Genomic DNA, 72,089 nt, shown 5'->3' with positions numbered 1-72,089 from the left:
CCTAAAACCACTAGTGGGCTACACACACAGTAGCCTGAAACCATTGGGAATGGCAATGCTGATTGCCAAAAAAGCAACTCAGAACTGTGGGGAATTCATTTTCTTAATCCCAAAAATGGTTGCATTACCAGTACTCACCAATATCATAAAGCCGGCGTTTTAAAACCACCAGACTTTTGTGTAAAACTGAACAAATGAAACAAAACCAGACCAAGGAAAAACTTGGTAAGAGGTGGATACAATGTAAAACTATATTCTGAAATGACTTGAAGAAAGTAATTATTTAATGTATATGTAAAAATTGTCAGTTTGATTTGAATGTAGAAAACTGGGAACAAAAAGTGACATTTAGCTGAAACCTGGCTTAATGAAACTGGATTCTGCCTGACAACTACCCCGACAGGAGTTGAAACCTGTTCATCCACTCCCCTTGCCAAAAGGAGTTGTCACCTCTCTGATTAGATTAGGGCTGGAGCAGCTGGGGACTACAGGGAGTTGAACAAAGGCCTGTCCTGGACTCAGGCAAATGTTATATTGGGGGGCCGTAAAGTGGCTTCCTCTTAGGGGAAACTGGGAGGGGCAGTGCCTCTGCTAGCAGCTGAGCTTGGGGGAAGTGGATAAACCAGTTATTTCACCCTGTGATGTGAGAAGCCACACCCCTTTTTGACCAGGGCATAATCTTAAAAAGATAGATAACTCATAGTGCGGACTTGTCAGAATTATATAAGTAATATCATTATTTTTGTGATTTTTCTGTGAACATTTTGAGAGGCGTTAGGACCCTGTGGTGTATTCTGGGGGGTTGCTAGCGGAAAATAGGGTCTCACTCCAGATGTCTGCATGTTAAAAATCTGACACTTCATCAATTAATGTCCATACATGATTTTGGGTAAATGTCCGATATTGCAAAACCAGTTAAAAAGCGCAAAATGTTGCCATTTTTGAATGCAAGCCCCCAGGAAGATCAGAGGTGGACAAGCATGGACCATAAGGAATATATAATGTGCACATGTAATTTCAACAAATTGTATATCTGGGAAGGATGTATTTGAATCAAATATAGATTTGTGGGCAAACTGACCAGGGGAGGATCCTCCGACCCATAAACAGACTTCATCATGCTGACAATCCATTTCCTTCCCCCAATCATGGGAGAGGGGAGAATTGGGCCAATGACAAGTAGAGAGGGGCAGGCTTAGCTAGGCCCAGGCACACACCCATTTTCAAAACACATAAAAAGAGACTGCTGGGACAGGTAGAGACATTCAATTCCATTTGCCTCGGAGCATGCTGACCGACGACTTCACATCCAGAGATCCAGACTTCAAATCCATCAATCTCCAAAGACCAGAACTTTACTTCAGAACTTAAAGAACAGGCCTAACCCACAAGCTGAGTTCTCTTCTGCAGGCCTCAAAAATCCTTTGCAACTATTCACAGCCAGGCTGAGCTGTGGATTCTGGCCTAGAACCTTGTGCCAGAAACACCCTGAAAGCAGCGCTTACTAGAACCACTTGATCCAGGCCAGCAGAACCCGAGATCCAGGAGCAGTGCCAGAGACCCAGAAAGCAGAGCTGTACCTGGAACCAGAGACAAGATCACTGTGAAGTGCCGAGACCAGAACAAGAGTCCAGTCCAAAACCTGACCAGATCCGTGACGAGGCCTAGTTCAAATTTATATTGTGAGTACCTAACAGAACTGTGCAGAACCAATCTCTTAGTTAAAATAATCTAATCCAAACTATTTTAACCTAAGTAGAACAGCCTCCTAGAAATCGTGTCATCTGTCATTTGTAAAGCTGCACAACTGTCACCTGTCAATTCTGCAGCTGCAAGCTGTCACCTGTCATTTTGAGTTTTACTTTAAATCCGAAAAACGACCTTTACAAAATCATTCATATCTCTGGAACCATTTGTCCTAGGAACTTGGTTTAACTTTCCTCTGAAAGCTTAGAATTTCAGCTTTCCAACGAACCTAGAACTCCTTGTACTTTTGCCGTAATCATGATTCACGCACTCGCGAATTTTGCCACGATTTGCGATTTGGCCTGATTTCTTTACCTGTAAAAAGATAGAAGCTTTTTGCTTTCCTTTGCTAAAAATTTGTTTGCCTCTTAATAACCATCCCTGAATCATTGCTAAAGTGAGCCTGAGCTCATCCGAAGTATCTCTCACTCACCCTGAATCTCTAGAGGGAATTAAAATCATTTGCCACATTTTCCCATCCATTGCCATCACATTTAAAAAGCATTTTGGGCCTGTGTTTCAAACTCCTACCTGTTTCCTTTAAGCTTGCTGGGGGGGAACTGAATTTCGCATTGTATTTGATTGCATTCCTGAGAACTGTGTGCTCCTCTTTCCATCTCCTTCCATTTCTTACATTGCATAGGGGAGGGGGTGAATTGCCAGAGAAAAAGTGATTATCTTATCTTTTGCTAAAATCATATCAAGTATTTCTGTACTGCATTTTATTCCTCATTGCTTTTCCCTTGAAATCATAAAAGTATTTTCGCTGCCTTATCCATCCTACACCAACTCCTCATTGATTATAAAGAAGTGTGCTAGTGTCAGATTACCCATTGTTGATTAACATTATATTTATAAGGGCGATATCGATTATGAATTATTATAAAAGCGTGGTATCTATATTTGTTTTATTTCTCAAATAAACCTTTTAAACTTGCAAAACAGAACTACTTCTTGGCTCAGTGGGGTCAGGGGGATTCTAAGAGAGGGGTGTTATATAGGGGTAGTCATCCAGAACTCATGAACTGGACATAAAGATATATCAATAAGGGCTTCCATTCAGTATCCCAGACTAGGCACTGACTTAGCTGTAGTGTTGACTTTAATCCTCTTACAGCACATATTTCACCAATCCTGAACTCTTACATTGGCTGTCAGTTCAGAAAATGATTATTTTCAAAACACCCTGTATTGTCCAGCACGCTTTGAATGGAATACGGCCAGAATTCCTTTTCAGGAAATATTCCAACTCTATCAGCCTAGCCGCTCTCTGAGATCTGAGAATGCCTGACTTTAGATCATTCCCTGGTTTCACTGTATGCGAGTGGGAGGCCGCTAATTTTCGATTGCACAGGCCAAATTGTGGAATACCTTGCTGTTACCCATGCAAGCCATCACTGACCATGTTGCCTTTCATAGGCATCTTTAAACCTTTCTGTTCTAAGTTCCTCTGTTCCCTGATGTCCACCTAACACCATGATGCTTTTGCAAACGCATGCTTTATGAAAATGCATAATATAACGTAACAGCCTATCGTGTGCACTCGTGGCAGGCTGACTTTGCATTTTCTGCTGAGCGAAGAAACACATCCACATGGCTTTCACATGAAGGAATGTTGATTGTGGAATCGATTTTGAACAGCCCATTTACTTTCTGCAAAGCAACCGTAAATATATACTTGCACTCCTGGATAAGGATTTTAAATGGCGGGTCACACTTTCACAAAAATATTTCAAGCTATGGGGTGCTGATAACAAAACAACATGTAAGTGATTGTAGGTCTCTAATATTTAAAATAAGACTTTTGGATGACAGCCGTCGAAATAGCACTTTGGAGTTTTGATAGGCTCCCTGCCGTGTGGATAATTGATTGGTACAGCCATTGTTTTGAATGGTGGCATGTTATCTGAGAACCTGGAGCAGAGGACCCCCCAGAGGGGTTTTGACTGAAAACCGCGACAGGTCTCTTTTAGGTGGATTATTTTTAGAAAGAAAAGGTGAGTTGTATTTACTTTCAAATCAAAAGAACTATATGCATTTAATGACAAGCGTGCAGTTTAAAAAGTATTTGTAGGATTCTGTGATAATGTTTTTAGGACTTTTCTGAGGCAGAGAGATTAAATATGTTTTAGAGTTGGACTCTCTATTAACAAAGCTTTTTAAGAAACCGGCATTGACAAAGTTGATATCTCTGACTTTTGTATAGGCATAGTGAAGGTAGAGTTTGATGGTGTGAGTTGAGTAAAGCGAGCGCAAATGAATAGGGGGCTGATACATTTCTATTTATACCCTACATCTGGGGTTCTTATTCATTTCATGGCAAATGTAATTTTAAGCAAGGGCTATTTACATATTAACAGATAACAAATACAGCCTCTTTTTTTAAAAAAACAGCAGAGCTTTCATTTTTGTTGCACCACATATTTTTTATTATTTATAATAAATATTTATAAAGTGTGGATTTCGCCCAATGATTGTGGGGAATTTAGTGATAAAACAAAGTTTAACCAGGAACAAAGGTCCAATTGGCCCTAGTAGCCCCCGTGGCCCAAGTGGCACCAGTGTCTTCGTTTGTGTGTGTGTGTGCAATTCGAGAAAACCTTTTTTATGGAGGGGGCATTTTCTGAAACAGTGTGATAGCATGTGATAGATTTTTTGGAAATACAGTTTTAATTTCAGCATTGTCTTTTTTCACAATATTGACAATACTGACAATGCAAAGTTTTTGCCATCTTTGTCAAAGATCACAAAGTGGTCTGAAACACTGGCAGCATGATTTATTTTGTACAAAGCGCTGGAGTGAATGACATATTTTAAGGGTGCAAGTGGCAGGCTGTTACATGTATACAGGTATTTGGATTTTTTCAAAGAGATGTTTGGTAATGTGTACAAACTGGATTCCTTTAAGTTTTTAGGACTGTGTCAGTTCATGCTGTACATGATGATGGGTGTTCTTTATGTATTTTTAAGTTTGTGCTACAATCTGAATTTTTGTTTTGTGCAAGGAAAGCGGTATAAATGACTGTACTTGCTTTGTGCGCGAAAGAGGTACAATTGACATGATTATGGGCTGCCTGTAAAGCACTAAAAAAACATTGGTGCCTATTTTCTGTGTGGCAGAAAACTCAGAGTGTTCCACACAATACTGGTCATGCTAACAATGTGAATTTATAGTTTGACCGCAGTGCCTGACATGTTTTGAGTATGTGTCAGAGATCACACATTTTGTGAAGTGCTATAGCCATGATACTTTTACGTAAACAGATTGAAATTTCAATTTCTTATGGGCCCTGCACGTGGTTATTGCATTGGATTTCATATGTTCAAGCTGACATTGTAACACGTGGTGTGCTGCTACAGTTGGGACATTTTTGGTGAACATTGTAAAACGCTGATGCCCATTTTGTAAATGATGTGCTATTCTGATTCTATATTTTTCTTGTATTTTAATTGACATCAAGTACTCCAACAGATGGATGGCACATAGGGAACACTCTGATAAAATGGCAAGTGGAGCCCAGCATCAGGCACCTGTTGGATCTGTGGAGATAAGTGCATCTACTTCAACAAATCTGGATGTTTTGAGGGGCTGTGGATGGGTTTGCATGTTTTTGCCGGATGGGCAAGGCCTACCGGATTGGGGGCCTCAACACATTGTAGATGTTCTTCAGATATGGCAGTGGGCACAGGTGGCTTACATCCCCTGCCAGGACTGATTGAACGTTAGGGGGCCCACACGAGTCATAAAAGAGCGTCTGAGTCTCAGGTGGGGTATTATGGTTTCTTTGATGTTCCAGTATTGTGTCTGCTGTGTGGATTCTTGTAGCTGGCAAATGCTGATGTGACAAATCTAGAGTGTTACACGGCTTGTGTAATTATGCAGACATCAAGGCATGGGGGAATGGATCTAGGAGTTCCCATGGATATGGCTGCAGGGCCCTTGCAATCAACAAGTGTGGATGTGCATAGTGAGAATTTGTGGACTGTGCCATTGGAGGGGGCTATTCTTTTGGGGCCATCAAGCCACAAAGGATTGGAGTGGCAGGCAACAATGGAGAATGGCTTTTGGGGCACTTTAAGGTTGCCTCACAGCCTACACTGTGGAATACATAGGCAAGCAGCAGTGGTTATTGGATATCACCGCTATTTGCAAGCCCAATGGTCTATAATGGCACCTATGGTTTTGTCATTTTCAGAGGACATGCAGATGGGGCAGTGACACAACTATCAAGGAAACAATCATGGGGTGCTGTAGGCATTGATTTGATCCCAACAACCAGTATTACAGGATGTCATGGTGACTACCACTGTTTTAATTGTAACATTGTTTCGAGGGATTGGGAGAGGGTCAACATACAATGGTTGATTTATTACACCATCTAAAGGTATGCCGTGTAGTATACACAGCGGATGCGTGTTTTATATCGTCTTTAAAGCCATATTGTTGAACAAAATATACAAAGCTGTCACATGTTTTTATTTGCAGCTTCTAGCTTTGCTAGAGAAGGCCATGCATTTCATTTGTAGGTTTTCACGTAGCACCTAAATGCTGAATGCAGATGCTCAAATATAGCAGTGTTTGTTTTTGCAACCCCTCAGAAGGTTGAAAGTATAACCCCCACTGTGATTTAACTCTGCCCAGTGGGGATCATGTGTAGATATATGTACATGGTGGTTCAAGCCTCAAGTATTTCAGTATGGATACCAGGCTACAACATCCATTCGCGTGTGTGCTGGCAGTGCCTTCCAGCTACGGCAATAGTTATTTTGTCAGAAAACATCTAGAAAACACACACACTGCAATAACCCATATTCCCGATAATGTTGTTTGGTTGCATAGTCGCTGGCAATCTCTTTATGCCACATTGCAACAACAGTTTAAGCACCTTCCTCTTGTATAGAGTAGGCCTGAGACTCTCAGTGACGATCGTTTACTGCCACCGAGCATGATGATTATGATCTTTGTGGACGATTTGATGACCGAGGGGAGCCAGAGCGCCGAGTTAGAAAAAGCCTTTACTCAATACTCCCATAATCACAATCTAAGCCTTTGCTACATTGTGCAGAGCTTGTTCGACCAGGGCAAGAGCAACCGATCTACAATGCTAAATGCTAGTTATATAGTCTTATTTAAAAACCCTCATGATAAACAACAACTAGCTGTGATAGCTCGACAAATGTATCCAGACAAAACATGTTTTTTTAGACTTTTGAAGACATGACCAGTAAGCCCTACAGAGATCTTCTGGTTAATTTTAAAACCACCACTCTAGAGGATTATAGATTGCTCACCGATATATTTCTGCCAGGGCTACGAGCTATGTATACTCCTAAAAAGACATCAGAAAAACACCATTAATCACAATACCTCATCAGTATCCGATCGTGCTTTCATCATGTTGCCACGTATGTGGAGAAACAACGAGCTGCTCAAAATGTTTGTAATTGCCACCCCTCAACAACTCAAGGCCATTCCAGCTGCAGCCTCTGACAATCTGGTGTCAGCTATTGTAGAGATTGCTCAGAACACTTTAAAGGGTCACGTCCCCCTAACACACCATCAAATAAGTGTGTTGAAAAAGAAAAACGGCACTATTAAAAAAACTGGTCAATATGCGGATATCGTTAAGGGCTAAATGTAAAGTGGTCTCTCAAACTGGCAGATTTCTATAATCTTTGATAGGAAGAAATATACTGCTAATCACGAGCTTGCTCAGGGGCCAGTGATGGAGGACACCCATAAAATGTATTTGGTGGACAAACATCAGTTAGAAAGTCTGACGACCCCCCTCCTACTTATTGGGATATATGGAATGTTAACGGAGAGATGAGTGGGCACCACAAAATTCAAAAATGTCTCTAAATATTAAAGTCAGTGTAAAAAAGGAGAAGAGTCAAATGTTCAGAATAGTAGTTCTGAAGGAGCTGGCTGTGATAAGTCTGGAGACACCCTGACTCAAAAAATCCAACAAAAGCTAAAGACCAAGTAGCAATATTAGGTCACACATCCGCTCTCTTTTGGGCCCAATCTGGGTATGTAGTTATTCAAAGTTTAAAGCAATATAAACAGGTATCAAAAATGTATGATGCTTAACCAAAAAAATAGATGAGTCTGTTTTATGGTTGAGTATCCAAAATTATTATTTATCCAAAAGAAATTCAAAACAAAAAATGTCACTAATGAATTCTTAGTAAGGGAGCAATTGCCACAATCCATACATAAGGGAGCTTAAGTCACCAGTATATGTATCTCAATTCTCCATTCCGAGTAATAAAATTAAGAAAACCATCAAGAAACCCTGGAGCATTTTTAAGAATGATACAAGAGTACAAAATCTATTCAATGAGCCACCTGTCTTCGCCTATTAAAGAAGTAGGAACCTCAGGGATGAACTGGTACACACAAGACCACCCTTGAAGAAATTGATCACACAGGGTACCGGTACATTTCCCTGTTTACACTGCATCAATTGCAACTCAGTTATCAAAGGCAATGTTATTTTTCATCCACGAACAGGTAAGAAGATTCTCTTCAAGACATTCGGTACATGTGACAGTATGAACATCATATACGGCATCAAATGCTTATGTGGGAAATACTACGTGGGTCATTCAACCAGAGCGGCAAAGACACGGTGGAACGAACACCGGTCCTGTATCCGCAACTCCAACCCTAATTCAGCTGTGGCCTGCCATTGGGCCTCGAACAATCATAGCCTCTCACAAATCAAGTTTTTGATCCTAGATGTTCTGACCAAGAACAATCCCCATGAGGATTTGGGCCTGCGCCTTAATCGCAGGGAGACATTTTGGATCGACAAACTTTGCAGTCTGGTCCCGAATGGTTTGAATGAAGAAATCAACTATCACTGTTATGTTTGAGATACATTACTGTTTGTGCCTCCAGTGTGCTTCCTATTGTGTATTTGACTACATGTTCTGAGAATTCGTACTATGTCCAGTTAGAAACTTCGCTTTTTGTCACTTAAATCAGCCTTGCCGCATGTCCTGGACGGCGTCTGGGACCCAAGGTGCCACCCATGGGTGTCACCTTCCGCGACGAGGCTGGATCTTGATCATCTTTAGCATATGAGGTTGATTTCAGTACTTGCCTGTTGTTTGTTTGTATCTGTTTACTTGCTCATATGATATGCATTTATTGATCCAGTTGGTTACATACTTGTGTTCTCATGGAGTTTAGAAATCTCCCTTTCTGCTGCCTTTACTTGCGCTTCAACTATGGAGTATTTTTTTCCATTTTTATGATTTTTGTTCTTTCCTATTTTTTGTTATCACAATTGTGGGCATAGATAGGGCATACCTCATAAATATTTAATGTCTTAATTTCCGCAGGCCAGCACCTGCTACATAATTTAATTTGTGACCACTCGCTGATGCGAAGCAGTCACGTGTGCTACAAAAGAACTGTTGTCTCAGCAACGGCTTAACACGGCAGTCTGAGTTACTGCAGTGAGGCCACACACAGGAGGATCTGCACGCTCCACGTGCTTAAAGGTATATTTCATCGCTTTTACCTTATTAAATACAACCGTATGCAAGTAATGACGAGGCATCTGATCTGATCCTCTTTTTTGATTACCAGATTCGATTTGTTACGAACATAATTGGATTTCATATTTACCCCTGCTATCCACGACATTGCTGTTGGCCCATCTCTTTGTGGGCATGTATGCTTTGTTCTACACCATTTGCCACACCAATAAGGTAAAACTAAACTTCATTGCCTTATGTTGCTATTGATTTACATTTCATATCACTTATAGGGTATTCTTATTTTGTCTTTTCTATCCACCAACTATTGAAAACACTGCTGATCGGTATGTTACATTTTCTTTTATTTTTTACAACAAATGTGCTTATTATGATGTTAATGTGTTTGTACATATCCACTCTGATTACTAGACCTGCCCTAAAGAAGGAAATGATTTCCAAAATGCATTGGCATATTTCAGTCTGAATTATGTATGGATTGTGGCAATTGCTTCCTCACTAAGAATTCATTAGTGACATTTTTTGTTTTGAATTTCTTTTGGATAAATAATCATTTTGGATACTCAACCATGAAACGGACTCATCTATTTTTTTGATTAAGCATCATACATTTTTGATACCTGTTTATATTGCTTTAAACTTTCAATAACTACGTACCCAGATTGGGCCCAAAAGAGAGCGGCTGTGTGACCTAGTATTGCTACTTGGTCTTTAGCTTTTGTTTGATATATGGAAGGTTGCCAGTATGCATCTCGACTCATAAAGGAACAATGAACTATGTTTTAAACAGACCTGATTTACCGGCGCATGATAAAGGTGGTGCAGAAAAAAAATAACTTTATGCATGTTCCCAGTAGAATCTAGCGATGTGAAGGATTCAACAGGGCCAGATCTGGTAATGGCGTAAATGATGAATACTCTTTACCAACGCAATAAACCTAACACAGACCTATTGCTACATAAGATGGAACTTGCAAAGGATGTGGCCGTCTGGACTGGTAGGGGAGAGTTTATTTACAGAAGCAGGGTTGTAAGGGGCTAGTATAAGGAATCTTTACACACCCGCTCAAAAATCTACGATACTGACATCATCAGTACCTCCAAAGCGTCTAGGCCTTGCACAGACGCGTCCCCCTTATAAGGCTTTCTGATTAATGTGAGCCCCATCATTGTCTGAATGTCTATGCTTTTTTCTTCTGTATTGACATGTTTGTGGTATAACTTTAATTCTTTCTTTATTAACCATGTATTTTTTTATTTTTGCAAATATAAAATGTTTTCATATCATTAAACCGACTGGTTCTTTATTGAGTTGTATTATTTATTATGTATAATAACACATGACACTTGTTGATTTTGAAAAAATTATTTTATTGATAAATGTTTTACTAGATAGACTGGCGGTGGAGTTGCTCTGATTTTCCCTGAGTGGGTCCCTTCTTCCCTCATGCGCACCCTGCCTTACTCTTCCTTCGAGAGTCTGGTCTTCAAGCTGATCATCTCTACCACTTCCTCTCTGACCATTGAATCCATCTACAGGCCACCTGGCTATACCACCTTGTTCCTCTTTAAGTGGGCTGATTTCTCCCCCTCTTTTCTCACTACCACCTCTAAACTCGGTAGCATGGAAGGGAATTTTAATAATATGTCTGATTCTTGAATAATGTAGTTTTCAGTAGCCGGCAGAAGCCGTTATGGCCAGCAGTACCCTGTAGAGCAAGGGGAAGGTCGTTCCAAGCTTTGGCGGCTGCCACCGAAAAGGCTCGCCCCTCCAATTGAACCGAGGCACAATGACAAGAAAAGCCGACTAGGATCGCAGAGAGCGAGTGGGCACATAATGCAAGAATTTATTTTGCAAATATTCTGCCACAGGCCATAGAAAGCCTGATGCACAATGCACATGGACTTAAACTGCAACGGGAAGCCAATGGAGTTGCCTTAGCAATGGAGACATATGGGCTCCGACAGGGGGGCGAAACATAGATCTGACCGCGGCATTCTGTAGTAGTTGTAACCGCTTGATCAAAAAGCGAGCATGTGCAAAATAGAGCAAGTTGCAATAATCCAATACGTTCAGAACCAGAGCTGCGACCACTGGGGCATGACATTCTGCGGGAATTAAAGGAAGGACCTTCCGGAGAATACAAAGCTTAAAATGGCCGGTCTTGCAGACTGCTGCAACCTGCTCATCCAGTGCAAGGGATGCGGAAATCTTTACCTCCAGGTTCCTGACAGACAAGACAGGCGTGGGGATAGGGCCAAGATATGAGGGCCAAAAGTCTGCAGTCCAGAACAGATGGGGAGATGTAGTACACCCAACCAAAACCTCAGTCTTACTGCCATTGAGCTTTAACCAGTTAGTCATCATCCAGGACCCCAGATCCTCAACACACTTTCTCAGCCGGACAGCTGTCTCTGATTGGGTAAGGTCCAAATTGACCAAGATTTGGGTATCATCCGCATATGAGTAATAGCAGAACCCTTGAGACTGAATGAGGAGCATGAGAGGTCTAATATAAACATTAAACAAAGTAGGGGACAGCGCCAATCCCTGAGGGACCCACAAAAAGTGAAGCAGGACCAGAGTGAAAGGGATGAAGAGAAACTGACTGGGATCGATCTGCCAGAAAGGCCATGAACCAGTCAAGGATTTAGCCAGACAAGTAAGCCACAGAAATACAGGAAATCAAGCTGGGATGGTCAACCGTGTCGAAAGCAGCCAAAATATCTAACAGGACTGCTTCGACACCCTCTTGAGCCACCAAATGCACCAAGTCGTCCAGCACAGATTTGACAACAGATTCAGTGCCTCTCCCAGGCCAAAACCCAGACTGAAACAGAAGTATTGAGAAGATTCCAGGAAGTTGGACAAAAGAGGGGAGATTAATGCTTCCAAGAAGTTCATCAAGAATGGCAGGAGCGAAATGGGATGATAATTAGCCAGCACTTCAGGATCCAAGGAAGGCATTTTAAGCAGAGGGATACTAGAGCATGCTTAATTGAAGGTGGAATTACTCCACTAGCAAATGAGGCATTAACTGCAGTAGTAATATGGGCAATCAGATCACCAGATGCTTCCTTTAGAAGAGCCAAAGGTATAGCATTTGCGGGGAAGCTGATTTCACTCGCTGAATGTCCAACAATATATCTGAGTTAGAAAAGAGGGGAAACGTGGACCACAACCCATTAACAGGAGGAGGTTCAGCAAAGGCCATATCAGCAGTCGCCAAGAGTACCTCGTCCTTTATATTATCCCGAATGGTAGATATTTTAGTCACAAAAAACACAGAGAGGGAATCGCACTAATCCTGTGAGGGCGGCACCAAGGCACGTCCTTTCTCGGGAGCAGATATTGACTAAACAAGGTCAAATAGGGCCTTCAGTTTGTTAAGGGCCCCCTCTACCTTATGGTTAAAATAAACATTTTTTTAATTAATAACTGCTTTATGATAGGCAGTGAGAGAGCACTGCAAAATGGTTTTAGCTTCACAAGAATAACTGAGATGCCACTTTTTCTCAGCCTGTCTGCAGAGCAATTTACTTGCTATAAATTCCTCCGAAAACAAGGTTCCTGGGGCGGCTTCTGTTTGCATAACCTAATGGGTCCAGCGAGTCAGCCGTAGCTATGAATGAGGCCTCTAGTGTGGCCAAGGAACAGCCCACAACTTGACGACAATGCACTTGCAGAGAGGTGATCGACTCAGGTTAGACACCACGAGCCAGCTCTGCTTATGAATGGCAGGCTTGGCTAAAGTGGCAGGTGGAACCTTAAGGGGGATAGAGAAAGGCACCAAGAAGTGTTGCATTCATCCACACTGATCTTTCACTCTCCCCCCACTCTCCTGGTTAGACCACTCTCTCCTTTCCTCACACCTGAGTCCTCTCGGCCTGCTGAACGCACCTCCCTCAGCTATGCCAACCTCATTCACGAACATCTGTCCGATGAAACCAGTGTCAGCTGCTGGATTTGCTTCTTTGCATCTAACTTCATCCCTACCCCTCTCCCCACCCCAGACTCTACCTCTGACTGTGCTCTCAGCAACCTCCATCTTGTCATTACTAATACCCTTGACATTCTTGCCCCAGTCAGGCACATACGCCTGAAACATGCCTCCAACCGTAACACCTGGTATGACTCCTAACTTGCAGAAATGAAACGCAAGTGCAGAGCTGCGGACCGGAAGTGGCAGAAGTCAGGTTCACCCCCTGACAAACAGGCCTGTCGCCTGCTCCAGAGGCAATACAGACTCTCCGTACATGCCAAGAAATGAGCCCACATCCAGGCTCACGTCTCTGGTGCATCCAACAACACGGCTGAACTCTTTCAAATCTGCAGGGAACTAGCCAACTCTTCTGCAGTCTCCTCCTCACCTCTTCCCTCCCAGGCCCTCTGCAACGCATTTGCCACACACTTCAGTGCAAAAGCCAAGGACACCGTGAGCACCCTGGCCTCCACCTCCCCTTCACTTACCCACCTGCCTCCTATGGCCGCCCACCCCCTCTCTGCCTTTCTCTCCACCTTCTCTCCTATCATACCTGATGAGGTCACCAGAGTTTCCGCTCCATAAATGTCTCCTCCAAACAGGTTTTCCCCAGTTCCTCTAGAAACATTAAGGACACTATTAGCTCTCTTGCTCCTGCAGTTGCTGAGTTCTGCAACCATTCTTGTGCTACTGGATCTTTCCACTCTGCCCTCAAGCACTCCCTGGTGCGCTCCCTCCTGAAAAAACCTTCTGGCAGCCTTGTCTTGTCCAGTCAACTACCATCCCATATCTATCACCCCCTTCTTTGGGAAACTATTGGAGAAGCTGTTCTTCCTCCAACTGACCCAGCACACTGAACTTGTCGGTTGCGTCCAAGACCGTCAATCTGGATTCTGAGCATCCAGAGGAATGGAAACTGCACATCTGAACACCCGTGAGGAACTCCTTGCATCTCTTGATTCCAACTCTCCAGCTGTTCTCATTCTACTTGATCTCTCCTCTGCATTTGATACGGTCAACCACTCCATCCTCATAAAACAGCATCTCAGAGCAGGCACTGGACTGGCTGACCTCCTTCCTCAATCACTGTCTATCCCAGGTATGTTGATCTCTTTCTCCTCTCCCACCACTATCTCCACTTGTGATGTTGGATAGTACTAAACTGGCATGCTGGATGGAGCTCTATAAATCAGCACCAGATTGTAGGTGGTTTCTGCATCTGTCCAAATTTTTATTATTATGGTTTCACACCCTTCAACACCCCATATGTCCAATTGCCATATAACAACATTTGTTTTGCAAATGTATGCAACCCCCACTCATTTCCCCTCCTGTCTTTCCTGGCGTTGGATACTATAGCTGCCTAATAACACCAAGTTTCAGTAACAGCACAGATATCAATATCTTGATTAGTGAAGTATGTAGCCACATCCAGTACATGTTTAATAAGATATCTGGTGTACAATAATACTATTTGTAGCTGGTTAAGACTTTCCAGATTCCCACAATTTCCACTATCACTATCTTTCTTCAGTGATTGTTTTGTGTGGGGGACATGTTGCTCGGCCCGAGCATGTTATGTCTTGCCATATTTGTAATATCACTATACTGTTGTCCCCTTCCAACATCTGTTTTCTTTGCATTTATATACACCTCAGCTAAACCAATCTGTGTGAAGTTTGGATCCGTAGCAGTCCTATCTACGGTTATCTCTTGGCTGCTGGCAATGCATGTTTGTCTTTTTAAAAATGAAGAGTAAAACTTTGACATAAAAACTATTGGCTGCTGGCAACGCTGGCTTCACTTTAAATGAAGACAATGCACAAGCCTCAAACTTTCAACTAAAAACTATTGTCTCTGGATAAGGTGTGTATCTCATACCGTGTGCAAAAACACCAAATACTGACTTTGTCAATGCAGTTCAAAAGAAAAGGTTAGTTGTATTTATGTTCGGCTTCAGCTGCCACAGAATTCAGCAGCTCGTGTGGCCACTAACACGGTGTATGGGGCACTGTGGGATGTTTTTACCCATGCATCCAAGCCCTACAATAAAACTGTGCAGTACTGGCATGGAAAACATCATGATGGCCAGAACTCCCCAGAGAGTGTACAGGGATAACATGAAGAATAGGCTGCCACCCATTTTTGCCTATGTTGTGAGCACAGGAGGGCACTGCCTAAAACCACCAGTGGGCTACACACACAGTAGCCTGAAACCATTGGGAATGGCAATGCTGATTGCCAAAAAAGCAACTCAGAACTGTGGGGAATTCATTTTCTTAATCCCAAAAATGGTTGCATTACCAGTACTCACCACTATCAGAAAGCCGTCATTTTAAAACCACCAGACTTTTGTGTAAAACTGAACAAATGAAACAAAACCAGACCAAGGAAAGACTTGGTAAGAGGTGGATACAATGTAAAACTATATTCTGAAATGACTTGAAGAAAGTAATTATTTAATGTATATGTAAAAATTGTCAGTTTGATTTGAATGTAGAAAACTGGGAACAAAAAGTGACATTTAGCTGAAACCTGGCTTAATGAAACTGGATTCTGCCTGACAACTACCCCGACAGGAGTTGAAACCTGTTCAGCCACTCCTCTTGCCAAAAGGAGTTGTCACCTCTCTGATTAGATTAGGGGTGGAGCAGCTGGGGACTACAGGGAGTTGAACAAGGGCCTGTCCTGGACTCAGGCAAATGTTATATTGGGGGGCCGTAAAGTGGCTTCCTCTCAGGGGAAACTGGGAGGGGCAGTGCCTCTGCTAGCAGCTGAGCTTGGGGGAAGTGGATAAACCAGTTATTTCACCCTGTGATGTGAGAAGCCACACCCCTTTTTGACCAGGGAATAATTTTAAAAAGATAGATAACTCATAGTGCGGACTTGTCAGAATTATATAAGTAATATCATTATTTTTGTGATTTTTCTGTGAACATTTTGGGAGGTGTTAGGACCCTGTGGTGTATTCTGGGGGGTTGCTAGCGGAAAATAGGGTCTCACTCCAGATGTCTGCATGTTAAAAATCTGACACTTCATCAATTAATGTCCATACATAATTTTGGGTAAATGTCCGATATTGCAAAACCAGTTAAAAAGCGCAAAATGTTGCCATTTTTGAATGCAAGCCCCCAGGAAGATCAGAGGCGGACAAGCATGGACCATAAGGAATATATAATGTGCACATGTAATTTCAGCAAATTGTATATCTGGGAAGGATGTATTTGAATCAAATATAGATTTGTGGGCAAACTGACCAGGGGAGGATCCTCTGACCCATAAACAGACTTCATCATGCTGACAATCCATTTCCTTCCCCCAATCATGGGAGAGGGGAGAATTGGGCCAATGACAAGTAGAGAGGGGCAGGCTTAGCTAGGCCCAGGCACACACCCATTTTCAAAACACATAAAAAGAGACTGCTGGGATAGGTAGAGACATTCAATTCCATTTGCCGCGGAGCATGCTGACCGACAACTTCACATCCAGAGATCCAGACTTCAAATCCATCAATCTCCAAAGACCAGAACTTTACTTCAGAACTTAAAGAACAGGCCTAACCCACAAGCTGAGTTCTCTTCTGCAGGCCGCAAAAATCCTTTGCAACTATTCGCAGCCGGGCTGAGCTGTGGATTCTGGCCTAGAACCTTGTGCCAGAAACACCCTGAAAGCAGCGCTTACTAGAACCACTTGATCCAAGCCAGCAGAACCCGAGATCCAGGAGCAGTGCCAGAGACCCAGAAAGCAGAGCTGTACCCGGAACCAGAGACGAGATCACTGTGAAGTGCCGAGACCAGAACCGGAGTCCAGTCCAAAACCTGACCAGATCCGTGACGAGGCCTAGTTCAAATTTATATTGTGAGTACCTAACAGAACTGTGCAGAACCAATCTCTTAGTTAAAATAATCTAATCCAAACTATTTTAACCTAAGTAGAACAGCCTCCTAGAAATCGTGTCATCTGTCATTTGTAAAGCTGCACAACTGTCACCTGTCAATTCTGCAGCTGCAAGCTGTCACCTGTCATTTTGAGTTTTACTTTAAATCCGAAAAACGACCTTTACAAAATCATTCATATCTCTGGAACCATTTGTCCTAGGAACTTGGTTTAACTTTCCTCTGAAAGCTTAGAATCTCATCTTTCGAACGAGCCTAGAACCCCTTGTACTTTTGCCGTAATCACGATTCACGCACTCGCGAATTTTGCCACGATTTGCGATTTGGCCTGATTTCTTTACCTGTAAAAAGATAGAAGCTTTTTGCTTTCCTTTGCTAAAAATTTGTTTGCCTCTTAATAACCATCCCTGAATCATTGCTAAAGTGAGCCTGAGCTCATCCGAAGTATCTCTCACTCACCCTGAATCTCTAGAGGGAATTAAAATCAGTTGCCACATTTTCCCATCCATTGCCATCACATTTAAAAAGCATTTTGGGCCTGTGTTTCAAACTCCTACCTGTTTCCTTTAAGCTTGCTGGGGGGGAACTGAATTTCGTATTGTATTTGATTGCATTCCTGAGAACTGTGTGCTCCTCTTTCCATCTCCTTCCATTTCTTACATTGCATAGGGGAGGGGGTGAATTGCCAGAGAAAAAGTGATTATCTTATCTTTTGCTAAAATCATATCAAGTATTTCTGTACTGCATTTTATTCCTCATTGCTTTTCCCTTGAAATCATAAAAGTATTTTCGCTGCCTTATCCATCCTACACCAACTCCTCATTGATTATAAAGAAGTGTGCTAGTGTCAGATTACCCATTGTTGATTAACATTATATTTATAAGGGCGATATCGATTATGAATTATTATAAAAGCGTGGTATCTATATTTGTTTTATTTCTCAAATAAACCTTTTAAACTTGCAAAACAGAACTACTTCTTGGCTCAGTGGGGTCAGGGGGATTCTAAGAGAGGGGTGTTATATAGGGGTAGTCATCCAGAACTCATGAACTGGACATAAAGATATATCAATAAGGGTTTCCATTCAGTATCCCAGACTAGGCATTGACTTAGCTGTAGTGTTGACTTTAATCCTCTTACAGCACATATTTCACCAATCCTGAACTCTTACATTGGCTGCCAGTTCAGAAAATGATTATTTTCAAAACACCCTGTATTGTCCAGCACGCTTTGAATGGAATACGGCCAGAATTCCTTTTCAGGAAATATTCCAACTCTATCAGCCTAGCCGCTCTCTGAGATCTGAGAATGCCTGACTTTAGATCATTCCCTGGTTTCACTGTATGCGAGTGGGAGGCCGCTAATTTTCGATTGCACCGGCCAAATTGTGGAATACCTTGCTGTTACCCATGCAAGCCATCACTGACCATGTTGCCTTTCATAGGCATCTTTAAACCTTTCTGTTCTAAGTTCCTCTGTTCCCTGATGTCCACCTAACACCATGATGCTTTTGCAAACGCATGCTTTATGAAAATGCATAATATAACGTAACAGCCTATCGTGTGCACTCGTGGCAGGCTGACTTTGCATTTTCTGCTGAGCGAGGAAACACATCCACATGGCTTTCACATGAAGGAATGTTGATTGTGGAATCGATTTTGAACAGCCCATTTACTTTCTGCAAAGCAACCGTAAATATATACTTGCACTCCTGGATAAGGATTTTAAATGGCGGGTCACACTTTCACAAAAATATTTCAAGCTATGGGGTGCTGATAACAAAACAACATGTAAGTGATTGTAGGTCTCTAATATTTAAAATAAGACTTTTGGATGACAGCCTTCGAAATAGCACTTTGGAGTTTTGTTAGGCTCCCTGCGTGTGGATAATTGATTGGTGCAGCCATTGCTTTGAATGGTGGCCTGTTATCTGAGAACCTGGAGCAGAGGACCCCCCAGAGGGGTTTTGACTGAAAACCGCGACAGGTCTCTTTTAGGTGGATTATTTTTAGAAAGAAAAGGTGAGTTGTATTTACTTTCAAATTAAAAGAACTATATGCATTTAATGACAAGCGTGCAGTTTAAAAAGTATTTGTAGGATTCTGTGATAATGTTTTTAGGACTTTTCTGAGGCAGAGAGATTAAATATGTTTTAGAGTTGGACTCTCTATTAACAAAGCTTTTTAAGAAACCGGCATTGACAAAGTTGATATCTCTGACTTTTGTATAGGCATAGTGAAGGTAGAGTTTGATGGTGTGAGTTGAGTAAAGCGAGCGCAAATGAATAGGGTGCTGATACATTTCTATTTATACCCTACATCTGGGGTTCTTATTCATTTCATGGCAAATGTAATTTTAAGCAAGGGCTATTTACATATTAACAGATAACAAATACAGCCTCTTTTTTTGAAAAACAGCAGAGCTTTCATTTTTGTTGCACCACATATTTTTTATTATTTATAATAAATATTTATAAAGTGTGGATTTCGCCCAATGATTGTGGGGAATTTAGTGATAAAACAAAGTTTAACCAGGAACAAAGGTCCAATTGGCCCTAGTAGCCCCCGTGGCCCAAGTGGCACCAGTGTCTTCGTTTGTGTGTGTGTGTGTGTGTGCAATTCGAGAAAACCTTTTTTATGGAGGGGGCATTTTCTGAAACAGTGTGATAGCATGTGATAGATTTTTTGGAAATACAGTTTTAATTTCAGCATTGTCTTTTTTCACAATATTGACAATACTGACAATGCAAAGTTTTTGCCATCTTTGTCAAAGATCACAAAGTGGTCTGAAACGCTGGCAGCATGATTTATTTTGTACAAAGCGCTGGAGTGAATGACATTTTTTAAGGGTGCAAGTGGCAGGCTGTTACATGTATACAGGTATTTGGATTTTTTCAAAGAGATGTTTGGTAATGTGTACAAACTGGCTTCCTTTAAGTTTTTAGGACTGTGTCAGTTCATACTGTACATGATGATGGGTGTTCTTTATGTATTTTTAAGTTTGTGCTACAACCTGAATTTTTGTTTTGTGCAAGGAAAGCGGTATAAATGACTGTACTTGCTTTGTGCGCGAAAGAGGTACAATTGCCATGATTATGGGCTGCCTGTAAAGCACTAAAAAAACATTGGTGCCTATTTTCTGTCTGGCAGAAAACTCAGAGTGTTCCACACAATACTGGTCATGCTAACAATGTGAATTTATAATTTGACCGCAGTGCCTGACATGTTTTGAGTATGTGTCAGAGATCACACATTTTGTGAAGTGCTATAGCCATGATACTTTTACGTAAACAGATTGAAATTTCAATTTCTTATGGGCCCTGCACGTGGTTATTGCATTGGATTTCAAATGTTCAAGCTGACATTGTAACACGTGGTGTGCTGCTACAGTTGGGACATTTTTGGTGAACATTGTAAAACGCTGATGCCCATTTTGTAAATGATGTGCTATTCTGATTCTATATTTTTCTTGTATTTTAATTGACATCAAGTACTCCAACAGATGGATGGCACATAGGGAACACTCTGAAAAAATGGCAAGTGGAGCCCAGCATCAGGCACCTGTTGGATCTATGGCGATAGGTGCATCTACTTCAACAAATCTGGATGTTTTGAGGGGCTGTGGATGGGTTTGCATGTTTTTGCCGGATGGGCAAGGCCTACCGGATTGGGGGCCTCAACACATTGTAGATGTTCTTCAGATATGGCAGTGGGCACAGGTGGCTTACACCCCCTGCCAGGACTGATTGAACGTTAGGGGGCCCACACGAGTCATAAAAGAGCGTCTGAGTCTCAGGTGGGGTATTATGGTTTCTTTGATGTTCCAGTATTGTGTCTGCTGTGTGGATTCTTGTAGCTGGCAAATGCTGTTGTGACAAATCTAGAGTGTTACACGGCTTGTGTAATTATGCAGACATCAAGGCATGGGGGAATGGATCTAGGAGTTCCCATGGATATGGCTGCAGGGCCCTTGCAATCAACAAGTGTGGATGTGCATAGTGAGAATTTGTGGACTGTGCATTGGAGGTTGCTATTCCTTCGGGGCCATCAAGCCACAAAGGATTGGAGTGGCAGGCAACAATGGAGAATGGCTTTTGGGGCACTTTAAGGTTGCCTCACAGCCTACACTGTGGAATACATAGGCAAGCAGCAGTGGTTATTGGATATCGCCGCTATTTGCAAGCCCAATGGTCTATAATGGCACCTATGGTTTTGTCATTTTCAGAGGACATGCAGATGGGGCAGTGACACAACTATCAAGGAAACAATCATGGGGTGCTGTAGGCATTGATTTGATCCCAACAACCAGTATTACAGGATGTGATGGTGACTACCACTGTTTTAATTGTAACATTGTTTCGAGGGATTGGGAGAGGGTCAACATACAATGGTTGATTTATTACACCATCTAAAGGTATGCAGTGTAGTATACACAGCGGATGCATGTTTTATACAGTCTTTAAAGCCATATTGTTGAACAAAATATACAAAGCTGTCACATGTTTTTATTTGCAGCTTCTAGCTTTGCTAGAGAAGGCCATGCATTTCATTTGTAGGTTTTCACGTAGCACCTAAATGCTGAATGCAGATGCTCAAATATAGCAGTGTTTGTTTTCGCAACCCCTCTGAAGGTTGAAAGTATAACCCTCACTGTGATTTAACTCTGCCCAGTGGGGATCATGTGTAGATATATGTACATGGTGGTTCAAGCCTCAAGTATTTCAGTATGGATACCAGGCTACAACATCCATTCGCGTGTGTGCTGGCAGTGCCTTCCAGCTACGGCAATAGTTATTTTGTCAGAAAACATCTAGAAAACACACACACTGCAATAACCCATATTCCCGATAATGTTGTTTGGTTGCATAGTCGCTGGCAATCTCTTTATGCCACATTGCAACAACAGGTTAAGCACCTTCCTCTTGTATAGAGTATGCCTGAAACTCTCAGTGACGATCGTTTACTGCCACCGAGCATGATGATTATGATGTTTGTGGACGATTTGATGACCGAGGGGAGCCAGAGCGCCGAGTTAGAAAAAGCCTTTACTCAATACTCCCATAATCACAATCTAAGCCTTTGCTACATTGTGCAGAGCTTGTTCGACCAGGGCAAGAGCAACCGATCTACAATGCTCAATGCTAGTTATATAGTCTTATTTAAAAACCCTCATGATAAACAACAACTAGCTGTGATAGCTCGACAAATGTATCCAGACAAAACATGTTTTTTAGACTTTTGAAGACATGACCAGTAAGCCCTACAGAGATCTTCTGGTTAATTTTAAAACCACCACTCTAGAGGATTATAGATTGCTCACTGATATATTTCTGCCAGGGCTACGAGCTATGTATACTCCTAAAAAGACATCAGAAAAACACCATTAATCACAATACCTCATCAGTATCCGATCGTGCTTTCATCATGTTGCCACGTATGTGGAGAAACAACGAGCTGCTCAAAATGTTTGTAATTGCCACCCCTCAACAACTCAAGGCCATTCCAGCTGCAGCCTCTGACAATCTGGTGGCAGCTATTGTAGAGATTGCTCAGAACACTTTAAAGGGTCACGTCCCCCTAACACACCATCAAATAAGTGTGTTGAAAAAGAAAAAGGGCACTATTAAAAAAACTGGTCAATATGCGGATATCGTTAAGGGCTAAATGTAAAGTGGTCTCTCAAACTGGCAGATTTCTAGGATCTTTGATAGGAAGAAATATACTGCTAATCACGAGCTTGCTCAGGGGCCAGTGATGGAGGACACCCATAAAATGTATTTGGTGGACAAACATCAGTTAGAAAGTCTGACGACCCCCCTCCTACTTATTGGGTTATATGGAATGTTAACGGAGAGATGAGTGGGCACCACAATATTCAAAAATGTCTCTAAATATTAAAGTCAGTGTAAAAAAAGGAGAAGAATCAAATGTTCAGAATAGCAGTTCTGAAGGAGCTGGCTGTGATAAGTCTGGAGACACCCTGACTCAAAAAATCCAACAAAAGCTAAAGACCAAGTAGCAATATTAGGTCACACAGCCGCTCTCTTTTGGGCCCAATCTGGGTATGTAGTTATTCAAAGTTTAAAGCAATATAAACAGGTATCAAAAATGTATGATGCTTAATCAAAGAAATAGATGAGTCTGTTTTATGGTTGAGTATCCAAAATTATTATTTATCCAAAAGAAATTCAAATCAAAAAATGTCACTAATGAATTCTTAGTAAGGGAGCAATTGCCACAATCCATACATAAGGGAGCTTAAGTCACCAGTATATGTATCTAAATTCTCCATTCCGAGTAATAAAATTAAGAAAACCATCAAGAAACCCTGGAGCATTTTTAAGAATGATACAAGAGTACAAAATCTATTCAATGAGCCACCTGTCTTCGCCTATTAAAGAAGTAGGAACCTCAGGGATGAACTGGTACACACAAGACCACCCTTGAAGAAATTGATCACACAGGGTACCGGTACATTTCCCTGTTTACACTGCATCAATTGCAACTCAGTTATCAAAGGCAATGTTATTTTTCATCCACGAACAGGTAAGAAGATTCTCCTCAAGACATTCGGTACATGTGACAGTATGAACATCATATACGGCATCAAATGCTTATGTGGGAAATACTACGTGGGTCATTCAACCAGAGCGGCAAAGACACGGTGGAACGAACACCGGTCCTGTATCCGCAACTCCAACCCTAATTCAGCTGTGGCCTGCCATTGGGCCTCGAGCAATCATAACCTCTCACAAATCAAGTTTTTGATCCTAGATGTTCTGACCAAGAACAATCCCCATGAGGATTTGGGCCTGCGCCTTAATCGCAGGGAGACATTTTGGATCGACAAACTTTGCAGTCTGGTCCCGAATGGTTTGAATGAAGAAATCAACTATCACTGTTATGTTTGAGATACATTACTGTTTGTGCCTCCAGTGTGCTTCCTATTGTGTATTTGACTACATGTTCTGAGAATTCGTACTATGTCCAGTTAGAAACTTCGCTTTTTGTCACTTAAATCAGCCTTGCCGCATGTCCTGGACGGCGTCTGGGACCCAAGGTGCCACCCATGGGTGTCACCTTCCGCGACGAGGCTGGATCTTGATCATCTTTAGCATATGAGGTTGATTTCAGTACTTGCCTGTTGTTTGTTTGTATCTGTTTACTTGCTCATATGATAATATGCATTCATTGATCCAGTTGGTTACATACTTGTGTTCTCATGGAGTTTAGAAATATCCCTTTCTGCTGCCTTTACTTGCGCTTCAACTATGGAGTATTTTTTTCCATTTTTATGATTTTTGTTCTTTCCTATTTTTTGTTATCACAATTGTGGGCATAGATAGGGCATACCTCATAAATATTTAATGGCTTCATTTCCGCAGGCCAGCACCTGCTACATAATTTAATTTGTGACCACTCGCTGATGCGAAGCAGTCACGTGTTCTACAAAAGAACTGTTGTCTCAGCAACGGCTTAACATGGCAGTCTGAGTTACTGCAGTGAGGCCACACACAGGAGGATCTGCACGCTCCACGTGCTTAAAGGTATATTTCATCGCTTTTACCTTATTAAATACAACCGTATGCAAGTAATGACGAGGCATCTGATCTGATCCTCTTTTTTGATTACCAGATTCGATTTGTTACGAACATAATTGGATTTCATATTTACCCCTGCTATCCATGACATTGCTGTTGGCCCATCTCTTTGTGGGCATGTATGCTTTGTTCTACACCATTTGCCACACCAATAAGGTAAAACTAAACTTCATTGCCTTATGTTGCTATTGATTTACATTTCATATCACTTATAGGGTATTCTTATTTTGTCTTTTCTATCCACCAACTATTGAAAACACTGCTGATCGGTATGTTACATTTTCTTTTATTTTTTACAACAAATGTGCTTATTATGATGTTAATGTGTTTGTACATATCCACTCTGATTACTAGACCTGCCCTAAAGAAGGAAATGATTTCCGAAATGCATTGGCATATTTCATTCTGAATTATGTATGGATTGTGGCAATTGCTCCCTCACTAAGAATTCATTAGTGACATTTTTTGTTTTGAATTTCTTTTGGATAAATAATCATTTTGGATACTCAACCATGAAACGGACTCATCTATTTTTTTGATTAAGCATCATACATTTTTGATACCTGTTTATATTGCTTTAAACTTTCAATAACTACGTACCCAGATTGGGCCCAAAAGAGAGCGGCTGTGTGACCTAGTATTGCTACTTGGTCTTTAGCTTTTGTTTGATATATGGAAGGTTGCCAGTATGCATCTCGACTCATAAAGGAACAATGAACTATGTTTTAAACAGACCTGATTTACCGGCGCATGATAAAGGTGGTGCAGAAAAAAAATAACTTTATGCATGTCCCCAGTAGAATCTAGCGATGTGAAGGATTCAACAGGGCCAGATCTGGTAATGGCGTACATGATGAATACTCTTTACCAACGAAATAAACCTAACACAGACCTATTGCTACATAAGATGGAACTTGCAAAGGATGTGGCCGTCTGGACTGGTAGGGGAGAGTTTATTTACAGAAGCAGGGTTGTAAGGGGCTAGTATAAGGAATCTTTACCCACCCGCTCAAAAATCTACGATACTGATCATCAGTACCTCCAAAGCGTCTAGGCCTTGCACAGACGCGTCCCCCTTATAAGGCTTTCTGATTAATGTGAGCCCCATCATTGTCTGAATGTCTATGCTTTTTTCTTCTGTATTGACATGTTTGTGGTATAACTTTAATTCTTTCTTTATTAACCATGTATTTTTTTATTTTTGCAAATATAAAATGTTTTCATATCATTAAACCGACCGGTTCTTTATTGAGTTGTATTATTTATTATGTATAATAACACATGAAACTTGTTGATTTTGAAAAAGTTATTTTATTGATAAATGTTTTACTAGATAGACTGGCGGTGGAGTTGCTCTGATTTTCCCTGAGTGGGTCCCTTCTTCCCTCATGCGCACCCTGCCTTACTCTTCCTTCGAGAGTCTGGTCTTCAAGCTGATCATCTCTACCACTTCCTCTCTGACCATTGAATCCATCTACAGGCCACCTGGCTATACCACCTTGTTCCTCTTTAAGTGGGCTGATTTCTCCCCCTCTTTTCTCACTACCACCTCTAAACTCATTCTTGTGGGTGATTTCCACATCCACCTTGACTCCTCAGTCACGGCATCCACTCTCTTCTGTGATCTGTGCACCTCACTCTCCCTCTCCATTCTCCCCTCTGGTCCTACCCACTCGGCTGGACACATTGTTATGTTATGTTATGTTATGTTATGTTATGTTATGTTAACTGAATATATTGAGCGCACGCACACCCAAAGGCATTATGGTGCTGGTAGCATGGAAGGGAATTTTAATAATATGTCTGATTCTTGAATAATGTAGTTTTCAGTTGCCGGCAGAAGCCGTTATGGCCAGCAGTACCCTGTAGAGCAAGGGGAAGGTCGTTCCAAGCTTTGGCGGCTGCCACCGAAAAGGCTCGCCCCTCCAATTGAACCGAGGCACAATGACAAGAAAAGCCGACTAGGATCGCAGAGAGCGAGTGGGCACATAATGCAAGAATTTAGCTTGCAAATATTCTGCCACAGGCCATAGAAAGCCTGATGCACAATGCACATGGACTTAAACTGCAACGGGAAGCCAATGGAGTTGCCTTAGCAATGGAGACATATGGGCTCCGACAGGGGGGCGAAACATAGATCTGACCGCGGCATTCTGTAGTAGTTGTAACCGCTTGATCAAAAAGCGAGCATGTGCAAAATAGAGCAAGTTGCAATAATCCAATACGTTCAGAACCAGAGCTGCGACCACCGGGGCATGACATTCTGCGGGAATTAAAGGAAGGACCTTCCGGAGAATACAAAGCTTAAAATGGCCGGTCTTGCAGACTGCTGCAACCTGCTCATCCAGTGCAAGGGATGCGGAAATCTTTACCTCCAGGTTCCTGACAGACAAGACAGGCGTGGGGATAGGGCCAAGATATGAGGGCCAAAAGTCTGCAGTCCAGAACAGATGGGGAGATGTAGTACACCCAACCAAAACCTCAGTCTTACTGCCATTGAGCTTTAACCAGTTAGTCATCATCCAGGACCCCAGATCCTCAACACACTTTCTCAGCCGGACAGCTGTCTCTGATTGGGTAAGGTCCAAATTGACCAAGATTTGGGTATCATCCGCATATGAGTAATAGCAGAACCCTTGAGACTGAATGAGGAGCATGAGAGGTCTAATATAAACATTAAACAAAGTAGGGGACAGCGCCAATCCCTGAGGGACCCACAAAAAGTGAAGCAGGACCAGAGTGAAAGGGATGAAGAGAAACTGACTGGGATCGATCTGCCAGAAAGGCCATGAACCAGTCAAGGACTTAGCCAGACAAGTAAGCCACAGAAATACGGGAGATCAAGCTGGGATGGTCAACCGTGTCGAAAGCAGCCAAAATATCTAACAGGACTGCTCCGACACCCTCTTGAGCCACCAAATGCACCAAGTCGTCCAGCACAGATTTGAAAACAGATTCAGTGCCTCTCCCAGGCCAAAACCCAGACTGAAACAGAAGTATTGAGAAGATTCCAGGAAGTTGGACAAAAGAGGGGAGATTAATGCTTCCAAGAAGTTCATCAAGAATGGCAGGAGCAAAATGGGATGATAATTGGCCAGCACTTCAGGATCCAAGGAAGGCATTTTAAGCAGAGGGATACTAGAGCATGCTTAATTGAAGGTGGAATCACTCCACTAGCAAATGAGGCATTAACTGCAGTAGTAATATGGGCAATCAGATCACCAGATGCTTCCTTTAGAAGAGCCAAAGGTATAGCATTCGCGGGGAAGCTGATTTCACTCGCTGAATGTCCAACAACATATCTGAGTTAGAAAAGAGGGGAAACGTGGACCACAACCCATTAACAGGAGGAGGTTCAGCAAAGGCCATATCAGCAGTCGTCAAGAGTACCTCGTCCTTTATATTATCCCGAATGGTAGATATTTTAGTCACAAAAAACACAGAGAGGGAATCGCACTAATCCTGTGAGGGCGGCACCAAGGCACGTCCTTTCTCGGGAGCAGATATTGACTAAACAAGGTCAAATAGGGCCTTCAGTTTGTTAAGGGCCCCCTCTACCTTATGGTTAAAATAAACATTTTTTTAAATTAATAACTGCTTTATGATAGACAGTGAGAGAGCACTGCAAAATGGTTTTAGCTTCACAAGAATAACTGAGATGCCACTTTTTCTCAGCCTGTCTGCAGAGCAATTTACTTGCTATAAGTTCCTCCGAAAACAAGGTTCCTGGGGCGGCTTCTGTTTGCATAACCTAATGGGTCCAGCGAGTCAGCCGTAGCTATGAATGAGGCCTCCAGTGTGGCCATGGAACAGCCCACAACTTGACGACAATGCACTTGTAGAGAGGTGATCGACTCAGGTTAGACACCACGAGCCAGCTCTGCTTATGAATGGCAGCCTTGGCTAAAGTGGCAGGTGGAACCTTAAGGGGGATAGAGAAAGGCACCAAGAAGTGGTGCATTCATCCACACTGATCTTTCACTCTCCCCCCACTCTCCTGGTTAGACCACTCTCTCCTTTCCTCACACCTGAGTCCTCTCGGCCTGCTCAACGCACCTCCCTCAGCTATGCCAACCTCATTCACGAACATCTGTCCGATGAAACCAGTGTCAGCTGCTGGATTTGCTTCTTTGCATCTAACTTCATCCCTACCCCTCTCCCCACCCCAGACTCTACCTCTGACTGTGCTCTCAGCAACCTCCATCTTGTCATTACTAATACCCTTGACATTCTTGCCCCAGTCAGGCACATACGCCTGAAACATGCCTCCAACCGTAACACCTGGTATGACTCCTAACTTGCAGAAATGAAACGCAAGTGCAGAGCTGCGGACCGGAAGTGGCAGAACTCAGGTTCACCCCCTGACAAACAGGCCTGTCGCCTGCTCCAAAGGCAATACAGACTCTCCGTACATGCCAAGAAATGAGCCCACATCCAGGCTCACGTCTCTGGTGCATCCAACAACACGGCTGAACTCTTTCAAATCTGCAGGGAACTAGCCAACTCTTCTGCAGTCTCCTCCTCACCTCTACCCTCCCAGGCCCTCTGCAATGCATTTGCCACACACTTCACTGCAAAAGCCAAGGACACCGTGAGCACCCTTGCCTCCACCTCCCCTTCACTTACCCACCTGCCTCCTATGGCCGCCCACCCTCCCTCTGCCTTTCTCTCCTCCTTCTCTCCTATCATACCTGATGAGGTCACCATAGTTTACGCTCCATAAATGTCTCCTCCAAACAGGTTTTCCCCAGTTCCTCTAGAAACATTAAGGACACTATTAGCTCTCTTGCTCCTGCAGTTGCTGAGTTCTGCAACCATTCTTGTGCTACTGGATCTTTCCACTCTGCCCTCAAGCACTCCCTGGTGCGCTCCCTCCTGAAAAAACCTTCTGGCAGCCTTGTCTTGTCCAGTCAACTACCATCCCATATCTATCACCCCCTTCTTTGGGAAACTATTGGAGAAGCTGTTCTTCCTCCAACTGACCCAGCACACTGAACTTGTCGGTTGCGTCCAAGACCGTCAATCTGGATTCTGAGCATCCAGAGGAATGGAAACTGCACATCTGAACACCCGTGAGGAACTACTGGCATCTCTTGATTCCAACTCTCCAGCTGTTCTCATTCTACTTGATCTCTCCTCTGCATTTGATACGGTCAACCACTCCATCCTCATAAAACGGCATCTCAGAGCGGGCACTGAACTGGCTGACCTCCTTCCTCAATCACTGTCTATCCCAGGAATGTTGATCTCTTTCTCCTCCCCCACCACTATCTCCACTTGTGATGTTCCCCAAGGGTCCAACCTTTCTCCCCAGCTCTTTAACACCTATCTTGCTTCGCATGCACACCTCATTTCGACCTTCTCCCCTAGCTTCTAGTCCTATGCAGACAACACATAACTCTTCTTTAAACTTCCCTCTGACCCTCTCCTTACTTCCTCCATCATTCCTGATTGCCTATCTTCCATCCAGTCCTGGCGTACTTCCCATGATCTCTGCCTCAACGCCAGCAAGACTGAGGTGCTTCCTATTGGGACTCCTGCTCCCTCTTTCTTGTCCTCACTCTGGCCATCTTCTATGGGCTCTCCCCCTTCTCCTTCATCTGAAGCCAGAGACCTTGAATTCATCTTCTACTCCTATCTTTCCTTCCACCCTCACATTCAGGATCTTGCCAAGAAGGCCCAATTTGAACTCCACTGCCTCAAAAGAATTGTTCCTTCCCTCACTTTCCCCAAGAAGCTCAATATCTCTAGAGCTCTGGTTCTCTCTAGACTAGACTACTGCAATAGCATTTTCCATTATCTACCCTCCTCTTCTCTACATCCTCTCCAGTTTACCCAGAATAGGGCTTAAAACTGTATCCTTGGCATCAAGCCCAGGGACCGCATCTCTCCAGCCCTAAAAGCACTCCATTGGCTCCCGGTTGCTGCAAGGACCAAATTTAAATCCCTCTGCATCATCCATAAGGCTGTCTGGGGCCGGGAACCATGCTATCTACAACTTGCTCTCTCTAAATACTCTCCCCCCAGATCTTTACGCTCCTCCAGCACCAACTCTGTGTGTGTCAAGCACTTTGCTAAACAGAGAGCTGGTGGCTGATCTCTTTCCTCAGCAGGCTCCCTCCCATGGAATAGCCTCCCGTTCCTCTTCATCTTGAGCCAAATCTCCTCAAATTACTGAAGCTCCTTAAGACTTTCCTTTTCACCTCCTACTTACCTTCCTCACATCTCTGCTAAACCCAACAGTTGCTGAGATTGGTGATTAGGGCCCCTATGTGTCCTCTTGGGCCCTGACTTTCCACACCCAATCGCCTTCAGCCTCCGCCCTCTCCCCGCACTTGCCTTGTCACCCACTGGCCACTGCCAACACCGGCCTGCACTTACTTATTTTTTTAGCATATGACATTGTTCTTTAAAAGATATCACCCCACTGTGTCTTCTAGGGATAACTCTCTTCTTCTTCTTATTCTGTTGTCCGTGTCAGGCTCTTGATCTGTTTTTCTTGGTGGGTTTCAGGGGGCCACACAGTAGGGAGGCTGACCTCTTCCTCTTAATGCTCCTATGTTGTTTAAAAATGAGTCCTGAGCCGTCCAGGACCTTCCTTTTTTTGGCTGGCGAGACGCTCGGCCACAGAAGTGGTCACACTTCTCCTGACGTCTTTTGCAATATTAGTTGTTGCCATTTTCACCTGTTGTTAAGCTAATTCAAAGCCGTGGCGTAGAAAGAGCATCGCACATCTAAAAAGACATCTAAAGATACCACCAAGCCCCGTACCATACATTATGGGGTTCTGCTAAAATATGGCTAATTGTAATATCAATAATATCAATAATGGTTCCTGTAATATTCCATATAGGCCCCGGGGTCTCCATAGTTTTTCACTGTAGCCATTCTTATGCTGTTTTATTAGACTTTCAGCCGGAGCGGTCTGAAGTGCAACGTCAGCCATATTGTTCTGTATTTAAATGATACAAACTGCCTCTAGTCACCTCTATTGCCATACTCTGGTATGATTGTAACAGCTTTGTTGATGACTCTGACAAGTTCCTGTATATTTGAATAATGCCTCTTGGGAAACCCATCCGGCCAGAGCCTGAGAGGGTTTTTTCGTTTAATGATAAACGTGGCTTCCCATGGGGATAAAGTGTTCCACGATTGGACATACTGAACTTCAATACGCGCTACCGTCCATTGTCCCTCCAAATGTATGGGTTTGGCCAGCTTAACGGTAAAGTTGGAAATTGTGTTTGCTGGAAACGTCTCAGCTGAAGCGTTGCTGGGGAGCATAATGTTAAAAGGTATAGACTCCATGCCGCCCGTTACACACCCATAGCCTCTAGGTAGCTGATGTGTACCCATTTGTTGAATTTGTCAGACCACCCCAGCCATTTGACTAGATGTTGTTTCCTGGCCCCACGATCTTACTCTTTATGCATTTTTCAATTCTAAAAACTGGCTGTTGATCTTTACTCACTTTCTGGATCTCCTCCCTTTAAAAAACACCTTCATCAGCCTCTCCCGCATAATCACTTCATCTATATATATAAAGACCCTCCCGCCGAGCCACTCCATCTATGATAAATATCTTGTTGCTCGTGCTAAACATGCAAAGGGACCCTTTTAACAAAGGTGCAGCCGTGGGAATCCAAGCTGTATCATAACCTGTATGCATTTTTTATATTTTACTGGGACTTAATGTACCTCTTAAAGGGGTAGAGAGTTACACATATAACTCTTCTTTTGACCTAATAGCCACTCTACCTAACACATCTCAGCACTATTCTGGGCCCAGTCTAACTCTGATACAGCTTTCAATATGTTGTTTATCATTTGATCACTCAGTAACTAATTTCATGCAATGGGAGTCATGCAACGGCCCATGCTTGTATGATGTAGGCAGTCCTTTCAAGCAAGCGTTCAGGCATCGCTCATCTCTGCAATAGTAGTGGTTGCGGGTTAGTGCGTGAACATTCTTCAGTTTTCAGTTAGTTTTGTTGGGTAAGTCATGAAAGAAATCCAATAGATTCAAGTCTCCACCACTGCAACAGAGCATTTCCCAATGCAATTTCATGATGCCTTTGCCCACAATACATGCCAGTATAAAAACATGTTAATGCTGGCTATGCACATACATTTCCATGCTGGCTTCACCAATTTATGTCAGTATTCCCTTATAAGAACATACTCATGTTTGCTTTGCGCTTTATGACAGTAATGATACTATAAGAAAACATGCCCATGCTTGGTCTTACAATGTATGGCAGTATCCCCACATAAGAACATAATCCTGTTTGGTTTGCCATTAAAATGCCATGCCACACTATAAAAACAAGTCCAAACTAACTGCACCAAATGCCAGTCTAGCCACGTAATAACACATCATGCTTGCTTTATCATAGGTTCCCAGTAAAAATGCAAAGTCACTGTAATAATTAACTCAATTGGCTGTAGCAAAGGTCCTGTCAAGCTACGTAATAACACGTCATGATGGCTTTATCATAAATGTCCAGTAAATAAAGCTATGCCAAAGAAATAGCTAGATTCGCTTCACCGAAATGACAGGCTACCTATGTAATAACACATCATGCTTGCTTTATTGTAGGGGGCTAGTAAAAAATTCCATGCCACAGAAAGAAAAATCTAGACTGGCTGCACCAAATTATCTTGCTTGCTTTGCTTAAGAAGAGATGACCAGTGACAATGTCATGCCAAGTAAGAAATAGCCATTGTGGCCACATAAAACATTTATCTTGCTTGATTTATTAGATGTCATCACATAGTGCTGTTGTATCCCCAAGCACCCCTTGTTTTTCCCCAGCCTCCATCCCGACTGCCCAAAATTAGTACCCCAGCCTAGCACAAGCACACAAGTCTATAGCACATAAATTCATGCAACATTCACTCGCTCATTCACACTCATTCACTCATGGACCCAAACTCTATAGACTTGCTCATTCATATGCACACCCAGCAACCACCCATGCCTCATACACTTGCTCATTTGTATTTGTATTTATTCATCAACTCTCATGCCTGAGCTCTGAACAGAAGGAAAAGCAGTACAATAATAGTTATAAATGCAGATCAAGAAAATAAATATGTGGAATTATGAAGGAGAAGACAGGAGAACATATTTAAGTCGAGAGCAGAAGACAGGTAAAGGAGGAGAACAACTAATTGGAAGAGGAAGGGAGTTCCAATACTTTGGGGAGCGAAGTATTAAAACCTGAAGGAGGCACAAGGTGGCTTTGGCATGTCAAGAAAAAATAAAGACACTGATTGGAGAGAATGTGGGGTGACTAAAAGGAAATAAAAGAAGGCAGATAAGGTGATGCAAGACCATAGAGAGATTTGAATACAATGCATAAAGAATGTAACATGAGACGTGGTTCAAAATATAACCAAGACAGTGAGAATAGAGCAGAGGAAAAGGAAGAATGTGGAGGAAGAGAAGTAAAGTCCAAATTGAGAGATGGTAGACAGATTGAAGTGGGGTGAGCTGATAGGCAGGGAAACCAAACAGAAGGGAAGAAAAGTAGAAATGGTGAGGGAAAATGAAAGCAGAGATAAGGGTTTTAGAAGCAGACAAAGATAATGAAGGGCAGATATTACGGATCTTGAAGGGATGGACCCGACAATTATGGGCAGTAGAGTTAATGTTGTGAGAAAAGGAGAGACAGGAGTCAAAAGTTTTGCCTAGATTGCGTGCAAATTTAGAAAAGGCACTAAAGCAGAAGGAAGAGAGAGAGCATTGTCAGGAGGAGATTTAGTGGAAGAAGGTGGGAAGAAAAGAACCTCTGTCTTGAAGGGTTTCAGATGAAGATGGCGAGAATTCATCCATTTTTGGATTGTGGGCAGACATGTGAAAAGCGTAGTGTAAAGAGTGTCAGACAAATCATAAAAGGAGAACAAGAATCATCATTTCTATGTTGATGTTGTGTATCATCAACATAGAAATGAAAAGTTAAATTTAGAGATATCATAAAGAGGAAGGAGACATGCACAGAGGGAAAATGAGGGGGCTGCGATCAGAAACTTGGGGAGCCCCGGATAAGAGAGATGAGTAAGAAGAATGGGTACCAGACCAAGAAATAGAAAAGGTGCAATTAGAAAAATAGGAAGAACACCATTGAAGGACTGAGCCAGAAAATCCAAGACAAGAGAGAGGAAAAAGAAGGATTGGTGATCAACAGTGTCAAATGCAGCAGCAAGATCAAGAATAATTAATATAGAGGACTGTTTGTAGTGTCTAGCCGTTAGGAGCCAGTTAGTGACTTGAATTAAAGCAGTTTCAGTGGAGTGGATAGGATGAAAGCCTGATTGGAGAAGTGTACAAATAGAGTAATGGTTAACATAGTGAGAGGCTTGAGAGGCACACTCAAGTAGTTTAGAAAGGAAGGGAAGGAGCAAGATTGGATGATAGAGGGGAGAAATGGATCCAGAGAACGCTTTTACAAGATGGGGAGTATTAGGGTGTGCCTGAAGACAGCAGGGAAATTAGAAGAAGAAAATGAAGCATTGATAAAAGAAGAAAGATAGGGAAGAATTGCAGGAAAGACTTTGGGAATATGAAGCGAGGGCAGTGGGTCAGATAGGGAAGAAGTAGGGTGGAGACTGGAAAGAATGGTAGCTGTCTCAGAATCAGGGATGGCTGTGGAAGAGACAGGAAAAGGAAAGATGGATGAGGAATGAAAGGAAGCTCTTAGTTTTAGATCTTAGAGGAGAAAAAGTTAGAAAACTCAAGGCAGAGAGAGTGCATTATCATGCACATTGGATCCAGTTGGCAGTCAACATTCAGAATCTTTTTTTGTTTAGATCGTATTTCCAACCAAAATGACTGTATGACAGTACAACCCCACAATATATGTAGCAAGGTACCTTTGTCTTCCTTGCATCTCCAACACAGATCTGTTTCTGACGTCCCCACCTCCATCATTCTTTGCGTTGTTGTTAGAATTTGTTGAACACTTGACCTCGTAGTGTAGTGGACAAATACTTCCAAACAATGTAATCCTCTGTCTGAACAACAGAACAAAACAGAAGGATCTATTCTTTGGAAGATATGGAAGTGATGCAAACACCAGGCTGTTAGGAGGAATAACAAGAATCAATAAATAAACAATACCAATGGAAAATATCATGTGAGGAAAACCAAATAGAGTGTAATCTAACCTGAATCCAGCGGGAAATAAGTGGAAAATGGCCAGGACTGGTGAAAACTGGTAACCACTGGAATACCTGCAATATAGTAGATATATTCAGATATCCTGTGTACAAGAACAGCAATAACAATGGAGACGAGGGGCATCATTCCAAGGTTGACGGTAAGGGGTTAACGGCACCGGTAATGGTGCCGGTGCCGTTAACCCCTTACCACCGCATTACGAGGTCCTTTAGCGGGTCCCGCTAAGGGCGGCTGGTTTTTCCAGGCGCCTTTAGTGGGAGCCGCTAAAGGACCAGCATGCTAACAACAGGCCCGTTATTAATGGGCCCGTTGTTAGCATGGTCCCCATTCCCATTGAGCTCTATGGGGGCTCTAATGGGAATGGGGATGGGTTCCCTGAATGGGGAAATACCGGGTCCTCCAAGGTTGGAATGGCCCGGTAATTCCCCATTCATGGCTAATAGCGCCATGGCTACCTCCAACCTTGTAATGAGGCCCGAGGTGTTTAAAGTAGTTCAACCCAGCAGGAGATGTCTTTGATGAAAAGCAGCATGGAAATACTGAAAAGGAGTGAGCCATATCCCCAGAGCCCTACCCGGCGGCATGAGGATGTGATCTAGTGAAGGGCAGAGTCTCAAGTCCAATTCCCTTTCCCCGACGGCACGCGGATGCCTCACGGCTTCCCAGTGCTGCGGCAGTCTCTAGTTCATGCATGGGTTAAGTTAGGGGTATTACTAGACTCCGGAAAGACAGCAGGATGTCCATACAGATACAAGTTGGGAACTTGCGGTTAACCACAGACAAAATTGCAATCCAGGCAGTCCGAGTGATTAACGGGCAGACAGTACCAATGGTCCAAACAGGAGACAAAAAAACGATCTGTGTAGCATTCCGGGTTGGTAACAGGAAAGCAGAATTACAATGAAACATAGTTCAGGCAAGGGTCGAGACAACGAAGCAAGGTTCGCAAAACAGTCCTAAAGTAACTAACAAGGAAGTCCAGAAATGTACGAAGCAAGGCAAGAACCAAACATACTTCAATCAGAAGCATCGAAGTGTGGAGGAGGAGCCTAAATACTATCAGTCACATGACAGACGTGACGTGAAGCATTGAATGCAACTCAATGGGCCTCATCACGAGTTGGGCTGTAGCCCTTAAATTTGGTGGTAATGGTATTACCGCCACATTTAAGGGCTGGTCGTATCGTGGATTGGGCGCTAAATCGGCTCTTTTACCTCTAGCTTTTTTTCTGGATGTGAAAATCCCTGTTTTCGGCTGTATTACAGCTGGCTTTATTAGCCTGCAGTATTAGCACCATAAATTCCCCATTGGATCCAATGGACCCAATCAGGAATGGGGATTTACCGTTAATGCCCAACCCGTGATCCGGTGGTAATACCACCGGACCTGTAGGTGCTAGGGCTATTACAGTCGGCGGTATTACAGCCAGGAATACAGCCCAACTCGTGATGAGGCCCAATGTGTTTTATGATACGGACACCACAATTTCCATGGCAACCTTCATATTTATCATACCGTGTTAACCCTCTTCCTTTGCATGAGTACCTGCAGTTGGTGTGTTGCTGTGGATGGCTGAAAGTGGATCGTACGGATCTCATAATACAAAAAAGCGTGTCAACGTTGTGGAAGGAGTGTTTTTGTGAATGACAGTAGTACCTGAGTTGATGTTCTTTCTTGCTTTCCTAATTTTTGCCTGGGTCTACACACGGGACGCTAAATCTGGGTAGATGAACCTTACAGGTCAGTACATATAGAAAATACCTATGATCATTCTGATGGAAGAACATCTGTTCTAGTGGACAGATATATATCTTTACCTAATATTTAGAGACTCAATGGGTTTGGTCCTCTTGACCATAAATATACTTGCCAGAATAACAGCCAAATCTAACAGGCACTGATTTGAAAACAATGAATCAGTAAAAATGATTGTATCACCCATTTGCCACTGTACAGCCTTGAACAAGACCAGCACTGGTCGAAACATGTGCCGGCTTTGCCAGGCCACAATGTTACTAGATCTACCTTTGTTAGAATAATAATGTGAGATGGATATTAACTCACAGGTTACAACAAACATTAAAACATTTCCAATTTGGATCAGCGCATTATTTTGGTGTATCTCTGTTCACTGTGTATGATCAAGAGGTTAGGTCAGTTTCTCTTGTCACCAAGACACTCAGTTATCTATAACTATACTGAGCAATCAAGTATTTAAGTATCTCTAATACCACTGAGGTGCACTAGACACTTGGCCTGCCCTCCACAGTCGCCAGTTCAGTGCTAGACCTACCTAGATCAGCCCATCACACTGCTGCTGCTCCATGTCACATGTTTGGCGCTGCAGCAACTGCTAGCACAGGCTAGTAGTGTGATGGATGGGGAAGGGCACATGGGTTGAGAACGTATAATGCTTTAAAGTTGGAAAACACTTGTTATGGTAGGTGTAGTGGTTACACCATTCCAGCAAACCCAGAGGCAAAAGAGTGCATTTGAACACACTTCTAAGTTCTAGACCACACTTGTTAGACGTCTGGACCATACTTGCTGTCCTCGAAGTGATAATACATTTGATACAATTGTTGCAAACCTGTGGATGTTATCTTATTTGTCAATTTTGTAGAATGACCCACCGCCCGTCCCACCCCTTCCCACTGCCCTGTTTCCCAAATGGCTCTGATTGGAGCTGCATTGCAATCATTGTCCCGGGACTCATGATAGCTCAGCAGCAATGTGCTCGATTGGAAGCAAGACGACACAAAGCAACACAGGTTCGATCCCGACTCCTCGCTTAGAAACCTCTGGGTTTTAAGCGTGTATAAATACGCAGAAAAGACATGCTCCTCCTGTAACTGCGCCTCGATCCCCCCATGCTGTGTGAGTGCTTTAAAAATGCAAATAAATAAAAAAAGCATTCTGTTTCAGTCACTGTTGCACTGTATTTGTCTCTACCCCTTGTACCCAATCTGACAGTCTGTTAAAGTACACCAAGTATTGTTAATCGGTTCCTCAGGAAGAGCACCCTCCCCTCAACCCATTCCTCAGTCACCTCATTCAGGTGTTTTGTGTAATCAATTTATTCCCAAGCCCTTATCAGTCATCACATCTCATAAATGCATCCCCCTTCAACCTTGCTTCAAGCAACTTGGAAAAAGTCATTTCTGCAAGACATTGTTGTGAAATCAACGGCCTGTGCTACTTCTGCTTTAAGGCCTCTTTCCACCTCAACACATATTAAAAAACTAAATATGTTTTGTCACCCAATATTCAGGAGCCAGAGGAGAATGCATACTCGGATATCTCCTTCCCACTGACATGTTCTTGAGATACTTCACTAAACTGCGTGGTGTAACAGACACCCACCTCTATCTGAGGATTCCTATCGAGGATTGCATGTGCTCTCATTCGGAGCACATGCTCGGAGCGTATTGAACCCAGGTTAAGGGGCCATATCTGGTGTGTAAACGACACATCAGGACAGAAAACATGCGCTGGAATTATGTAAAAAAATGACAGCAAAAGACGGTTGAGAATTATACACAAACACTCAACTAGTGCTTTTATTTATGACAACAGATTAGTGGACACGTGCATCATGTTTATCCCAGTCTAGTTTCCATTTGTGTATCTTTGCCTGAAATGGCATTTCAGAAGTTCGTCTTTGCATGGGCTTTTCTCGCAAAGTGCAGCCGGTTCGGTTTCGGCCCAATACGTGCACCGCTCCGGACCGGGTCCCCTCACTGAAGCTCGTTTGTGAACTAATGAGGCTGATAACATTAAAAGGAAGAACGGAAACACCCAGGCAAAAATTCACAGTTCATATTTCGCTTAGATGAATGCTACCTTCCGTGGGGCTGCCACCGCCACAGCCTTGCTGAGCCTGATGATCACAAAAATAGGTGCGTGGCGCAGCGACCCCACGGAAGGTAAGATTTTAAAAGAAAAAACATATATTTGGGCAGTTGGGGTCCATCACTTTCGATGTGATGGGCCACAGCCTCCACTCAAAATGAGTTATTTCTTTTAAAACCTACCTTCCGTGGGGTGGGGCCACAGCCACCGGCCCTACGGAAGGTCAGGTTTTCAAAGAAAAAAGTAAAAAATGTACTTTTGGACACAATCCATGGACCCGGCAGCCCGCGGCAGAGTCATCCGACATGGAAATTGGCCTGGGCCTAGCACTGACTGCAGTCAGCAGCACACTGCACACAGGTCACACAGACAGAAGCCCGGGCGCAGACAGGCCCCTGGTGGGGTCCTGACACCTGGGCAGTCAGGACACCACCAGGGGACTTTGTCGCCACCCGGGCCCCGTCCTGTGCCTTGCCTGATCACTAGACTGTGACAGGCTCAGGCTGCACTGCACGCAACAACAAGTGACATACCTGCTTTGCCGGCTGGGTCTTGGTCTGCTGTCGAGGCCTCAGGGTGGGGGTGGGGTGGGCAGGTGCACACAATGGCACCCGCACAAATGAAAAAGCAGGCAGAGGGGCCCCAGGAAGCAACTAGCCCACACCACGCAGGGCAGGCTCTCTCTCTCTCACAAGTCAGGACCGACGACACCACCCCTCGACACTTTCACTTCACAGTAACTTGTGAAATGAAGGTGGCGCCGCGCTGCCTCCTGTGGCAACAACACGTCACCATGTAATTTCACTGGCTCAGGAGAACAGCCAATGAAAACTGCACATTCTGTGTTATTATACAGAATGTATCAAATTCTGCATAGTACCAACAGAATGGTAGTTTTCATTGGCTGTTGTTTGTAACAGTTTGTTGTTCATTGCTATTGCTGGTCCCTCCCAGGCACAGCCAGCCATGGCCTGCAACCTGCAAGCACGAGAGAGATCAAGATCAGAATGACAAATCCCAATGATTTATAATCGAAGCAAAGCGAAGTGGAAGAACAAATAAAGCATGTGCGCTGGCCCCGCATGAATTCCGGTGCCCAAAAAATAGTGCCGGTGTTGGCCACCGGCAACCACCCCCACAAATTAAGCACTGCGTGCAGCTGATTATCATCCAAGACACATGTATGAAAAACGGCTGCTATTTGCCTGCTTAGCACAGTGCAGCTTCTGTAAAGAGGGATGAATGGATATATTGATGGGACCTTTCCTTTTACAGCTGTGAAACACCTTTGGCACACAGTTTTTGTTCTCTGTCACCCTTCTATGGTTTTTGGTATCGGTTCAGAGGTTTCCTTACGCACTTGCTCATTTAGATCTACTCTTCAGCATTTTAACTTCTGTACAATCCCTTTATGCTTGCACCTTTTGGGCGGCCACACACCTCCAAAAATATGATTATCCTTGGGAGGAAAAGCAATGTTTGCTTCTGAACACCATTTTAGTGCCCACCTGAAGGAACTCTGTGTTTGACTTAAGCATAGGTATGCATTTAATATTGCAAAATGGCGCATCATTTTTAACCTTTACTTTTAACCCTTATTTTTGCAACGATTTAAAAGATGCATGCCATGGGTATTTGAACATAAAAGTGATTGCTTAAGCAATGCATATGAGTGTTGATTAGAAAGAACTTAAATGATAAAGGGGAGTTAAACAAATAAAACCAATGAGGTTCTTGCTGTTTAGCATATTAAAGAGCATTTTGAGAACATAAGAATTACCAAAGAGCTTTATATTGGTCATATGTCTGTGAGATTTGTATGACTGAATCACTAAATACCTAATGCACGTTGGGTTTGGTACGCATTTCCTGCATAAACTTTTTTTTAAAATTTTTTTTTACAATAAACATCAAGCATATATACAATTTTGACGAGCAAACACTGTCAGAGCGTAATGACTGCTAACAGCTGTACATCATAAACACATTGTAATGGATCAGACAGACTCCGAAAAACAAAACTAACTTTATATTTAAAAAAATGACAACATTGAAAATGAATTGCTATAAAATGCCACTTCTGTGGCAATCTGCCGCTGTGGGCCCCGGCCCAGTTGGCCATATTGGCCTTACTGTAAATAAAATATATAAATAAAATAATTTATTGTAAATGTGTCTCTGCTAGTAGCTGACATAAGGTACTATACTTCCAAAGCAGAGTTTTTCCAATTTCACATGAAACAGAGATATTGGGATGATTCTGTGAAATGTGGAAGTCTCTTGGAACACAGGATACAAACCTTAGAGAACCCCTCTAAAGTGCTGATAGTGAGAAGCTCCAGAGGAATGCTTCTATTGAATGACTTAGAGATGTGTGTGAATTTCACAATTTCTGTGAATCACTATATAGAGGGAAGAATGTCAAGCAGAAATGTTATGTTATGTTACTTTGCATTTATATAGCACCTTATCTACCATTGGTATGGTCTGAAGGCGCTGGTAGGTTGAACGCCCTCCAGAACTGAAGTTCAAGTCAGTAGACAGAGTAGAGAGAGTCAAAGGTGCGTGTGAGCACCGGATATGTGTGCAGCTGGTGTGGCATTCGTGTAATAGGTGCTTCTTAGCGGTAGCTGGTGGTTGAGAGATCAGGAGTATGTGTTCGTTCTGGCAGGTTTTTATCCAGACCGATTCTGGCTGTGTTAGGCCTGAGGAGAAAGCCTAGGCTGGAGGGTGTGTAACCAGCAGTGTTTAGATAGAGTGATGGGGAGTATGAGGCAGATGATGGTATGAGCACAGCTATACCGAATGGTGTCATAGTATCGCTGTGTAGAGGAGGCCCCAGACATAGCCTGCACCCCTGCCCCCATTTCGAGGTACCAGGAGCATACTCGCCAAGGTATGGGATGTATGAGGAGCAAATGAACCAACAGAGAGCTGCACTGGGACTCTGGCCAGTGTACATCAGAAGAGCCATACCTGTTGAAGCACCCATAACCAGACAGCCCTGGGAAGCACGCTACCCTATCAGACAGCTGTACCAGCCGCTGAGATGAAATGAAGAGTACCTACGGACGGTCCATGTAGAGACCCAAAGAGCTGTAATGAAAGGCCAGTGGAAATGACACAAGGGCCTGGACAGACCAAAGAATGAACGAAAGCAGCTATCGAAGATAGCACGCCAGTGCGAGTAGCTATGAAAATAGATGTAATGGACGCAGGAAAGAGACGATGTTAAAACGTAAGGAAACGTTGCTATGAGACAAGATGGAAGTAACCAACCAGTTAAACGCATGTAAATAGGCTTGGAATGCAAGAAGCTAAGAAAACGATACTGCTTGCAATGCTTAGTAGAAGAATAGAGCGGCAAGCGCCAACTATATCTACCTCAATAAGGCACGCTATACAAGTGCGACTCCATTTTGTAAAAGCAGAAGTATGCCCAGGAGGCCAGAGGCCTAACAGGCCTGGTTTCACATCCCAGCCAAAGCCAGGAGAAGGAGCGGAATCGAACTCAACAAAGAGCAGCTCATGCCTGGGAAATCGAGGTCAACCAGAGAAAGGGAGGAGAGCGTCAACTAACAGGAATCAAAACTTCAGAGCATACCAGCCTGCCCCGTGAAGGTCAAGATAAGGGAGGCCCATGCAAGTGGTGAGGCCGAAACAGAATTAAATACACTAAAAGCTGGAAACTGAAGCAGATTCACGGTGAACAGACATGTGACCAAGACAGGCGCAAAGAATTACCAACGTCTGATGTCACCCAGATCCAAGGGTGCCATAACTTCTCCAGATAAGAGGCTACAGTTTCGAGGCCATGCCCAGCCAACTAATTGACACATAGCCCCAAGATACTGATTGATGGAAGGGAGGCAGGGTGAATCTTGGGACACTAGGCACTTGGGTGTCCAGTCTGCATGCTGCTAATTAAAGTGGAAATTTATGTCTAGGGGTGTAACCTGCCCAATCACAATGGGTCAAGTTATCTAGGGTCCTATAGATAGTATTAGTAGTGATGTCTATCACGTGTGAAGTAGAGGGAGGGTCATAGACGCCCACCCGATAAGAGTTATCCAATCCGCATGCTCCGTTACCATATACAGTTATAGCACCTATACTTAAGTTACCTTTCCTAACCAATTATAGTGCATGACGATTTTTGTAGAGTTAGACATCAATGATGACGAGTTTTATGCATAAAAGTTGCTGTTCAACTGAAGTTCGAGAAAGTTGGAGCGAAATAGGTGATCGCAACGATGCTGATTTCCTATTGTTTCTTTGTTTGATTTACATGTCATTAAACGGACTTCCCTTTGCCAAATTACTGAGTCCTTTTTATTGAGTCGTGTTGGAGTAAGTGAAGCCTGTACCCCATCCCTCACATGGTGCAGCTATCTTGTCTTAAAGGTACTAGAGGGTGAGCACTGACCTATGGGCCTGTCAGTGAATATCCCGCCCTCCTGTACAGCTGTGTTCTAGTTGAGTGGTGGTGTAAAGAAGAGAGTAAGAGTGTAGATGTGATATAGTGGTTTCCATTAGGTGTTTGAAATCGGGCCCACTCTGATAGTTCCATGTACTCCATTCGTTCTCGTTTCTCCTGGGTCATCCGTTTCACCTGGTTCATCGGTTCAAACAATTTATTCGTTCCACTCACATACTACAATTGTTCCAAACCCGTACTTCCATACTTCGTTCTAATTACATTTTTCTTTTTAATCGATTCACTTCCCCGTTCCATCCACATACTTCAATCGTTCTGTTCAATATATTTGACCCATTTTGTCCACACACTTCACCCGTTCCTTCCACATACTTAACCCGTCTCATCTATATACATCACCCGTTCTTCCTGATCCATCCTCGGTTTCTGCCACCCACTGCCAGTTTCCTCCCTTTACTATATCCATTCCTTCCAACCACTTCATCTGTTCATCCACATACATCACCCGTATGCTCCACGCTCGACACCTACTCCGTGCTCTCCATGTGTTCCGCACTCAGCATCCGCTCCTTGCTCCGCACCCTACACCTGCTCCGCACTCTACACCCGCACGGCACTCTACACTAGCTCTGCCCTCTACACCCGTTCTGCGCTCAATACCCGCTCCGCACTCTACATCCACTCCGCACCCACACCATACTCTAAACCCGCTCAACACCCTACAATGGCTGAACACCACTACACACTACATCCACTCAACACACTACGTCTGTTCAAGATCATCACGCCCTACATCCTTTCAACACCCTAAATCTATTCGACAGCATACATCCGCTCCACTCTATTAACCACTCACACAATGTACCTTCACACCACAACCTACATCTGCACTATGCTCTTATCTGTTCCACGCTCTCATCCGCTCCATGCCCTCATTTATTTTGCTCACTCATCCGCTCCACGCATTCATCGGCTCCACACATTCATCCATTCATGCACTTGCTCGCTCTATGCACTCGCCCTCCCTACACACTCTCCGCTCTAGGCACCCATCCGCTCCACCCACTCATCTGCTCTACGCACTCCTCCACTCTTACACACTCATCTGCTCGACACACTCATCCACTCTACATACTCGTCCGCTCGACATACTCATCCGTTCTATGCACTCATCGGCTCTACATACTCGTCCGTTCAACGCACTCATCCACTCTATACATTCATCCGCTCTACGCACTCATCCGCTCTACGCATTCATCCGATCTACGCACTCATCCGCTCTATGCATTCATCCGCTCCAAGCATTCATCCGCTCTATACAATCATCCACTCTACACACACCCGCTCTATACACTCATCCATTCTGCCACTTATCCGCTCTACACACTCATCTGCTCAGCGTATTCATCCGCTCAGCGCACTCATCCGCTCTATGCGCTTCATCCAGTCTACAGACTTTATCCGCTCCACTCACTTAGTTCATTTATCCTGCATTATCGGTTTAGCCCGTGTCAATTGTCGTACGCACTCGTCAAATCGTCTATTCTGTACTTTCCATTTATGCGATGCACTCATACATTCCATGCCATCTGTCTGTGTACGCATCAGTCTCCTGTATTAATCTTTTATCCTCTTCTCTTTATTCATTTTGTCCATTGTGTTCCTTTCGTCCATTGTAATCATTACATCCATTTTATTAATTTCAACCGCATTACTGTTTTCGTACGATTTATTCTTTTGAACCCACTTCACTGCTTTGATCTACTTTACTCATTCTATTCGGTTTTTCCTTTTAGTTTAAATGAGCAGTTATTTTGTCGATTTATTGATTGGATCTTGATGTTGTATTGTTATTTCTCTTGTTATTATTAAGATCTGGCATTTTGTTTTGTTGATGCTTTCATTGAGATGCTGTTATTCAGATTGAGTTGATTATAGTACGGGGTCGGTTTTTAGGGGAAGAGCCAAGTTTTCAGTAATTTGCGCAAAGACATGTGGTCTTCAGTGAGGCGGATGTGAGGTGGGAGTGTGTTCCACAGCGTGGGGGCCAAGGCTTAGAATGATGATCCGCCTAACTTGACTGAGTTTGTTTTAGGTATGACTAGGAGGCCGGCTGAGCTTGATCTTAGAGTATGTGGAGGGTGATAGGGTTTTAGTTTGTCTTGGATATATTGAGGTCCAGTTTTATGCAGTGCTCGGTGAGAAAGAAATGGTGAAGTTATTCTTCAATACACTATGTCTTTCACTCTTGCGGTAGGGCATGGTCAATGACCTCAAATGTATGGTCACAGGAATTGTGTGTGCAATCATTGGGATGAAAGGCCAAACATTGCCTGTGCTATTTGTCTTTATGAGTGAGTTATATAGAGAGTGGTATAATAGTGACCTCATACCGATCCTTCTAGGGATATTCAAGGATATTCAAGGAGGGTTGGTCACTCACGGAATTCCATACTGAAATGCAAACCTCAGCCATTTACAAAAAGAGACAGATCCCCAATTGTGCAGCAGTTATCACCCTTTCTGGTATCTCACCTGTAGAGGATCTCACTCATTTGACAGTGACCTGGGTGGCTTCATACAGGGTGTGGGTAGAGATGCTAACAATAGTATTATGTATTTTTTTTATAAGAAAATTGGGTACAGAAATACCTAGGCATGGAAATAAATTGTAACGGACTGTGGAAGACAAGGAAATGTAGTGAAGTAGAACATTGCCTGGAAGTTGGCAATGGCAGCAAGAGTGACATTCGGCAAGCAATCATGAGTTTGCTTTCCAGGAATCCTGGCAAGCTTATCTGGATTTATACAACTCTTGATTAGTCTTACAGGGCCCCCAACTGCTTACATTGCTGCCTTCAGATGGTGCGTATTGATGTTTTAGCTGAATAACCGAATGCATACATTTCTTTGTGTCTGCGCTCCCTCTGCTATCCTGTATGTCCTCCCTTTCTCGGACAAACAAACAGGACCCACTGAACCTTGACCGTTTTTCGGGAAGTTTCAGCAAGCCGTTTCAAGTGTGTCAGGCCTAATGGTTGAAATAAGGCATGCATCATTCAACTTAGGGATCGGCCTTGTGTAGGCAGAGGCAGGATGTTGCATAGCAGTTGAGAGACTAGGCTTTAGTAAAGGGATAGGCAGACAGTTGGTACGATTTAGTTGAGGTAGAAAATAAAGGGATTTTTTTGGGGATAGGTTACAAATTAAAATATTTCTTGGGTGAGAGAGAGGTCGAATACTGAAAATGTGACTACTCCATCCCTTGTATGACATAAACGCACGTGCCATCCCTTGTCATATTGAGAACATTTTAATTTTGCGGCTCCAACTCTGTGCACTATCCTTTTTGGCCAGACCAAATACAAGTTGCTTATGAAGATGCACATAAGGTCTTCCAATTCTTTTAAAGAACAAAAAAGGCACATAAGTGAAACATCTTAGCATTCTTGATGCAAATGAAAATTCTTAGGCATACTTTTAGACAAAAGAAGTGTATTCAGTGGATGTAAAGTAGTTTGTTGTTCTTTTTGTGCTCAGTAATATGTGTTGTGTGTGTACAAGTCTTAGAATTCTTTGCAGGGTGGAGGAGATTGTAAGATATTATAACTATCTTGCATGACATTTTATGCATGGGGGATGTATGCAGCGAGAGCTCATTTTACATCTGCCACTGCAGCTGCTATCTGCACTGGAGAGGCCAGAATTGTGCTCGACACATCAAAAGCACCAATGTCCCATTCAGCAGGTGCTGATTTGCAAGATATAGTTTTAAATGTTCAGGTATTACATTTGAAGGGGGGGTTCAGCTCACTCTCTCAGTATGTGCATATATATCAATGAGCCAGAAGACACACTACACATTACAGAGGAACAAGATAAGCCAGGAGTCAGAGAAAAGTGTATTGGAGTAAGATGAGCCAGGAGAGGCAGCACACAGCACAGTCTAGAGGAGCAGGATATTGGAGGTTCCTGGTCTTGGCCACTTTCACCCAGTGGGACTGAGAATGATAAGCATGATGAGGATTGTGACACACCTATTTATAGGCATCAGAAACACAAGATTCTGGGAAATCACATATACTGGAGGGAGTAGGACAAAGCTACAGTTATTGGTATTGTAGGGAAAGCCAAAGGGACCTATCCACCACTGTACAGTGTTTTTCAAACGCAGCTTGGGGTCTGACAAGGCAAAATGCCGATGTGCGGGAGCCAATGCCACAACCCCCACAACAACTGTAGCAGTTAGTTGTGCACAGCAGGACACATGTTTGGCTAATCACAATGTTCCAAAGTGTGGGATTATTTCAATTAGGATGAAGAACAACCTCTCACCATCCGAACTGTGAGCAAGTAATCTTTTTGCATATGGAAGCCTGGGGCAAACTTGAATACATCATCTTTGAAATCCCACATCATTCAGCATTTAATAGGAATGACCTCAACTGCTGTTATTCTCCCAAAAGCCAATCAAATTCCACCCATAGTCCATACTTTCACCTCAGAAAACATTGCTGATGTCCCAATATTGCTCTGGATGCTGATTTCTGGCTCTGCTCCTCACAGTGATATTACCCCTAAAGGCTAGTCCAGATGAAAGAGGCATTTGAGCATGGAAAGGATATCACAGGTCACATGACAGAGCATGCTTGTTCACAACTAATCTGGTGGTAATGTCTATTCATCGCATACCATATTAATTTGTCAAAAACCTACTTTCCTTTGGTTCATGAGTAAAGTCGATCACTAGTTGATTTTACATGTCCTTCAATGCTGCACCATACCTCCTTCACCTCGTAGGGTAGTGTAGCCAGATCTAGACTTTGAAGTTCTAGAGGGATGTGAGCCAGCAAAGGAGTTTTTCCCCATCAGCAGCTGCTGACCCTACGCCCATTACCTGTGGTGTGCCACAAGGCTCTTGTGTCTCCCCTGCCCTGTACAACATTTTTACAAAGCCCCTTTTCGACGATCTAGATGGCCTGGGTATCACCTACACTAACTATGCTGATGATACCCAGATCCTCATCCCGTTGACGGGGGATTATGACAAGGATTTGGACTTTGTAAATAGAGTGTACCTCATCATCCAGGCATGGATGGCCTCTCATGGTCTATGCCTGAATGATGACAAAACAGAACTCCTTATCCTAGGCACCGCACCCAACCTCAATAAACTAGGCCAAAACTACTCTTCTTTTGTTATCGACAATAATATCACTGTAGCCAAGGAGGTTAAAACCCTTGGCTTCTATTTAGACTCAACGCTCACCTTCAAAAAACAAGTTAATGCCATGGCCTCCTCCACATCTTATACATGTAAACTTATTAGAGCAGCCAAACCGTTCCTCTCACCGAATAACTGCATCACTTTAGCTAGAGCATTGATCCTATCCAAGTTGGATTATTGCAATGCTCTCTATGTAGACAGTAACAAATACATCACAAATAAAATTCAAACTTTACAAAACAACGCCTTAAGAGCAGCCCTAAGCCTCCTGAAGAAAGCCCATATCTCAGAGACAAGAAGATCAGTCAACTGGCTCTCTACTAAAGACAACATTTTCCTTAAATCTGTCTCTCAGACTCATAAATGCCTACACCAAGCTGCCCCTCAATACCTGATAACGAGATTCGCCAGACCGACTTCCTGCCACCCCTCTAGAAAGGCCAACTCAAGCCTCCTTCTAGTACCAAGATTTAAACATACTATGTCTGGAGGGAATAGCTTTCCTGTCAAAGCAGCACAATTTTGGAACTCCCTACCACCATCCCTCAGGGAAGACCTTCCCTACCAGCAATTCAGAACCAACACCATCCGTTGGATCAAAGAACATGACATCTAATGCATTTCCACTGCCGCGCTTACTGTAAATTGTGTATCAATTGTATATCCTCTCATCTTCTATGCTGAGATATATTTACAACCTGTAAACTATGTAAATTTACCTGTAATTATATTTTGATGTATCGGTTCTAATGTTTTGATGCTTCTAACACTGTAACCTAGTTGGATTCATCTACTGCGCACTCTGCAATCTAAGTTATACAATCCTCTTGTCGCTTTTGCGCCCTGCTACCCATGGGTTAGGTGCGCTTTACAAATAATAAACATAAACATAAACAGCATCCAGAACAGCAATAATGCTTTATCTTCGCACCCCCTGAATAAATTCTCACCAGACTTTGCAGAACAAGAATATGGCCCCCATGGAATGATTCTCCAAAGTTTGGTGCAGTTTCGTCAAGGGGGGAAAAGTTGGATAGGGGGTCCCAAAATGTGTGGAAATAAAATGTTGCTCACGCCTACAGCTCAAACCGCTGGATGGATTTTCACCAAATATGCTCTAGGTGTGGCGGCTTTGTAAGAAAAGCATGCTTTTGTAAATTTGTTGTAAATCGTCCAGTATTTTTTTTAAAACAGCCAAAAAGTAATTTTAAAAAATGTGTGATATCTCGGTCTAGTTAGCTGACCCACTTTCCAATTTGGTCCACGGACACCCCCCTGGACCAATCAGGTTCTTGTGTGATGTCCGCGGGCATTGGACGTGCCTGCTGATTGGATGGTGAAAAGCATGAGAAGCAGCATTTTTTTGGAAACTGTCGCCATGTTGGATCCGCAGACATGGGCAGTGTAAGCGGATAGCGTGCTGTGGGAAAAGTATGGAAAACAGATTTTTGGTTATTTGGTGGATGAAATAGGGTCTGGAAAGGGTGGAGGGTGGAATAAACATGATATGGGGCTGTTTTTATAGGTGAAAAAAGTGGGTGCGGGTGCCGAAGTTGTCAGCGGACACAGCAGTAGTCCACAGACAACACTGTGAACGAAAAGTTTGGAAGACATTTGGTGTTATTTGATGGCTGAAAGAGGGTGTGGTGGGTAGGGGAGTGGAATAAAGATGATATGGAGTTATTTTTATAGGTGACAAAAGGGTATGTAGATGCCGCTGAGTCTGTGATCCATTTTCAATTACAGGGGGGGTCTATGGCAAGTTTTGTTATTTGACGGTGTATTGTACGTTCTTGTTATATGGTGTCATAATATTGCGCTGGTTTTGGCCAGTGGCAAGATTCTTGGGGGCATGGATGTAGGCCATTCTCCCAAGAGACTGGCCACACAGACTATAGTAATATGTGTATAGTAATTGTAGGTACTGTAGGGGGATTTTACAGTATTTGTAATATGGTGGAATTATACAATTGAAGTGTATATGGTATTTATGATTGTAGTGCAATTGGTTATACTGCTTATGGGATTTTTTTATACTTGGTATGGTTACTTAGTTGCATATAGTAATAAAGCTGGAATATCTGGTTCTTTTTCTGTGTAACAAACAGTATAATATGTTATGCAGAAAAGATTGAAAGCTTTAATTGCATACAACTTTACATACACATTTACTTTTTTGATCCTCATAAACAGTACATTCTATGTACTATATTTGGTAGAACATAAGTGTTTTTGTACTGACATAAAATAATCATTGGGTCATTGGGAACAAAAATCCATAGAGGATAACAAACAAACTATCACACTTATGTGAGTCTAAGTGTGATAGTATGTTTGTTTGAAGTGTGTTGTAATTAAGGGAATGTTTGAAGTAGTTAGATACCTGTTGGCATTCTCAATTAGACTTTACAATAGGTTTTGTAGTAACAAGAGCAGTGATTGCGTATTTGAAGTGAATTGCAATGAAGTTTTTTTTAAGTAGTTAGATACCTGTTGGCGTATTCTAAGTAGCTTGACTTTTAAAAGTAGTATTGCAGTAGTATGGATGTAGTTAGATACATGTTGGCATATTCTAACTGTTTATTGTGCTACAGTTTAGTGAGTCAATTTGGGTTGAAGGAATATTAAGTAGGCATTTGTTAGATTTGCTGATAACCTATATTTTGGAGTAGCAGAGGTGTTGTTACATTCAAACCAACCACTTATTTTTTGACATATGGACTATAGTACTTCTTGCATTCTGAGATGGATTAAAGCCAATATGAGGTTGGAAACCATCCTTACTTCATCTATGAAGAACACTTTTGTTTGTTTCAGAATTCTCTGTACTTCAGTAGCAGCTTCTGCTGATAATTTGTAGTATTCTAATTTGTTTTGATGTTCTACTGGGAGGAGTACTAATCAGTGTAAAGTTACACCTCTTACGTGGAAGGCAGCTAAACTGGTGGGGATTGTTACAACAGCCAAAAGATTGTTGTTTGTTAAGTTTTGTAGAGATGTGCTGAGTATTTTTATTAAAAACGTTTTATCCAGCCTCACCAATTCCTTACAGGAGCAGAGGTTCATAATTTTTACAGATACACATTTTAGTTTCATGTTTAAAACCATGTTCAATGTCTTCAGCAATTTCCAGATGAATGGCAAGTTGTTCAGTCTTCTTCAGATTGTTTAGATTTATACATGGTATGTTCTACCTCAATCATGTCTGTTTCTGCTTCATTTAGAATTATTGGTTCTCCAAGTGGTTCATGGCTTCCTGTAAGAGAAGGTTGACTGCCCTCAGGAGTCTTTATCTAGTTGAGCTTCAATTTTTTCCTCTTGTTAGCGTTTGTTGTTCAACATTTCCTTGTATTGTTTGAAATTGACATTTGTGATACTGCTTTCATTTGCTTTGAATGCAGCTTCAATTGAGTCATAGTTACCTAATAATTATTCTTCTGTTCACCAAGGTCTAAAAAGTTGAAGTAGGGCCATGTAATAAAGTTCTCTATGTTGCAGAGATTTAAATGATAGCTTCACATGATTAATTAGGCTGGGTTTGGTAAGGTTCACTAGGCTTCCTTCACAAGTTGAGATAGAATATTTGTCAGTTGTCTCATCTGGTGTGACATTGTTTTTGTAGGAGTCGTTTTGAGCTATCTTGTACAGGCACATGTTTTCCAAATCAGTACTTCTGTTTGGGTAGCATGTGCCAATTAAATTGTTTTTTTTTTTCAATATCCTGGCTGTTGGGATAATTTGTGGGTATTGTTTCTATCTCTTAGTAGGATTTTAGTACTCTTTTTTGGGATGAACCTGGACTAGGGTTTATCCAGACAATGGGCCTCATTACGAGTTTGGAGGTAGCCATGGTGCTGTTAGCACCATGGCTGCCTCCAAACCCGTGCCCGGGTAGTCGGATGGGGACTTAACGGGTCATTCCAACCTTGGAGGACCCGCTAAATCCCCATTCTGCAAACCATTCCCCATTCCCATTCGAGTCTCCATAGCGCTCAATGGGGATGGGGAAGAAGCTAATAATGAGCCCGCAAATAGCGGGACCATTATTAGCTCCCTGGTCCCTTAGCGGGTCCCGCTAAGGGTGGCTGGTAAAACTAGCCGGCCCTCGTGGGACCCGCTAAGGGACCTCAGAATGCAGTGGTAGGGGATTAACGGCACCGGCATCCTTACCGGTGCCATTAACCCCCTAGTGCCGTACTCGTAATGAGGCCCAATATGTTCATATTTGCCATATAAGGCTGTACCTGTGAAACAGTCTGCAGCTTTGTAGCACCCACATTCTCTATGGGAGAGCATTTTGTATACCAAAGATGTACAATTTTTGTGACAGTGCTTTGTCAGATGAAAAGTCATCCCAGATGTCTTTTAGCTCTGTTTCTTCATCTCTGGTGAGACAGGCTGTGACATATTATGCAGATGCAGTGGAATTACATGCAGTGTATTTTATGACTATGTTTGGATTTCACAAGAGGGCAATGATTGCATTGTAATCATTAATGTATTTGGATGCTTCGTCCCTTTTAATGCTGTATGTTTTTTAGGGTGGTTGTCTTTTACACTGTGTCTAACAAAACATCAAGCTATTTACTTGTCTTTTTAAAAAAAAACTGGTATAGGGAAGCCAAAGCAACATTTGTTATATTATTTATCTTTGTTTTCATATCTATGTTGGCAGTAGTTGCCACACTTATGTTTTTGGAAGCGTAACATCTTTGTGCATAGATCACTATCTGTGGTTTCTCAAGGGTTGTTGCAGGTAATACATTTTGTCAATAATCTGTAAAACACTGGCATCACTGTAATGGGCAAATTTGGAAGTATCTTTTATCCACAAAAGCATGTGAATGTGAGGTGCTCCTCTGTACTGATATTCTTTTTTCCAAAAGAAGGGTTGCACTTCTCCAAGTAGAAGGGTAGTTTTATTGCAGTTGAACTGCAGCATGGCAATAAAGCAATGTCCAAAGTACCTTGATACATTTACAGGGTCAAGATAACAGAGTTCTCCTGGTGCTTTTATATCTATTCCATCCTTATTTTGGTTTGCAGTGCGTAAGAAGGCATGCAAGTCATCCCATGTGTACTCTGCACAACTTAAAGTAACAAACCATGTAGGTGGGACTAGGTTCCTTAGCATACAAAGTACATTAGCGTGACGCCAGAACCAGTATTTTTTATACCACACATATTTACCAAGATATTTGTTATAGTTGACTGAAAAACTTCATGGTTGACTTTTATTTTCTGAAGCAGTTGGGTAGCGAACATGTTTAAAAAATTAGAGCCTGTTTTTAATGCATGGACAACTCCATAACTTAGAGTTGCTAGTTCTTTGCTACAGGAAGTGACAAATGTATTCTACATTTTGTCTCAATCTGGGGTATTCACAATACATTTGAAAGAGCGATATTCTGCTGCACTAATTTTTGTGGACTTTTCATCATATCTTCCTCCTTTTCCCATAGGGAAGAATAAATGAAAAGAATGTGCTTCTACACTTTTTTCCCATATGCTAATTGGGGATCCTTTGGCTTGACACATTTGATATGTTTCTAATGCATCTTCAATGGTGTCTTTGGAGTCTAGTGGGTGAATATTATACTTGTCTAAAATGTTGACTGCAGTAACAGGATCTACACTTTCAAATTGGCCAGTTGCTGGTGAATCTTGCATTCTTTGGTTGGTTTATGTTATGTTTCCTGGATGTACACATTCAAATTGGCCAGTTGCTGGTTATTCTTGCATTATTTGGTTGGTTTCTTTTAGGTTTTCCTCTATGTTTATATCTTTGTAGTATTCATTGATTTCTTTCAGATACTCTAGGGCTTATCTAACGGTGTTGAAGTTGACTAGTTGTTGCCAAATGATTTTGTCTTTTGTTGGTACACCATTAAGTAGTACAATCAAAGTTTGATCTATTGGCCGTTGTACTCCTAGAGTTCCTATATTTTCTTTAAAAGATCTTATGGAAAATATACTACTTTGCCACAGATTCCCCTTAGTAAGTCAGATGGAGGCAATTTGGCTGTTTTCAGTAGAAGCATTTTATAGGTTGATATTGGTGTACTGTTTGGCTTTTATAATGCTCTCATACAAGTTAAGCTGCTGGAGAGACTTTGGCAGTGTGAATGTGTCTAAGCTGTTAGTGATTGCGCGTGGTGGCATCAGAACCATTGGGATTCCTTATTGTTCTCTATTGTATAGGCCATATCTACTATTTGTGTGGTCTTTTTATGAAAGGTTTTGCGACAACAGAGACAAACTTGGTCTGGTATTTCAGCAGATGTGTTGTGACACTTAGCTATTTCTTTTTTGTATGTGATTGTTGGGAGGTTGGTGTTTGTGAGGTTTTCGGTAATGTTTTCTGAAGTTACTACATTTTCTAAGGCAACTTCAGTTCCAAAGTAATCACTTTGGGTGTGCTCTATTTCCAGAAGGAGTTCTTTAGCTGTTCCATGTAGGAGAATGTTATTTAAATTCTGCAGTTCTAGAGCAGGACATTTTACATAGTATAGTCTCCCACAAGATTCCACAGAGCGGAATAGTGTCTTGCTAACATTTTGATGTGGTGGAAGGTGCTTTTGCAAGCAGTTCCTGAAATGCAGGCTATTAAATGTCCTCAAAGTCCAATGTGGCTGCGCACTGGACAAGGGTCCATGGTTTGTAAAGTTTTCATTTTACTTTTGTCTTTTACTTCCACATAGTGATTTGGGAATTGATGTAAAGTTTTAAAGGAGTGTTGCTGTACATTACACATTGAGCTGCATGTCTATTTGTACACTGGACGGTTTGTTTAGGTGAAAGGAACATTGATGTAAAGATTTAAAGGATTGTTGCCGTACATTTCACATTGAGCTGCATGCCCATTTCTACACTGGACGGTTTGTTTAGGTGAAAGGAACATTTGGTTCAAAGTTTGTTGGGGATGTTTTTTCTTTAAGGGTTTCTTTTGCCATAATGGTGTCTCCCACAATTTCATATCCTCGCCATTAGTGTCTATGGCAATTTTTGTTGTTGTTCTTGTTTATAAGCCTCTTCATTGAAATATGGTTCTATGATACTTGTGTGAATCCATTCACCATCACAGAAGTTTGAAAAGGCATCTATATTCATTGGCTAATTTAGTTTGTGGTTTCATTCTGTTTACAATCAATATAAACAATTTTCTCTTTAGTAGAAATGGGCTGTCAATTAGAGAGTTAACGATTAGTCTCAAGCAGTAGTCTTCAAGGGTAGATTGTGACTTTTCAGCTGTTTTTATAAGATTGTCAAGAACTCTACAGTGGAACATTGTTTGAAAAATGTGTTTTTTGGATTGTTTTATGGTGGCTACGTTATTGGTAGATATAGTGTTAGGTTCATTAGTAGGTCTGCTTTTTTTGTGGTGACGGGTTTAGTTTTGTTGAGTGAGGTTATTAGCTCTTTTGATTTTATGTTTTCTATACATTATTTTAGCAGTGGATGACTATATGGCTTGCTATTATTTTTATCTGCTCTTTTTTTCTTTATTTTCTATGCAGTTGCTTTTTAGTGGGCATTTTGTTGTGTCTGTTGGGAAAAAAAGAAAGTTTGGGTTTGAAAGTTGTGGAATGCATATGCATGTGTTATTCATGGGTGTGTGGGTGTGATTGTAGAGATGAATAGAGTGCTGTTTGATTGTAAAGTGGCATAATATGTGTGGTTGAGAAGGTTGTAAGAGTCTGTAAAGGTGTGATGAGCTAAGGTTACTGAGGTAGGGAGTGGTGGTATGATTAAATAAGTACGGACATTATGATATTTTGAAGAAAACTGTTGGTGTTATAATGGTGGTGTTTAGATGGAAATAAGAAGAATGTGAATGGTGCAATATGAATAAGAGTGAAATAAATGTTGATTTGAAAAGAATACTCTAGGCTAATATATAGTGGAAGTATACTGTTACAATTCGAGAGATATACATTGTACATTAATGTACTTACTTTGTAGGATGTGAAGGGTATTCTTTTTTCGGTAGCTGTTTTCAGCAATCTTGTTCTTTCGTGTAATTGTAAAAGAAAGTTAGTGGAAATATGTGGTAATAGTGATGTACTTTTCGTAAGCAAGGCTGTTATTTATGAAGGTAGAAGTTGTTGGGAGAAAAAGTTAATGAAGATGTGTCATGGGCGGTGTACTAAAGTGTGTTAACTGTGTTGTTTAGAAGAATTGGAGTAAAAGTAGTTTTGTTTCACACCTTAGAAAGAAAAGGCCAAACATGGGTGTGAGGAAAAGGTGCATAGCTAGGTAATTTTTGTGCTGCTGATTTTAATAACAGAAGTGCTCTGTTTGTTGTGTAATGTATTTGTATTGTGTTGCAATGTTGTTAAAGAATAGGGAAACTGCGGCCTAGTGGTAATCCAGTAGCGGATTGTGGTTGCAACAGTGTTTGATGTTTTATACTAGAGGTTGGGAAAGAATAATACTTTATTTGTAAGGTGAAGTGTTGTATATAGATACTTTGGTGGTATACAAATATGTGTGAGCAGATGGAGAATGGTGGCAGTGTATGGGATGTAATGAGTGAGGTTGGAAAGTGTGACATTTATATTGAATGCAAAATGGAAAATGCTGACCGTTCAAAAATGTTTCTTTTTAGGAGCATTTTCATGAAAGTTAAAGAAATGCATAGGTGCATTTATAGGAGTTCTGTGTGAAACGTTTTTCTAAAAGAATATAAAAAGGAGATGGAAATGATTTGTAGACCATTTTTATTGGCACTCGGTGTGTATAAGTTGAATATGTTGGAAGTACATGCATACTTGCCAACACGCTCCATTCCAATCTGTAGGTGCTTATGTAGTGCTCGTTTTTTTGTTTGCATTCTGGTATTTGTACTTCCACTTTTCCCATTATAAAACTTGGACTAGAAGTTCCAGATTGCAGAGAAACAACCAGGACTGGATGAGCACCTACCGATTGGTATGGGTTATGTTAGCAAGTATGCATGTACTGCCAACATATCATTCTTCCACATACCAAGTGCTACTTAAAATTGTTGTAGAAATATTCTGCATATGCTTTTTCTTTCTTATAGGAAAAAGTTAGATACAGTGCTGCTATAAATGTATATATGCATTTTTCAACTTTGATCAAAATGCTCCTAAAAAGAATTTTTTTAAAAATGTACAGCATTTTGTTTTTCATTTGATATAAATGTAACACTTTTGAATATTCAAGTCCAGTCCTCTTTTCTTTTTTTGCATTCTGGGTCTTGTAGTCTGAGATTTATAATGGGAGAAGTGGAATTACAAGTCACAGAATGCAACAAAAAAAATGAAGAGTTGAGGAGCACCTACAGATTGAAATGGGTCATGTTATCAAGTATGCATGTATTGCCAACATCTTAAACTTGCACATACCTAGTGGCACTTAGAAATGCTCTACACATGTTTTGCATCTGCTTTTTTATTTTTAAAAAAAAGTTACACACAGTGCTGCTATGAAAGCACAAATTAATTTTGTTAGCTTTCATGAAACTGTTCTTAAAAAGAAACATTTTTAAATGCACATCATTGTAAGTATTTGCTACTAGATGTAAGCAGGTTGCCGAATGCTGCAATGCATATCATTTGCTAGAGTGGTTAAACAAGAGAATATGCTTATCGAGAAGCTCATTACAGGGTAAGTAGCAGGATCTGTACTATGTCTTGTTAGATGCAGATATTGTTCAATCTACTATTAGAAATTTTTTAGAGTTTCCCAGTAGTTTTTGATGCAGATGGTTTTGATTAACAGCAGATATGTACTCTCAGATATGTACTCTCAAGTGTACATCTGACGAGTTGAACTGAGATGACCAGGTTAGGTGTAGAGTTTTTGGATGTGATTGGTGGATGGATGTGTGACTGTTTGAAAGCAGCCAATGAGGGAGTGTTACAAACATGAAAGTGGAATGGGCAAAGGGGTCCCTGTGCTATGGTGTCTGCTGTCACTGTGGTAGTCCGCGGATACCACACATTCTATCCAGATCTTTTAAGGATACCTGGCATGGAAATGGGACTGCAGAGCCCGCAGGCAGTCGTGGATGTCCGCGGACATCGGGGGATCAGCCAATCAGGATTCCTCGGTATGGTGTACAGGAACACTGGGTAGCAGGAGTTTTGTTTGGTGAGTGCACTGATGATGGCTATGACTATGTCTTTGTGGAAGCAAAGTGTATGGCTTCTATGAGAGTCTTGGATCCATTGGCTGAAGGTGTATTCCGAGCACTCTGGATTGTCTGAAAATCTTGCATTCAATGAATTTCAAGTTTCGTGGTATGGAGTTCGAGAAATGAAGTGGGCGGACTTCCTCACGTTTTGTGAGAATATGGTTCTCTTGATGCATCCTGATATCATTGTAGTTCACTGTGGAGGTAACAGTTTGGGTTATGCTACCGGACATCATTACAGTTTGCAGTGAAGGATACATTTGGGAAGTTGATAGAACTGTTTCCACATTAAAAAATGAAGTGTTCTCGAATAGCTCAGAGACAAATGTGAATGAATTCAAATTTATTTTGTCCACAAATTGAGAAAGCAAGGCGCAATGTGAACAAAGTTGTATGCGCCATTTTGCGGGATGCTGGCATGAAATCTTTTCATTACTGAAAATATCAAATTTGATATTGTGAACACATTGGAGGCGATGGCGTGCATCTAACTGACTTAGGCAATCAGGTTTTTCTTAGAAATGTTGAAAATGCATTTAATCAGTTTCTGTAAACACATAAAATATGGATTTAAGTATTCTTTAGAAGTTGCATTAAAGAAAAATGAAAAATAGACAAAAGAAATTAGAGGAACTTTTTGTGAAATTTACAAAAATACTTACGATAAGTAGAATATTTGCTAGTTTAGTACAAATAATAAAAACAAAATATAAAAGTCAAAAACAGAAAAAAGGTTCTTTTAAGAGCCACCACTTTTGTGTCAAAATCAATTAAAATGATTTTCATTCCCCCACCCCACGTCTGGAATTTTCCAGATGTCTTCGGACTACTGCGCTACACGCAGACTATTCAGACTGCAAAGGTGATTTTTTTCCTAGAACTATTTTTTGAAGGTGAAAGTTGGCTCCTAAACTAAATACTTTTTTTTGTTTTTGTGATTTTGTATTTTCTTGGGCTTTGTAAAATAATCTGAAGAGGCAAGGTAAGCTGGAGGAGGAATGGGAGGGAAGGGAGGGAAGGTAGCGAAGGGGCACCAACCACAAAGATAGAGGGACAGGGGGAGAGTGGAAGATGTTGGGCATGCCTTAGATTTAAGGTGGAGGGCACTGTTTCATGGCCTTGAAAGCACTACGAAACTTCTCCCCCCCCGCAGATTGGTGAATCTGGGGATAAGGGGACTGGTGCAAGAAGGACAGTGATAATCGACATTTTTAATAACATGATTTTTAACATATTTTAAAAGTTCCTTAAAGTCATTTCTAAGTTTATCCAACTCTAAAGACAACATGATGATTTTATTTGTTTATTAATTATTTTAATTTATATAGTGCACAGACAGTCCAGGGGCATCGAGGTGCTGTTACAAGGAAATGACTTAGTTACAAGAGGCATTCATCATATACATCAAGGTAAAAGGCATGTAGCAGACATTGTAAAACATTGCATACATATAGCTTCAGCAGAATGAATGGGATCAGGCAAATAGGAGTCTTTTGATGGCTTTGCGGAAGGCTATGTGGGAGGTTTCTGCTCTTAGGTGTGGAGCGAGGGAGGGCATTCCATTGCAGGGCTGCAATGAATGGGAAGCTAGAACCCCCTACTCTGGCTCGTTTGATTTTGGGTACTACAAGCAAATTGGCATATGGTGTTCTGGTAGGTCTGCAGGATGCAGATCTGTGTATTCTTTGAGTAAGGTATAGGGGGCTGTGTGATTGACGCATTTGTGGGTTACAGCCAGGGTTTTAAAGAAGACACACTCTTTGATGAGTAGCCAGAGGGCCTGTTTCCTGGCAGCAGATATATGGTCCCTTCTAGGAAATCCAATTGCTGCCAGAGTGCACTGTTTTGGATAGTTTGGGCTTTTCCATGTTTTTTACTGATGTGCCAGGATAGAGGGCCTTGCAGTAGTCGGGTCGGGACCCGGTTATAGCTCTGGCTATGGTGAGGCAGTTATCCTTAGACAGCAAGGGTCTGGCTGCATTAAGCAGCTTGGCGTGGTATGCTGCGGCCGACACAATGGTGTTGACTTGCCTGGGCATTTGAAAGGTTGGAGTCTAGGTAAACTCCTATGTTTTTTACTGTTTGAGAGACAGTGATTTTGATGTTGTCGACCGTGAAGTAGAGGAATTGGTTGTCTAGCTTCTTTAGGGTTTCAGTGGAAGCAATCAGGAGAAGTTCTGTCTTGTCATTGTTCAAACAAAGCCCATTCTTAGCCAGCCAGGCTTGGATGGTTGAGTAGGCGGCACTGAGGGATTTGGTGTCAGACTCATAGTCACCAGTTAGTGGTCTTGTGTATCGTCCGTGTAGTTGGTATAGGTGATGCCTAGTGAATACAGGATGAGGAAGAGTGGTCTGGTGAATATGTTGTATAGGGTGGGGGAAATGCAGGAGCCTTGTGGGACTCCACATTTGGTGATGTCGGGGCAGGCAGAGGCTTGGTCAGAGAAGACTTGCATGGCCCTGCCTTGCAGGAATGAGGTGGTCCAGTAAGTTGCGTTGGTTCAGAAGTGGGCTGTAGATGTCAAATGGTGGCAGAGGACATTGTGGTCCACAAGGTCAAAAGCTGCAGATAGGTCAATGAGTAGAAGTAAGGAAGGTTTACCAGAGTCTCGAACATCGTCCATTTAGTTTTTTAAATCAAGTAGGGCCGTTTCAGTTCCATGCCCAGGGCGGAATACAGACTGACAGAGTCCGAGGAGGCTGTTGGTTTCGATGAACTGTTGGACTTGCATGTAGGTTGCTTTGTCCAGTATTTTTAGCAGGAAAGGGACAGTGGTTATAGGCCTGTAGTTGCTGGTGGAGGTGTGGTCCAGTGAGGGATTCTTCAGGAGATGCAAACCCATGCTTCTTTGATGCATGCTGGGACCAACCTGGTGGTGAATGAAGCATTGAAGAATGCCATAAGGAAGGGTGCGAGTGTGCTGGCACATTCTTTGATGATGGCGGCCAGGCTGATGTCCCCTTTACAGTTTGAGGGTTTGATGGTATTAATTATAGTAATGATATCCTGCTCATTGACCTCTTTGAAGGAGAAAAGAGTGGTTGGGGCGCTGGCATTGTGGAAGCGTTCGAGAGGTGCAGAGTGGGTTCGAGTTTGTTGGGTGGTTTTAATTTTGCTGTGCAGGGTGACTCATTTGTTGAGCATGGCCAATTGGATACAATTGCAACAAGCCTCATCTTTGGTGATGGACTTAGGGGTTAGGGTAGGTGTCTCTAATTCCCTGAAGATAGAGAATATCTCTTTAGTACCTGATTTGGCATTAGTGGCTTTGGCTCGGATGATAGCTTTTTTGTATTGTTTGGCAAGCCTTTGGAACTCTAGTTTGCTTGAGTCGCCATGGTTAGTTTGCCAGAGTGATAGAGCAGTACATTTTTTGGAACAGAGTTCTAGTAGCTCAGAGGTGAACCAGGCTTTGAAGTGTCTGGTGGGTTTATATTTCCGAGAAGTGAGATGGGCACTAGCATCTACAACTAATTTAATAGCAGTGTTGTACGAGTGGGTGAGAATCTCAGGGCCTTTGGAAAAAGGGGGCCTGAAGGCTACTCCAAGTAAGTGGGGTCAGAGACTGTCAGAGGTGAGCTGACGCAAGCTCCTGGTGATGGCGGGCGGGAGAGGTGGTGCCAACTGCTGCATTTTCTTGGGAGTGGTAATGTCAGATAGAATGACGTGATGGTCAGTCCATGGGGAGGGGGAGTTGGCTTTAATAGAGAGTCGGCAGTTGTGATGGGCTAGCCAGTCTAGGGTCTTGAATGTGGGTGGGGGCAGTGATGGTGTGTTTGAATCCTAGCATTCTCAGTGCGTTGTCCAATGATTTGGCAGATGAGTCATTGGGGTTGTTGAGGCCAAGATTGAGGTACCTAAGAGGATGGCCTTAGTCGATTTATTTAGGTTGTCTGAAAGGAGGTGTGTCAGGGCTTCTTGGAAGGTGGCTGAAGGGCCTGGTGGTCGGTAGACAAGGTGGAGGGAGATTAGGGGAGAGGTTAAGTTTAAGGAGAAGGTTGTCACTGTTGTTTTCAATAGTCCTATCAATCTTTCTGAATGATATGGTTTCCTTTGCTATGAGGGCAACACATCCTCCCTTAGAGTACAGGCGGTATTGCCTGAAAATGGTGTAGCTAGGGGGAAGTGCCAGGGAGATGGCCGGGCATGAGGCTTCATGGAGTCAGGTTTCAGTAATCATGAGGAGGTCTAGGTTGTGAGTGGTGATCAAGTCATGTATGTCAAGGGCATGGGCACGCAGGGAGCAGGCATTGATAAGGGCGCAGCTGAGAGAAGGGTTCTGAGCTAGACTAGTGTGGACCATGCTGACAGATATGGGGATATCCTTGGATACAACACTAGGCATATTCACATCATTGGGAAAGGCAACTGTGCTGGCAGGTGTACGCAAAGGTGTGTCCTTGAGGACAGCAATAGGTATAGCAGCAATTTTGGGCAAGAGTCCTGTGCTGGCAGATCTAGGCAGAGGCATATCCCTGGGCACAGCTTTAGGCATTGACACAGTTTTGGGCACAACAGCTGTGCTGGTAGATCCGGGCAAAAGCATATAATTGGGCATAAATTATGCATTGACATAGCTTTGGACACAAAAGCTGTGCTGCCAGATCTAGTCAAAAGCATATACTTGGGCATAGTATTAGGCACTGACACAGCTTTGGGCACACCAGCTGTGCTGGCAGATCTAGACAAAAGCATATCATTGGGCACAACATTAGGCACTGACACAGCTTTGGGCACAAAAGCTGTGCTGGCAGATCTAGGCAGAAGCATATCATTGAGCACAGCATTGGGCATTGATACAACTTTGGGCAAGACCACTGTGCTGTTATGTGTAAGCAAAGGCACATTTTTTGGAGGTACAAAAAGGCATATCATTGGGTACAACATTAGGCATATCCACGTCGTTGGGCACAACAGCTGTGCTGGCAGATCTAGGCAACAGCATATCATTGGGCACAATATTAGTCATTGGTTCAACTTTGGGCAAGATAACCATGTAGGTGCATGTAGAGGGAGTGCGTAGAGAGAGTACATCATTGGGAGCACCAAAGGGCAGAGGGTTAGCTTCAGGATTGCTGGTGGCATTGCAACCGATCGAGCTATACTTAAGAGAAGATCTGGCAGCAGTGTGCGTAGGCACAGCACAGGCAATATCCCATGGTGTAGGAATGCTTATTTCAGTGTAGGTCAGGGCAGCGTCGGTGAAGTGGACATAGCTAGATGTAGAAAGGTGCCTTTGTTGTGGCCTTCTTGTGGGGACGTGCGATTGTCTTGGGGGGATAGGTGAGACAGGAAGCAGAGAGATAGGGAGGCACAGAGCCTCAGTGAGGGTTCCCAGGATCTGCAGGGCTGATGTGTGGATGTGGGCAGGGCAGAGCCTGCGAACAGTGGCAGACGAGTGAGCGGGAGGTGGCGTGGTGCACGGTCTGTTGGCCACAATGGGAGACGGGTTGGGGAACCTTCAGCCTATGTGTTTGTTACGGTAGTAGGAGCAGGCTGGGGTAGAAGTGACTGGCAATGTGTGCATGCAGGCACGGAGGCACGTGAGCCTGGATCCTAGCGAGCGGTATGTATCGAACAGGTCACTATCAAAGGTGTCGAGATGGTGGGCTGCAGTGGGCGATACAAAAGGGGGGTTAGCGTGAGGGAAGGCGGGGGTGCAGCCAGGGGCTCACGGCACAAGCAGAGGCTCACCTGTGGAGTACGAAAGGAGGTAGTTCTGAGGAGAGGCGTGAGGTGTCATCGGCGAGCAGTGGAGAGCTGCAGAGAGCACCTTAGGCCTTGGCAACAGGCCTTCGCAGCACGGCTTTGACTGCCGGCTGCAACATTCCCCTTTTATAGTGGGGACGGGGCTGGCAGGAAGCTGTTTCTTCCAATCCGGGTAGGTGGCGGTGATCCATTCAGCTTTGTTGTTATCCTTTGTTATGATAACAGCGACGGCCATTTTATAGGGCCAGTCTGGACCACAAGACACAGCAAAGCTGGGGGAACACTCCGGTGTTATCTATAGTTGGGGATACGGCTTCCCTTTGTGATTCTTGGGATTCTCCATAATTAAATTGGGATGTTGTTTCTTCATGTAAAGTATGTACTATAAGAAAAAAAGAAACTATTATTTCACTGAGGTCTGTACAAATTACATGATTTCATTATATTAAACCATGTATTGTTTACCTTTAGAGATGTTATAATTTCTTCTGTTGGAAAGTTTTCTTCCAGCCACTGAAGTGTGTTTGCCATTTCTGTTAAAATTAAAAAATAGTAATATTTCCTTACAAGAAATCTCTACATAAGGAATGGTAATAATAAAGAAAGAAATACAGTGTACTTACTGTTTGGTTTTGAATACGCACTTTCAGGCCGATTCATGGAATAATTAGCGCAGCGCAAGTGGCCAAAAACGTGCGATTCGCAGTGGAATAGCGAAAATCACAGTGCAATTGCGAAATTCGCACGAAAAGCAGCACACATCGTTCATGGAAGGCCGTGCGCGAGAAAACCATCGGATGTGCGCTAAAAAAGTGCGCCGCGCACGTTGGCGCACAGGCCATCTAACGGTGTGCGCCAGGTCACAGCGAAAATCGCACAGGCCACAGCGAAAATCGCACATAGCGCGGCGCACACAACAAAAGTAGGCAGAACACGGGGCGTAACACTCGGAATGGGGAACAACTTGCCAAAATGTGGGCGTCACGGGGGAAGTACAGGGTGCAAGTGCGCGGAACGCCCACACACTCGCTTACAACACGTATTCATGGAATCGAATAGGGCAAAACAGCGCACGGTCAAACCAGCGAACAGGCACAAACACGACCGCCACAAGAAAGCAGGCCGTAGCGTCCCTGCGCCTGTAATAAATGTGCGCCAAAAGGTGCGCCAACAAATAGCACCTATATACAGCTATGATGAATGTCCTATAGTGTGGCCCTCCAGGACAAATGACGTGCAAAGGGGTACCCACAAACACGGACACCCGCTGACTGAAAAATAATGTGTGTGTGTATTTCGGGGTGCGCGGGAAGTTTCACACACGATTTGGCTGGGTACGTGGATTCCAGGGGTGCGCGGGAAGTTTCACACGCAATTTCGCTGGGTATGTGGATTTCAGGGGTGCGCGGGAAGTTCCACACGCGATTTGGCCGGGTACGTGGATTTCAGGGGTGCGCGGGAAGTTTCACACGCGATTTGGCAGGGTACGTGGATTTCAGGGGTGCGCGGGAAGTTCCACACGCGATTTGGCCGGGTACGTGCGCGGAAATTTCCACACGCGATTTGGCTGGGTACGTGGATTTCAGGGGTGCGCGGGAAATTTCACACGCGATTTGACAGGGTACGTGGATTTCAGGGGTGCGCGGGAAGTTCCACACGCGATTTGGCCGGGTACGTGCGCGGGAATTTCCACACGCGATTTGGCTGGGTATGTGGATTTCAGGGGTGCGCGGGAAGTTCCACACGCGATTTGGCCGGGTATGCGCACGGGAATTTCCACACGCGATTTGGCTGGGTACGTGGATTTCAGGAGTGCGCGGGAAGTTCCACACGCGATTTGGCTGGGTACGTGGATTTCAGGGGTGCGCAGGAAGTTTCACACGCGATTTGGCCGGGTACGTGCGCGGGAATTTCCACACGCGATTTGACTGGATACTTGTATTTCAGGGGTACGCGGGAAATTCTACACGCGATTTGGCTGGGTGCTCCCAGGTATTCCCTGTACACCCTCCACGGCCCCTGCAGGCAGCCGACACCACAGGGGACTACCCTGCACACCTGCTCATGTCACCCAGCACCCCCACCCCCAGCATTGTGGGGCACCCTCCACCAAGCCCCCACTCATGTCCCCCAGGACCCCCATCCCCAGCACTGAGGGGCACCCTCCACCAGGTCCCCACTCATGTCTCCCACCCACCCCCACCCCCCAGCAGTCATGGGCACCCTCCACCAGCCCCCCACTCATGTCTCCCACCCGTCACCCCCCCAGCACTGAGGGGCACCCTCCACCAGGCCCCCACTCATGTCTCCCACCCACCCCACCCCCAGCACTGTGGGGCACCTGCCAGCAGGCCCCCACTCATGTCCCCCTGCACCCCCACCCCCAGCACTGAGGGGCACCCTCCACCAGGCCCCCACTCATGTCTCCCACCCACCCCACCCCCCAGCTCTGTGGGGCACCTGCCAGCAGGCCCCCACTCATGTCCCCCAGGACCCCCACCCCCCCGCACTGTGGGGCACCTGCCACCAGGCCCCCACTCATGTCCCCCAGCACCCCCACCCCCCAGCACTGAGGGGCACCCTCCACCAGGCCCCCACTCATGTCCCCCAGCACCCCCGACCCCAGCACTGAGGGGCACCCTCCACCAGGCCCCCACTCATGTCTCCAACCCCCCACGCCCCCAGCACTGAGGGGCACCTGCCACCAGGCCCCCACTCATGTCTGACACCCCCCACCCCACCCACCAGCACTGTGGTGCACCCTCCATCAGGCCCCCACTCATGTCCCACTTCACCCCCACCCCCCAGCACTGAGGGGCACACTCCACCAGGCCCCCACTCATGTCCCCCAGCACCCCCACCCCCCAGCACTGAGGGGCACCCTCCACCAGGCTCCCACTCATGTCGACCCCCCCAGCACTGAGGGGCACCCTCCACCAGGCCCCCACTCATGTCTCCCACCCACCCCACCCCCCAGCACTGTGTGGCACCTGCCAGCAGGCCCCCACTCATGTTTCCCTGCACCCCCACCCCCAGCACTGAGGGGCACCCTCCACCAGGCCCCCACTCATGTCTATCACCACCCACCCCACCCCCCAGCACTGTGGTGCACCCTCCACCAGGCCCCCACTCATGTCCCCCTGCACCCCCACCCCCCAGCACTGAGGGGCACCCTCCACCAGGCCCCCACTCATGTCCCCCAGCACCCCCACCCCCCAGCACTGAGGGGCACCCTCCACCAGGCCGCCACTCATGTCTCCCACCCACCCCACCCCCCAGCACTGTGTGGCACCTGCCAGCAGGCCCCCACTCATGTTTCCCTGCACCCCCTCCCCCAGCACTGAGGGGCACCCTCCACCAGGCCCCCACTCATGTCTCCCACCCCCCACCACCCCAGCACTGAGGGGCACCTCCACCAGGCCCCCACTCATGTCTCCCACCCACCCCACCCCCCAGCACTGTGGGGCACCCTCCACCAGGCCCCCACTCATGTCTCCCACCCCCCACGCCCCCAGCACTGAGGGGCACCCTCCACCAGGCCCCCACTCATGTCTCCCACCCCCCACCCCCCCAGCACTGAGGGGCACCCTCCACCAGGCCACCACTCATGTCTGCCACCCACCCCACCCCCCAGCACTGTGGGGCACCTGCCAGCAGGCCCCCACTCATGTCCCCCTGCACCCCCACCCCCCAGCACTGTGGGGCACCCTCCACCAGGCCCCCACTCATGTCTCCCACCCCCCACGCCCCCAGCACTGAGGGGCACCCTCCACCAGGCCCCCACTCATGTCTCCCACCCACCCCACCCCCCAGCACTGTGGGGCACCTGCCAGCAGGCCCCCACTCATGTCCCCCAGCACTCCCACCCCCCAGCACTGAGGGGCACCCTCCACCAGGCCCCCACTCATGTCCCCCAGCACCCCCACCCCCCAGCGCTGTGGGGCACCTGCCACCAGGCCCCCACTCATGTCCCCCTGCACCCAGGTCCTCACAATCCCCAATCATGTGCGTTATGGTCAGCCTCCACAGCCAAAAGGCCCTACCAAGTAACCCATTCACCCACATGGAAAAGGAAATTACATGTTAAACCCCCAATGTTCATAAAGCAAATTAACCCATGTCCGTCACACACAATGGTTGCAATTGAATGGGAAAACACCTAACATGACATGCATGAAACCAATGAGATGATACCACACAGTGAAGTATGAAAACAAAATTGTATTAAAAAAAATTGAATTCAAATGAAATGAAACAAACTACAATGGCAAGAAAAAAAAGATAAGCTGCATGTCCGTCAAAAAAAATTAAAACTACAAATCACAATTCAAAAAAATGTTGTCCAAAGTCACATTAAAAATAAAATCAATCCAAGAGAGAAAAATAAATGCAAAAACCATTGCTCCATGGTGAATAAATAAAAACTAAAAAATAAAACAATCCAATGAAGAACTATGTACAAAACATCCAAGGGTCCATGAGCCCAACTGAATAAAGGAAACCTACAAAAAACCCTAACTAAAATGCAACTATATACAAAAGGTGGAGCAGTGTCCGTCGACTCCAAATCATAAGAAGAAACAAAGGAAACCTAAAACTAAAGAACTATATACAAAGGCGGCAGGCAAGTCCAGCGGCTCACTCTGTGGTGGTCCGGGCCAGGGCATCATCAAACTCCTCTTCGATGTCCCGGAGGCGCTCCTGTTCCATGGCCCCGAGGGTCCGCAGGGACGACGCCATCTCCTCCTCCAACCCCCTGCGGATTGCCTCGAGGCACTCGGCCCGCCTCAGGGCCCTCCGCATGGAGTTCTCCGCCCTGACCATCGTGAGCCACGCCTCTTCCACCCACCGCCGCTCCGCACCTATCTGCTGGCCCAACCACAGCCACACGGAAGACACTTTCCGTCCTGGGTCCTCCTGCCCTCCGGCCGATGCCTGCCCCTCCGATGTTGATGGCCCCAAGCCATGATGCCTCCCACGTTGACTCTGCTGCTGCCTCTGACGCAACCGCCTCTGCCAGCACTACGGCATCCAGGCTGATGGAATCCACCGACGCCGTCGTGCACGTGCCCTGCCTGAAGATGCCGGCGCATCCAACATCTGCTGGGGTACAGTTGCTGTGGTGTCCACCCCTGCTGGACCTCCGACTCCCGACTGTGGCAGGGATGGGATCCCCACCGAGCTGGCTGCATTGGTCAGGGCAGGTCCACAGGGGGCCCTGGTGGCATCTGGGCCGGAAGACGGCAAGGAGAACGACTGGCGTATAGCCTCCACAGAGGAGGAGAGGGCCGCCAGATTGGCCGACACATGCAGGAAACCCCCGAACATGGAAGATCCCAATTGGGCCACGTCGGCACGGTGCTCTTCGTGATGACGTGCGTGCTCCTCCCGGGAATCACGCACATCATCACGAATCGCACCCGCGCGCATCGAGACCCCAATCAGGACCTTCTCCATTCGGCCACGGGTCCCCTCGTCCGCAGGTGGAGGGGAGTCAGGTGACATGGACATCCCCTCTACCTGCGGACGGGCCTGGGACGGGGCATCCCTGCTGGTGCATGGTGGTGCACTCACAGGGTCGGGGACAGCGACATGCACAGGCCCCTCCACGGTGACCTGTGCTGCCTCCTGCCCCTGGACTGCACCACTTGCACCAGCAGGGATGCCCCCACCAGGCCCCATGTGCGCCTCAGTGGCGGCCTCCTCCTCCTCTGTGGAAACCACCAACCTGGATGGCTCCTCACCGTCTTCCGCCGTAGCAGGCCCCTGTGGGGGCTCACCCACCCCTTCTGCTGCAGCCATGAGGGCATCCCCGCCGCTTTGCTCCACAGCGCCGTCTCCGCCCTCTTCTTCACTAGCCGCTGCGTAGAGGGAGATACAGAACACAAGCATCAGGGTACTGTACAATGGTCCCCTAGACAGGAAGCAATAGCAGATGAGTACCACTGTCAAAGTACACTTCCATCATGTCCCTCCACAACACATGGGTCAGTCCAGGCAAAACAAACACAGTAACAGGCATGGTGCATGCCATGGACATTTCCATACATGTCCAATGGACTCTTGAAACATACAATGATATGGAACTCACATGCATTATGGGTCATGCCTATCACATGCACACACTTCACCTCAGTCACATCCATCTGGCCTCATACACCCCAAACACAGCGGATACAAGGATAACTAGGCTGCATCAGTGAATCTGTACATTGTCACAGACATGTGTCATGCATCCATGGCATTCACAAGTCACAGACACGCAGGTCAGGCACACAGACATGGCTACCATATATGTACCTGGCATCAGCACCCATCCCTCACCCCCACCCATGTCCAGGAACAGAGACTGGCATGCTCTCGTGTACAATCTGCATAGGGCTCCCCATGTCGCATTTAAACACATGCAACAACCATGTGGTTCACACATCACTGGTCGCACATGCATTACCATGATGTCCCTGCACACATACATGCGTACATGGCCTATGTCACACATACAGGCAAGTATCAGACAACCAGCACACCGCAACATGCCCTGTCTCACACAGCAATGCTTGGCCACTTACCGCTCAACTCCAGACGGGTCTCCCTCTCAAGGATCTGGGTGTGGAGCGCTGGACGTACGCGTTCCAGGACCCTCATCTGGATGGACTCATGCGGCCCCGGCCACCCTCCACGAGGCGCCGGGCCTTCACGAGGGTCCTGGACCTCAAGTCCTCCCAGCGCTTCTTGATCTTCTGGAGGTTGCGGGTTGCCACCCCCTCCGCGTTGATGGC

This window comes from Ambystoma mexicanum, chromosome 11 (assembly GCF_040938575.1).
Source record: "Ambystoma mexicanum isolate Mex_15411 chromosome 11, UKY_AmexF1_1, whole genome shotgun sequence".
NCBI classification, from domain to species: Eukaryota; Metazoa; Chordata; class Amphibia; order Caudata; family Ambystomatidae; genus Ambystoma; species Ambystoma mexicanum.
Note: the sequence above shows the minus strand (reverse complement) of the source record.